Below are 69715 nucleotides of genomic sequence, written 5' to 3' on the forward strand. Positions count from 1 at the left end.
AGCATTGGCAAGTCCAGTGTTTCCATCCTGCAGGTCTGTAGAAAATATGAACAATCAATTATTACCAACTTCCTGTAAACACTGCAGTTTGATGATATTTTATTAAAATAAGACAGATGATTTTTCACTGTAATTCAGAACAACATTTTAAAGTAGTTCATTTAAATTCACTCTCTTTATATTTTTCATTTGAACAAAATCACCCTGCTTCTTCCTGACATCGACACAAGCCATCTGCTGAAGAACAGCTCAGCTCAGAGTTAAAAGTTTAAAAATTGACCTTTTAGTTGTTTGAGATAAGAAATTGATCTGCTTTCAGGCTTTTGAAATACATGCGTAATATTCAGTTTTCAGTCTGTTAACATTTAAGCTGTGCTGTTCCTCTTGAACTTAGTAAAAAGGCACAAATAACGTTGTTGTCTTTTGCCAGTTATTGCCCACAGTTAGATTGCTGCAGTTTAGCTTTCACAGAAACGTGACTTACTGGCCAAGACCAGGACCTTTTATTCTTTACTGAAAGCCACAAGTTACCTGGAAAACTCGAAGTGGTGGGTATGTCCTCATTCAAACAAAGTATACTGTAATTCTGTTACTGCTGCATCAAATTCAACAGTATTATCCCACTGACTTGTGTGTAGTAAGGTATTTGAAAATCCACAGATAAAGAAATTAGATGATATTTTGTAGAATTTGCTGATGAAAAATTGAACTTGTTTTGACATAAAAAAAAAATTCAAAAGCTTCCTTATAGTCATGATGTTAGCCTGAATTATATAAAACACTGCATCAAATAGAACAACAAAGTAATTACAGATGTTTATCCCAAGAAAGCAAAATTAAACTGAACCAGCCTTTTAAACATTCTGATGTGTTCGGGAGTATAGATTGCTGAATTAACGAGGTGCACCTAAAGCCACCATGAATATCGAACCCATATTGTAGCGTACAAAACGCTGAAGGCGCACAAACTTTTTTTTTTAAGTGTGGATGTTGTGACCGCGGTTCAGTATCGAAGCATCCAGCTGTGGACATTCACTCACAGACAGCCTCTGCTTCTGCTTTCAGCACTCTTTCTGATGTAGTGCAAAACCTGCAAACATTTTTATAAATCAGAAATAATAAGAATTTACTTACAGAGGAAGATGGAGCAGAAGAAAATGTGACAGAGTTTCATCTCGAGGTTCTGACGGCTTAATGTTTAATGCTGCTTCTCTTACTTCTCTGTTTGGAAACAAGGAACTTCTAACTTCTCTTATCCTCGCAGTCCCTCCTTCAAATTCACACTCCTGCGCTTTGATGGGTTTTTTTCTACTGCAGAGTCAAAGATTAAGTGTCCATTTATTTATGGGTTTCTTTTAAATCGTCCTTCAGAAGTTGCAGAAGTTGACTCTTTTGGTTTCTGGAAGTCTGTCCTGCGTCTCACAAAGCAGACTTTTCAGACTTGATCAAATTCACTTTAATTTAGCTGTCTGGCTGTACTCCAGTTTCGTGTGAAACCAAAAACACTGCATCATCTAAAAGCAACTCGACTACTAAAAAAGTTTTGACACTGACAGAGAGGAAGTTTTGAGCCATCAAAATAGAAAATTTCAAACAAAAATGTATTCACTCACCTTATTACTCAATTGTACTGAGATTGGGTGATCGTGAAGATCATGTAAGTACAGTTAACTCACTTTCATCTTCAGTAAACAAGTTTGAAGTCATTTGAGTTTCGTGACACAGCACTTTATTTACTTGAAGGAACCATCAGATGGTAGGTACATTATGATCATAAAGCTGGACATGGTCAGCAAAAATAATCAGGTAGGTTCTCAGTTGGCCATATTGAATGTGAGTATTATAAGAATGTGCGTCTGACAGAAAATAAGAAAAAGCAGAACAGGTAAAAAAAATGTGGTGTTTCATCTTCTTATATGTGAGGGAATGAATTACAGAATACTTTGCGGCCATGACCTGTTGTAAAGTTTGAGTTTCAGGGTAGAAGCAGAAGTTGTATTTAAGATATAGAAAGTGAACGTGCATTAAGGAGAAGTGGGCTATGTAGCCTTATTTATAAATGGCTCGTACAACCCAGTTGATTTTAAAGTGTGCTGAGGAAACACATTGTAACTGATGTTGCTGGATGTTCACTGTCTGGATTCCTCCATCAGAGGTCAGGGATACAGAGGTCATACATACAAATAAGATAAGATAAGATAAGATAACCTTTATTAGTCCCACACGTGGGAAATTTGTTTTGTCACAGCAGGAAGTGGACAGTGCAAAAGTTATGAGGCAAAAATTAGAATACAATAAGAATAAATACAGTACACAACTGTACAGAATAGAATAAAATACTATATACAGTAGAATAAAATAAAATAAATATACAATAAGATAAAAATAGAATACAAATACAAATACTATATACAACTGAGTAAAAATACAACGATGACAGAAAGGATTATTGCACTTAGTATTATTGCATATGTATGGATGTGTGTGCTTGATCAGTTAAAGTCTTTATTATGGAGTCTGACAGCAGTGGGGAGGAAAGACCTGCGAAATCTCTCCGTCCCACACCGTGAAATGATGGCAGCTCATTAAAGGCTCTGTTAGAATGTTTCAGTGAAATCAAAGCCTGGATGGCGTTAATTTTAAACTTCAGTGACAGCAAAACTAATTCCACTTATCTGGGTCATGGGGGCAGTAGCCTAAGCAAGGAAGCCCAGACCTCCCCAGTTACCTCCAATACGGGGGAACACCAAGGCGTTCAGGCTGACAGATATAATCTCTCCAGCATGTCCTGGGTCTGCCCTGGGACCTCCTCCTGGTGGGATATGCCCAGAACACCTCACCCAGGAGGTTGTATATGTCTGAAATAAAGTTATAATATTAATAATAATAATAATAATAATCCTTGTCAGATGTCTGAATCACCTTAACTGGCTCCTTTTGATGTGGAGCAGTAGCGGCTCTACTCTGAGCCCCTCCCGATAGCCAAGCTCCTCACCCTATCTCTAAGGGGGAGGCCAGCCACTTTTCTGAGAAAGCTAATTTCTGCTGCTTGTATCTGCCATCTCTTTTTTTCAAACACTACCCAGAGCTCGTGACCATAGGTGAGGGTAGGGATGTAGATCAAGAACTTTGTATTTACACTCAGGTTTCTCTTCACCATGATGGACCAGTATGGCTGGCATCACTGCAGCCACAACACCAATCTGTCAGTGGATGTCCTGCTATCCTCTGTCTTCACTTGTGAACCAGACCTCAAGAACTCCTCCACTTGGGCCAATAACTTGTTTCTGACCCGGGGTGGACACTCCACCTACTTCTGACTGAGGTGTCCTAAGACTTGGAGGTGCTGATTCTCATTCACGCTGCTTCACACTCAGCCCCTCTCTTCACTAGAGTCCAGAACATACAGCTGCAGATCTGCTGATACAATTGTAAAATCACTGACCTTCTGGCCGAGGGTGGACACCCTTATGATCAAACATGGTCTTTGTTATTGATAAACTGTGGTTTGCACAGAAATTCAGTAACAGAACACACTGTTCCTCTCAATTGTGCCCCTCCAGGTTACATTGTTATTGCCTACATGAGCACTGAAGTCTCCCAAAACGATGGGAGTCACCAGGTGGAGCACCCCACCCTGGGACTCCAAGAAGCCCAGCCATTACCTGACCAGAGGTTTCAGGGAACCCTCTTGTCTACAGGGAGAAACACCAACGTATTGGTAGCAAGCCAAGGGGATACTGGGATATAGTCCAACCTCTTTCCAGGAGACTGGACTTATCCAAGGTTTTGAAACTCATCTACCTTCACTATCTCTGCTGTGATTAGATGGAAATTGTGTTGTTTAAACTAATTTTAATTTCCATTTATTATAAGAGAATTTGAAGCAACATGTGTTGGCTTACCGTCTGCTGCTAAATTGTTTTGCTACATTGTGCAACATCAGCTACAAGCGATAATCAAACACTTTTATAGAGATTGACAGACCACGTGACTTTCGCGCACTGCATGCCGGTAACTCGTGGCAAAACGATCCAAGCGCCGCATCAAATGCACGCATTTGCAGCACCGCAAGAAGTTCATTGTCGGTTCCAATACACTTTTGTGACTTTGTTGTGTGGACAACAGAAGCTTGTGTTATTACACGTGTGATGCCAGATGTAGACTTGTGGGCTAAAATGCTGCCTGTCGCTCAGGATTTCTTCTACAAAGTTGTGATGCCTGAGCTCTTGGCCAATCACTACACTGGTCCAGAACCCAGTGTTTCACAAGGGCCACATTCCATGGATGTTACCGTGACAAAAAAAAAAAACGAAAGAAAAAAGCTTGCATAGAAAACTAACCAGACAGTATTTCAATTACACCCGTTCAGAGACAACTCTCTTATATTGAAGGACTTTATTGTGATTTCATGTTTAGTGTCACTTTAAGGTGGACCCATCTTCCTGTACTCTGCACTCTATGGTTTGTGTTACCTGGTGTTCTGTCACTCACAGTGAATTATAAGATGTTTACATTGCTATAAATGTCTGTCACAACAGTCATACTTTGTTGTAAATATTTGCCGATTTGCACCACTGCACTTTACAGCTGTGCTGTAAATTATCTCTTTATGTCCAGAATGGGCCGATGCAATCTCTTTCTTTTCAGTTTGTACTAATATACAGTGTCAGAACCAATACAAATAAAGTAAGTGTTGCACAAGTCTTTCATCAGGACTGTCTTTATTTATAACTGACAACAGTGTTACATGTTACTATTGAAGCTGTCACGGACCCAGTTCCAGGGATTCGGGGTCTGTGAGCAGTGTGGACTATTATTATTATCGTGGTTATTGTGATTATTGTTATTATGGTTGTGTCCGCTGTCCTGCTTTCCGTGTTGGTGTACTGTCAGGTGTTTATGTGTGTGTGTGTGTGTGTGTGTGTGTGTGAGGGTGCGGTCGTGGCAGGCACTTTTAGGCCTGGTGGGTGTGGCCCTGCCAGCTGACCGGTCCCACCCAGGAATCCACACACCTGGCGCCGATCAAGCCTCGTCAGAGGAGCTTCAAAACAGTGTGGCTGAGAGCTCCTCGACGCTGGATCGTTGAGTGACTTCCCGAGGAATTGTGGCGACCAGGAGGCAGCACACGGAGAGTACACAGGGAACGGAGACAGAGCACGGAGCACGGGCTAAAGGAGAAGACACGGAACGGGAGTTGGGATCGCACGGGGGATTTATTGTTGTTTGGATTGTCACCACTGTAAATAAACACTGTTGCACTGTAGAGTCCTGCATTTTGGATCCTCCTTTCCCCACATCCCCACGGTCTGCCAGCGAGACCGTGACAGAACGATCCAGCCATTATGGGCCCAGCGGACTCAAGGACCGTCTCACAGGAGGAATTGCTCGCCCAGCTCTGGAAATACTGTCGGAGCATTATCCAGGCGGCAGATCCACATCAGAGACACTTACAGGTCGTATTTTTTGATTCCTTCTTATCATCAATCACCTCATCTGTGAGCTTTTTGGACATTAAGAGACTAATTTCGATTATAACCACGCTGAGGGAAAGTTCCTGTTTTGAGCTGTTTGGTTTGGGCTGTCCGGGCGAGGAGGATGTGGCAAACTCCCTGGGAGCCCTTGCTACCTATTTCTTTTTTCATAGGCTGATAGCCTCCCCGCCGTCGCTTGCAGCTCGCTTGTTGGACCCTCCATTGCGGGGGAAACGTTTCACTCGCCCTCTGCACCTCACCCCATCTCCACTCACCTCTGCGGCACCTGCTGAGTCGGCGGACCAAGGACCGGCGGCTCAAAATCACACAGCTGCTCTCCTGTCCGGCCAGCTGGTGGACCCTCAGCCTGATACGCCGGCCCCGGCATCGTTAAAGAAGCGACGCTTGCGCCGCCGGCGTGCCTCACCGCAGCCAGACTCTAAAGCTTTCCTACAGCCAGCTGTGTTGGAGGCTGGTATGCCTGCTGGAACTACTCTGCCACCACATCCACCGCCTGCTGCTGCCATGTCACCATCGTCACCGCCAGGTGACCGGTTCAGTGTGCAGGGGGATCCCGCGCCGTGGCCGGAGGAGCACAGCGAGCCGGAGGAGCTCAGCATGCCCGAGCGGGAGCTCAGCGAGCGGGAGGAGCCCGCGTCGCCAGCTGTGGAGCTCAGCGTGCCCGAGCGGGAGCTCGGCGAGCCGGAGGAGCTCAGCGTGCCCGAGCGGGAGCTCGGCGAGCCGGAGGAGTTCAGCGTGCCCGAGCGGGAGCTCGGCGAGCCGGAGGAGCTCAGCGAGCTAACGCCGGAGGAGCACTGTGAGCCGGAGCAGCCCAGCGAGCCACCCACTGAGAAGCCCGCACTGCTGCTGACGGACCTCAACGAGCCGGAGGAACCGGCGTTGCCAGCAGAGGAGCTCAGCGAGCCTGGTGAGCCCGCGCTGCCACCGGAGGAGCTTGGAGGTCCGGAGGGATCCGCTGAGCCAGAGCTGGCGGTCTGCGTGCCGGAGGGGCCGCCACGTCCTGAAGCCCGGCCGCCACGTCCTGAAGCCCGGCCGCCACGTCCTGCAGCCCGGCCGGTACATCGGGTATCGTGCGTTGTGCGGAGGCGGAAGCAGCAACGCCGCCGCCACCGGACCCGTGGCAGGCCGCTGGAGCAGTCACACTGCCGCCACCGGACCCGTGGCAGGCCGCCGGAGCAGTCACACTGCCGCCACCGGACCCGTGGCCGCCCGCCGGAGCTGCAACGCCGTTGCCACCGGATCCGTGGCAGGCCGCCTGAAGCGTTCTGCTTCCATCACGGGGTTGGAGGTAGGCCGCCAGAACTGTTTTCCCACCATGGCAGTGATTGGACTGTTGAACTGGGGTTTTCCGGCCCTCCGTCCTGTTTTCCCCCCGCCGCCCGCCCTGGGTTGGTTTTCCTGTTTTTTGTTTGTTTTGTTTTGGGGTCGCCAGGAGTCGACCCTTAGAGGGGGGGTACTGTCACGGACCCAGTTCCAGGGATTCGGGGTCCGTGAGCAGTGTGGACTATTATTATTATCGTGGTTATTGTGATTATTGTTATTATGGTTGTGTCCGCTGTCCTGCTTTCCGTGTTGGTGTACTGTCAGGTGTTTATGTGCATGTGTGTGTGTGTGTGTGTGTGAGGGTGCGGTCGTGGCAGGCACTTTTAGGCCTGGTGGGTGTGGCCCTGCCAGCTGACCGGTCCCACCCAGGAATCCACACAACTGGCGCCGATCAAGCCTCGTCAGAGGAGCTTCAAAACAGTGTGGCTGAGAGCTCCTCGACGCTGGATCGTTGAGTGACTTCCCGAGTGGCGACCAGGAGGCAGCACACAGAGAGTACACAGGGAATGGAGACAGAGCACGGAGCACGGGCTAAAGGAGAAGACACGGAACGGGAGTTGGGATCGCACAGGGGATTTATTGTTGTTTGGATTGTCACCACTGTAAATAAACACTGTTGCACTGTAGAGTCCTGCATTTTGGGTCCTCCTTTCCCCACATCCCCACGGTCTGCCAGCGAGACCGTGACAGAAGCTTACAGGACAAAGGCAAAATAGTATACCGTTGTGCATTATTTGCTGATTTGTATAAAAAAACAGCTGCACAACAAAACAATAACAACCACAACAAACAATTGATACAACAAATTGGAAAACAGTTATTCATCACTTGCATGCTTCACAACAACACTTGGGCACATATTTGTGAGCGCACATGACACAGCGATTATCTTATCCAGCAAAGTCATGTTCTCACCTTCACATGGCACCACAAAACCTAAACGGATGGTGTCATTTAGGATAGTGTACTTGGACCGTAGACAGCCTATAACGCGTTCAACATGGATCCTGACATGTGCCAGTTTTCGTGTGTCCTCCACATCTTTTGCTTGTAGCTGACTACGACCCCGTGTAAATGCTGGGATTTTTAAAGTGGCACCCATTAAGGCAACACTTTCCTTGATATCAAAACCCCGGTCAGCGAGCACTGTGTCCCCAGGTGACAGCTTCTGTAGAAAGCCAGATGTTTCAGCTATTCGTTTATCGCTGGTACGCCCTCCCCATCCTTTAGAAATGAAAGAGATGGTCCCTTGTGGTGTGATGCCAATGAGATATTTCATTGTGTGTCTACTTTTGTATGTGGAATACGTCTCCGCCATGGCGCATAAATTTTGTGCTCTCTCTATGAACAGTTCAAAACAGTCAATAACTGTCACCCGGTCACCAAACATCTCAACATACTGGTGTGGCATACTGGCCTGTATGCAATGTCTTCCCGGCCAGTGCACCAGTGGACTGAGGTGAGCGTATAGCACATTTACAGTAATGTTAAATACAGTGGATGTGGTTGTCCGGCTAATATCAAAGAGGTGTGCAATATGTGCAATTGGAAGGTTGAGTCTTAAACGCATGAGAGTCAACAAGAGCATCTGAAACTGGGAAATTTTCCTGTCAGTGTCTGGCAAGCTCGGGCTGATTTGTTGTAGCACCCCCATTAGTAAAGCAAAAGAAGGCAGCCCTGTGTAGAATTTAACTTTAGAGTTGTTATCTTTCAAGAATTCCATGTCTAATTTCCTTTTGGACAGTTCTTTTTGTAATATTAGGTTTTCTTCCTGCAGGTGTGCTATTTCTTGTAACCTTAGAGAACACATTTTACAGTCCTGCAGATCTTCATCCTCGTGCTGTGGAGTTATCTGCTGTGGTTGGATCTCAGCTGTAGTTTCCGTAGTGACAGGTGCTGAAAAACACACATGCATACAGACAAAGACAAGATCATTTTATGATCAAAGGAGCATAGCGCGATGATTTCTGTTCAGCGCCAAATAAGACGTATTAACTACTACAAAACACTTACCTTTGTGGAAATGCTTGGAGCAGACTAACATGTGAGGTGGAGTGTTTTCGAACGTTATATTAGGTCTTCGGATAGCGGCAATCCAGGCCATCCGTCGCCTCTTCTTGACTTCGGAGACATGGCTTGGAATATTTCTGCTCCACGCCGGAATCCGATAAAAACCAATCGCTTTACCCGTCGGCTTCACGCGGCTGTTGCTCGCCCGGCTTGTGCAGTTAATAATACAACAGCTTCTTGCCATTTTTGGTTTCTTTTTATCGCTGTGTAACTGATTTCAATTGAAAGCCTGTGTGCGCTAGTAGCTCTTGCCACGAGTTACCACAATCCTTTGCGGTTTTCCCCTTGAATGACGTCACATTTTCAATCTCTATTCTATGCCACTTCTGCATGAGAACTTATCTGACTCAACAGCACAACCTTGTGGGGTAAATTGTGCAGTGCACACCTTAAACTTTGCAGGTCAGGCCAGCGCAGGCAGGGTTAAACCGACAGTTTTCATTGTCAGTTTTTACATTTATGTTAGGCTACTTTTAATTAACTGCTTTAGCCCACTTACAATGAAAATTTAAAAAAATCTTGTTCATGACCTGTGTAGTATGTAGAACTTAAAATTTTAAATAACCTGGCACCTAGTTATCTGATTGACCTTCTTAATTTATATATCCCCACAAGGGCACTCAGATCCTCTAATCAGGGGCTCCTAATGCAACCAATGTCTCGACTAAAGACGAAAGGGGATCGTGCCTTTGCTTTTGCTGCACCAAAACTTTGGAACAGCTTGCCAGTTGATGTCCGTGCGTCGGAAACTATTCAATCTTTCAAGTCACGGTTAAAAACCCATTTGTTTAAGCTCGCCTTTCAAACTACTTAGTATAATTTCCTCCCGGTTCGTGCTTGTAATAATATTACCATCCTATAACTGTATTTCTTTGTTGTTGACTGTTCTCTTTTGTTGTAAATCTGCAAATATGGCTCGTCTGTGAAGCACTTTGTTGTACCTGTGACTCTTAAATGTGCTATAGAAATAAAATTGAAATTGAAATTGAAATTGAAACTCCAATTTCGAAAACACAACTTTCTTTTCTTTCTTTTTTTTTTTTATAAAGCTCTGACTTGTATTATGAGTATGAGTCTGTGGTCTGGGAGAGAGTCCTGTAACTCTGTCTGCAAAATACAGTATATAATGACCAATGCTGGGCAGTTAATTATATAGTTATTTCTTCAAAAAAGTTACTGAGTTGGGCAAACAACAAAGTTTTTTTGCAGCTATTTTTTTTTAAATGCAGCCAAGGCATTTTTAAATAAACATTTCAAACTATTTACAGAACAATCAGCTGTTCTGCATCAAATCTGATGCCACACAAATTATTTGTGCCACTCCAAAAATAATTTCTGTCCACTATGAGATAAAGAAGAACAACAGCCTGATACCTGCAGGCCTGACAACAGGAGATGTGTCACTCCTGTCACTCCTGTAACATTCAGCAGTCGCCTCATTGTTCTGACACACACAATAAAACTATTGACTACACTACACACTAACTACACAAGATTTGCGCTAAACGTCTCAAATCTCTCACATCTCAAAGCACCGCCGTCACTCCTAAAACTTCCCCCCGTTTCTTAACAACTAGATGCCATGTTGCCATATCATTTTTCGATTGGTCGACATGGTACTTTTTTGGACGAATAGGAAAGGGACAGGGGGGTGGGGTTTGTTTTTGCTCACAGGTGGAGAGTGCTTTCAAGCCTTTTTTTTTTTTTTTTTTAAATGCCGTTTTTACCGTTTCTTCCTGCAGTAAATATAAACAACGACAGTATTCAGGAAGAAAACCAAACATTGCATTTTTTTTTATCATAACTCTGGTTTTACGTGGCCGATCAACAGAATTTAAAAACTGGTATAAAGTCCACACTTTTTCCGTCAATTTTTCCGTCTGTCCTGCTCACATCTCCAATGGTTGTACACGTTGTCATTAACGTGGCTTCACTCCACATCAGCCACACCGCTTTGCTCGCTAAAACACCGGTGTCGGCGCATAAGGACGCTGTCATAGCCTGTCAACGACCTTGATTGGCTGCATATATAGGCATCATTGGCTGGACTATGGGATAAGGTGGCATCGTTCTAATCCCATATGGGAGCAGCCAGTCACTCACTGACTAACACTGCAAAACAGAATTGTTAAAGTTTTAATTTTAATTTAAATTCAGGTTAGATTTTTTTTGTGCACAACGCAGAATTTATGTGCGCAGAGACCGTGCCAGCAGTGCGCAATTGCGCACGTGCGCAGCTTAGAGGGAACATTGCTTGCATGCCATACAAATGTGATAAACACACACACACGCACACACACGCACACACACACACGCACACACACACACACACACACACACACACACTTGCGTTGTATTGTAGTTCTACAGTATGATAACAGGTCCTGTAGTTCCAACAGCTACATTGGAGAATAAATTGCCTTTCAATGCAGACACTGAAGAAATGTGTATCCAGACTTGGAGTATTTTTATTGAAAAAACACATGTTATGTACTTCTTTTGATCGTTCATTTCCTTGAAACACATCAAAATATTCTTACATTTTATTTATTTAAATAGTATAATCCTTCCAGTGAAATATTATTTTACAGCAACACTGTAAAAAATACATTAACATTGTTCAATAAAACATAAATCCATCCATCCATCCATCCATCAATTCGCTTCCGCTTATCCTTGTCAGGGTCGCGGGGGGCGCTGGAGCCTATCCCTGCTGTCATAGGGCGAGAGGAGGGGTACACCCTGGACAGGTCGCCAGTCACACAGGGGCAGACAACCATTCGCACTCACTTTCCCTCGCACATTCACACCTAGTGGCAATTTGGATTATCCAATTAACCTATCCCCACATATTAAAACATAAATATAAAACCAATTTTAAATAAGAAAACGTATGTGCAAATGCAATATCTCAGAAAAATAATAATGTAATATTATTAAGATTATATAGTAATACGTATTTAGTTACTCTTAGTATGAGTGAATGATATGTGAGCCTTATTTAGACTGATTGGGACCTGATGAATGGAAAATCAAAGAATTACCTGATTATTTTTTTTGTACCTGATTTTTGTTTCTGAGAATAATGAGATCCACATAAGAGGACATTTGTTTTAAATTTCGATAGAACAGCGGCAGTATAATGTCCTCGTAAGTGGATCTCTGGCCCTTGTAGAGCAAAATTGGGTATTTTGGTGTCGACAACCCAAAATGTATTTTCCACATATGTGGATGTCAGGTCCTTGGAGGTTAGAGAATGTATATGAAAGATGGATGTAGCCACCATGACAGCTTGTCAACCACCTGCTTGTAGCAGGTCACAGTTTATTTCTGCTGTGATTTTATACACAGGTAAAAGTTGTTTAGGACCAGGATGGCTTTGGTGAGAGTAAACTGGAATAATAACATAATATAATAACAATTTCTTTGCTTTTGTTTTGTTTTGCAGCTTCCTTAATTTGTTTCTTTTTAGTATCAGTTTTTTCAGGTCTGGTAAAAAACAAACAAACTACTATTTGATTAAAATAAATGCTTTTAAAATGATTAACCATGCACACCGTTAGCCAAAGTTATGGAGCATGAGTTGAGACAGAATGGTCTTGAGGTAAACCTCTATCCAGACTGTTAGCCACAGTAAAAAATATAATTAGGGATCTCTAATAATGCTGCATGATTACAGACACAGGCTTGGTTATAGGATTACTATCTGGAAATCCAACAGCTAAATGCAATGTACTACTCACAGGTCAGTTTGCAGAGCTTTATGCAACTGTTTCATTAAATCTGTCCTACAGAGTTTCTATGGAAATATTAATGGGAATAACAGGATTAGTTTTCTGTTAAGTTAAACTAAACTATCAACTACCATAAAGAAACATTTTTAACCTGAGATTAACTGATTGAAAGCACATTAATATTTGCAATAAACAGAAAAGAACATTCAGTTTTGTCTGAATTATAATCACTTGTTGATCTTTGTGAGAGGTAAAGTGCCATCAACAGCATTAATACTGTTTCTTAACTGCAGAGTACAGAGGAGGTGAAGCATCTGTGGTGAGGTTGGAAGGGCTGGTATGTACCAGAGGTGTGGAATAGACGACTTCATCCGTTTTACTACAGGATGTGTTGTTGGTGGCAGGAATGTTGGAAAAATCCACTTCAGCATAATTAACTTTATTCATGTCGTCTTCAGCCTGAAAGAAAAGTGAGATCAACCTTCAGACCCTTAAAAACGTGTTTGTAATTAAATAAAGGTTTATGGAGCTACAGCCTGAGACATCATTCTTTCTTGTACACATAAGTTGTACCCACATTTTGAGTGTGAAATCTTTAAAAACATAACCCTCAGCCATGTTTTCTGAATTGCTCTTTAAGTTATATCTAAACAAAAAGTAAACAAATGTCTCGTGAATAAAACGAAAGTGTTTGTACCTAATAAACTGGACCCAAATCCTGTGCATTGAATTTGGCCATTTCTAGTCATTGCTATTAGCTGGCAGAAAGAAATGCAACAGTATATCCACAGGGCATAATAATAGTATAATATCCATCCATGACTACTGATGAATTACTTCATTACTCAGACTGGTTTGTCCTGGATTTGGACATCAGAGTTTAAAATAAGAAACGAGTTGTATCTACTTTGTTCTGAGAACAGGTGGTGAGGTTGTAGAGGTCGATGTTTTCAGCTCCATCTGGTTGGGGGCCTTTTGCAGTGGTGTAAATTGAAGACACTTCCACCTTCCTCTGTGGGGCCCCCTCTCTTATTTCTTGCTTGGCCTGGAGAAGGAGAATAAACCAGATGGTGGATACAAATAAAGCGATAATGAAACTCAGGTGTCTCACAGTTCCTAAAACTCACCCGTGTAATGTTGGCATACTCTGTTTCCACAGGAGGTCCTGAAAATGCAGTTCATAAAACAAACATCATTTAACATAATTGATAGTCTGACCTGTTTAAAGCCAGGCTGGAAAACTACTGACTTTGTAAGATATCTCAGCTTTTTCGTTAAGACACAATAGAATTTAAACAAAATGTACATGAGTCAGTTTTTTTATTCTGTCAGCAGCAGAGATCAGTGGGTGTTAAGTTCATACCTGATGACTAGGTCTGCAGCATAAGTTTAGATTAACTGTAATGTCGGGTTAATCTCCAGGAAATTAATGTGTGATGTGCGCTGTAAAGATGAAACACTGCTGTGTGTTTATTGTAGGCTCACCTTTGGGTTTAATGGCCTTCCTGTTCTTGTAGAAAATCAGCAAAGTTGCTGATAAGACGATGATCACAAGAACCAGAGTCAGAATCATGTAAAGCATCTTATCTGCACCTCAGCAGAACAGAGTTTTAGTGTTACTCTCTTAATCAATAAAGGTTAACTGATGCAACTAAAGACACACAAACTGTTACACTGATACTTGTATAAATTCATGGAAAGAAATCTGAGAAACTGCTGAGTGATGGACCAACAACATCTTTGTCTGCCACTAAGAACTCATGTAGTGAAACTCTAATGAAGTCAGGCATGTTCTCACTCAGCTTTTAATGCCCGGTGGTTTAAACTTCTTGAGTTCTTCATTCAGATGTTGTGCCATACTGCACTACTTTTATTTGATAACTTTGATAACTATTTTGATAACGTCACTCAGAATCAACAGGTTCTTGCCCTTTTCTACAACTGCATGTTCTCGGAAAGAGCTGCGGTTTATCTTCTCTACATCTATTCTCTAAAAACAGGAAGTGATTTAGTAGCTGAATAAGTTCATCACAAAGTTATTAGGTGAAAAGTCACATAGACATGTAGATTGCTCAGTAAACAGAAAAAAGCACATTTCATGAAGCTGATCAAATTATATAAAAAAAATCAAAACTCTTGACACAAAGACAAGTAACACCCAGAAAGCACAAAATTACAAGATTACAGCGATAAAGCAGAACAAAAAGTGACAGGCTCTCATGTTAAGGTTCTGATGGTTTAATGCTGTTGTCTTCCTTCTTCACTTGTAAACCAGGAACCTTTCACTTCTCTTAATGATGAGACCCATTCGTCAGCTCTGCATTTCTACTTATTTATTTATATTATATCTCATGTTTTCTATACCCTGAAAAGATCTCACGTTGTTATCCTCATCCAAAATCACACATGTACCTGAGTGCTGAAAACTAGAAATTGACTGTATATGTACAGTACAGAGTACTGTACTCTGTACTGTACAGGGGGTTGGGAAGCACATCTGTAACCGGAAGGTCGCCGGTTCGATCCCCGGGCTCTCTGTCCTGGTTGTTGTGTCCCTGGGCAAGACACTTTACCCTACCGCCTCCTGGTGATGGCCAGAGGGGCCGATGGCGCGATATGGCAGCCTCGCTTCTGTCAGTCTGCCCCAGGACAGCTGTGGCTACAACCGTAGCTTGTGATAATGTGAGAGAATGTGAGAGTGAATGAATAGTGGAATTGTAAAGCGCTTTGGGTGCCTTGAAAAGCGCTATATAAATCCAATCCATTATTATTATTATTATTACTGTTTTAACTATAATGATAATTATATCCATAGGAAACAAATGTCATCAGTGATATTTCAGAAAAATACAAACCCTTCATTTGTGTGCATTTTGTACTATTCAAAAATATCTCTGTTTCTGTATATTGAGGCCAATGCACAATGTTACGTCCCTTGGCTTTTTGCGTGAGCAGGCCATGATGTAATTATGCAACATGAAGCAACACTGATGTCGACACACCTGCTGCTTGGTCTGTGGCTTTTCGCCAGAGTCGGGGGACCACGGCATCATTTCTTGTAGCCATTTCCCTCAATGTCGGGTTTCAAAAATGGTGGTTTTGATTTTTGTGAACAAGGTGCTATCATAACTCATCGAGTGATGCCAAGTTCGGATCTCTTGGAAACCCGGCCGAGCAGGTACTGTTTTAATGCCTGGTACCCGAACCGTAACAAGTCTGTGCAGGTACTAATGGAAAAGGGTCTGAATAACCGAGATCATATCTACATCAGTATATTACATATTAAACATAAAATGTATAATGTACCTGAACTTGCAGGCGATCTCTGGGGCTGTTTTGAGGTTTCGGGGGACACTGATGAAACTCCAGCACTTTCTGAACTGAAGACTGAAGTCTCTGTTGTTGGTATTGCTTTTGTTGTTTTTGTTGTTTTTGTTGTTGATGTTGTTGTTGTTGCTGTTTCTGTTTTTGTTGTTGAGCCTGATGACAGAAATGTTAAAGTTGAAGTATACAAACAACATGAACAATGAAACAATGAGATTAAATCTTAAAAATTATGCTTAAAGCAGATTCAGTGTTTGCATGTAAGGTTTAGTTTGTGGTCATCAGTGGAACTTATAAAAACTAAATCTTAAGTTTATGTAAAGCAATGACATAAAAAAATATTTTTGCTGGAACTCACCTTCTGTGACAAGAATGTAAAACTCATGGCTCAGATCACCAAGCCAGGTTTTACTCAAACACATGTATGGTCCTGTGTCCGACTTTTTCAGCTGACCGATGCTCACATACAGAATATCAGATGACAGAACACCTTTTTCTACATACTGAATGCTGTATCTGTCATTTTTAGCTGCGTTCTCTGTTGTTTCAATTAGGATATTTCTTTTTTCACATTTTCCCTTACAGAAGAACTTCTTGGTTCCAGAGTAAGAAAATTTGCATTCAACTCTGATGTTTTCTCCTTCCATTCTTCTATAGGTGGGAATTCCTGTATTGACTTGACCAGCGTTTCCATCGTGCAGTGCTGTAGAAATGATGAACAGTCAATAGTTAATATGTACCCTGTAATATGTTATGAATAATACATTTTTGTACATTTAATTTAATTGAATTTATTCACTTTTATTCACTTCATGTGAACGGTCATAAATGTTTAGTTGAATTCACTAAATTCTTACTTTACTTGCAAAGTAAAGTAATTTTACAAACAGCAAATGTCATGTTTTTTCCTAATATCTCCACAAATCATCAGCTGAAGAAGACTCAGAGTTGAAGTTTTGTGTAAAAGCTAGAATATCATCTTGAGTTTTACTTGCTTCAGAATCCATCTTCGTCCGCTTTTCTGACCTCCGCACGTAAAATGAAGATGTGTTGCTGAACATTCAGAGACTTCGGGATATCAACACTCACGCAGTGTTGTTCCTTTTATGTTTCATATTTAACAAGTATGAAAAAAATAACATTGCTGTTGCATCATCTTCGAACAAAGAATGGTTAAACATAATTTACCACCAAACTGATCCACCTTCGTGTTCCCTTGCCAAATGCTCCTCAATCAAAGATTTCCTCACAAACAGACCTCAGTCAGTCAGACTGCCTCCAACTCTTCGCCCAACTGTCACTCAGCATCAAGTCTCCGCAGGGCTGTATTCTCAACCCCCTAATTTACTCCATGTACACACATATTTGTGCATCAATCCAACCAATGAACATCATCTTCAAGTATGCCGATGACACCACCGTGAATAGGCTCCTCTCTAATGGAGATTAGACAGCATACAGGGTGGAGGTAGAGAATGATTCCTGCTGAGGCTCAGAAAATAACCTGAAGCTGAACATCCTTAAATCAAAAGAACTCATAATGGACTTCAGGAGGCACAGACAGATCCCCAACCCTTTGATTATAAATGTTGAACAGGGGGAAATCTGTCTCCCCCTTTCTGGAAACCCACATTTCCACTGATCTCACCTGGACCCACAACACCAGCGTTCAAGTGAAGAAGGCCCAACAGTGGCTGCACTTTCTTTGTGTCCACACCCACACACACTAACACACGCACACGCACACGCACAGACTAGAATAACAAACAAACGTTAAGACCAGTTTCCCTTTTTCCTTCCTTTGTGTTGCAAAGCGGTGAGGTTGAAACAACAGTGTGTACTTGTCAACTATAAATACATCCTTAAAATAAAATAAATAAAAAACAAGTGTATGCAGATATTTGGCTGTATATTCAACAACAATACAAGAAAATCAGGATAATTTCTTTAAAAAACTGAAATTATTGAAAAGCTAAATAAACTGAAGTCGTGTTTAAATAAAAATGGGGAAGTTAAGTTGTACTTTCAGAGGCACTTACACCTCTGAACATGTTTAACCACAAACACTCTGACAAAGAAACACTGTTAAACTTTACAATTGTTCATCAAAGGTGCAAAACAGCTCCAACAGTCCAAATGTTAAGCCCAGCTTTTTTAGTTTTCCCAGTGTGTTGCAAAACAGTGATACTGTAAACTGTCGGTTCCCCATAAAAAATCTCAACTATAACACTACTCCTTAAAAAAAAGTATATACGTGGAAATTTTATTAAATATTGAAGTGCAATGCAAAAAAATCTGGAGAATTTTTGGAAAAAAAAAAAAAAGATAACCTTAGGTAATAAAAAATGGAGCCATGCTTAAAAAAGGTTCCTGCATTGTTTATATTTGGGGAAGTTACCTCATATTTTTAACAAACGTCATGTTCCAATAAACATATTTAACCACATAAAGCAATGATATGCAAGAAGGAGTAATAATACAAAAATTTACTCACTGAGAAAGATGAAACAGACCGCAGTGCCACATACTGTCTTCATATTGCTTGTCTTATAAACCAGGAACTTCTCACTTCTCTTAATGATGGACTCCCTCCCCCACACACATCATACAGCTCTACACTTCTCCCCTTTGCTTTAACTTATTGAACTGCAGAGTGAAGGATTCTGTGTTGGTTTAGCTTTTGTGTCTCATCACTTTTAAAGCTGCATTAGGCTGGATTTACATCCTTGGAGTCTAAACAAAGCCGCAAGCCAGATGGCTAGCAAGCTCAACACAAGAACGTGACACACTGCTGTAGAAATAATGATGGATGGATATGAATAAACAAAAATAATCAAAAGAGAAAGTCACAAAGATTATGAATTCAACCTTTTTGCTCACTAAAGATAGTCATTTACAACGAATATTTAATAAAGAATACGTAAGAAAGAATTTATAGACGCAAAGGACAAAAATAATGAATTGAAATAGAAAGAAAGCCAGCAAAAATAAAGATTAAGTAAAGACTAGAAAATTGGAATACAATTGAGTATTTAGATATATTCATATTTAAAATAGTTTTATTTTTTTTCAGTTGCGGTGTCGGTGGTCTTCAACTGTCTGAGAGCAAGGATTAAAATAAAACAGAATTCAAAATGAAATGCAGAAGAACATGAGATGACAGGTGACTCAACCTTTAGCTGAGTCATCAGCTTCCTGTTTTAAAGAAGGACACCTCTCAATACATTCCTGAAGTTCACAAAAACAAAAAGTAAATAAATGCATAAAATTGTTTGTAACCAGTGGGGGGATTAAAATAAGCATAGTCATTAGGGAAAGAGGATATTTTAAAATGTGTACTGGTAAACTTACACTCATCTTTCAGCAACGGTGAAACCAACATCTGTTGAACTGACTGGTCGTTAGGGAATTATTTCATATCTGATCAGCTCTAGAAGAATACCTGCTCCAGGGCAGGTTAGGTTTAATACCAGTTACCATGGTGATATACCCTGGTAAACTTTAAGAAGTGAAACTTTGTAGTACAGGAAATCCTCTTTTGCACTAGAGGCCTTTAGTAGGAGGCAAAAGTTCAGGAACATAGTGTAACATTCATTAAAGTACTGTGTACTGTGCAAGGTTAAAAGAAGTAGCCACCAGAGGGACACAAAGGTCAACATCGATACTCTGTTATTAAAAATATTTATAACTCACCGCAGGTTTATAACAAAAATATTTTGATGACAATGACTGCATATTTTAGATTTAGATAATTTTTTACATAGTGAACATAATCAATCAGATAAACTGGCTTTTGAATTCAGTCCACTGTACAATATGTTTCCTATGAAATAAGAACAGTGAAATAAGAATACAGAACCAAACTGAAAGAAGACAGTATAGGTCGTTTTTCAAATAAAACTACTGTTAGTACAAAACAACATAAACAAACAGCTTTTACTGAGAACAAGCTTCGTTCCAAAAAACTAAACATCCAGTCGGATAAAATTTACTGCATACAAAGTGTAAATAAAACATAAATATTCTGTTCCATCATCACATCATGTGAAGTCTTTTGTTTCACACTGCATTCACCGTGGCTTCCAAGTTAAACTTTGAATCATTTGTGAAAAAACCCTTCTCAAACACTTTGTTACGCCCCTCTGCAACCTCTATTCTCTTTGCAGTGACAGTGCAAGACTCTTCAGGTGTTGCGCTTTTTTCAGTTTGTATTTTATTTCAGTTTTGGTTTTATAGAGTACAGAGGAGGTGAAGCATCTTTAACATGGTTCCTGGGGCTAGCATGTATCTGAGGTGTGGAGTAGACAACATCACCTGATTTTCCACAGAGGGTGCTGTTAGTTACAGAAATGTGGGAAAAATCCACTTCAGTGTAATCAACTTCATCTGTGTCATTTTCAGCCTGAAAAATAAGTGAGGTTAAACTTTAAATGTACTTAAAAAATAAACCCATCCAGCAGATAAAACAGGAGTGAAAAAAAACTTTTTTGCTTTACTAAACTTGTTTTACTGAAACTAAACAAATCACTACAACCTTCAACCTCAGCTACTGCATTAAATTATCACCTCACAGAAGCTGAAAATTATAACGTTTAGGAACAAAGGATTTGTCCTGGACTTAAAAAAAAACTAGCCACGCCTAATAACCCTGAACCAGAGCGTGTTCACTGAATTTGGACATTTTTTATTTTTTACTATTAGCTAGCAGAAAGAAAATATCCTATCGATGATTACTAATGACACTACTCAAACAGGTCTGTTCTGGTTTCTGACCAGTCAGACCGCAGTTCTACTTACTTTACTTTGAGAATAGGTGATGAGGCTGTAAAGTTCGAGGTTTTCAACTCCAGCTCGCTGGCAGGTTTTGGGAAAGGCATCAGCTGAAGACACTTCCGCAGGAGGTGAACCACCGTCTCTTATCTCTTCACACAATCGGTTATTCTGGAAAAAAGAGAACATACTGGCCAACTGATAAAAATCAGAAGGTAATGAAGACTGCGTGTCTCATAATTTCTAAAACTAACCTGTGTGATATTGGCGTATTCTGTTTCTACAGGAGGTCCTGAAAAATGCAGGTGAGAACACAAACTTAAACACCTTCCAGGAACTACAACCAACTACAAAAAAGGAACTAAACTTGGGAACAATATAAAGAATGAAAACTGAATATCTTTCAACTTAATCTTAAAGATGTATTCAGTGCCACAGCCAAGTCACACTTGACTTAATTCATGCCTATTGTAATCTGTTACATCTTGCATCTTTTTTTCCAGCTGTGCAGATGTTGTGCTTCTGAAATGTTCAGCTTTACCGGGACATCTGTCAGCTTTCATATATCCTAACATCTTAATAAGTCAACCCAGTGAGTATCAGTCTAGTACTTCTAGCTTCTAGTGTAGAAGCATCTGAGAGTCACAGACATGGATAGGTCTACTGAAGTTAAAACCTCTGTCACTACATCATTTTTCATTTTTCTTTTAATGAATTTGAATTTTCCTAAGTCGATGGTTTAGCAATGTATGAAAACTGGTCAATGTGACTCTGTGCTGAACACCTTTCAGTCAAACAATCAAATGTTGTCACAGCAGTTTTTTCCAGATCAGAAATCAGTTTAACAACAATTTTATTTTTCTATAAGCATTTAACCATCCTAAAACTCGACACCAACATTGTACTTTGTGACCTGAATCCAATTTGTAAACTGACTACGCCTGAATTTTCACTTGTTCCATTGGCAGATTTTTTTCACTTAATACAATAAAAAATAAAATAAAATTGTAAGAAATAAGTGAAAAAAAATCTGCAATTGGAACAAGTGAAAATTCTCCAGATCCAAGATGCACTGTCTAAAAACGAGTTCATATATCTCACTGAAATGTTACTGTGTAGCTGATTGTGTCTTATTTTAACTGCGATGAGATATTTTTGACTTGAAATTAGACAAATATACTTGGTAAGTTTTTGAATTTTTGCAGTGCAGCATAAGAACTTAATTAAGGTTAACCCTGAGGTTAATCTGCAGAGTTGCTCTGAAGTGGTAAAAAACAGAGGTTTCTCACTGTGCTACAGACTCACCTTTAGGTTTAATGGCCTTCATCTTCTTGTAGAAAATCAGCAAAGCGGCTGATAAGAGGGTGATCATAATGACCAGAATCAGAATCACATAAAGCGGCTTATCTGCACCTCAAGAGAACACATTTCTTTTTACTGTCACACTCGTAATATTTGGCGATGAATTATGCAACCAAAACACAGATACTCTGAGTTACATTTCATTTGTATGAAATTACTTTTGGTCCTCCTAATTTATTTTCAGATGAAGTTTCAGTTTCGACTGTTGCACTTGAATCCTCCATCACATGCAGTGCCAACTACTCAAATGAGGCTGTCCTGTGTGTGACTATCAAGTCTAACTTTTTACGTTAAGCTTGCATGCACATCATGAGAAATGTAACGTAATGTCAGGTCGACGTAGCCCACAGCTAATGTGATTGGCCAGTTCTGTGCAGTCTTTTCCCCACTGCATTTTTGTCTACTTTTTTGATGGCATAATAGTCATAGGATCACATATAGAACACTGAGATATGACCACACAGTAACAGGTAACGACACAGAAGTGGAAGTCTATAACATCTGTCATCTAGATCTCATGTCATGGCGCTTTAAGGAAGTCAAACGTGGTCTCACTCAGCTGTTCATGTGCAGTTCCTGAGTTCTTCATTTAACTCTTGCACTGTTTATGCACTGCATTTGTTTGAAAACTTTACTCATTTTGTACATTGTGCTTAAAATTTCAAAATCAAATAGCTGACAATGCATCATTAGTTAATGAATTAAAGTTTACACGTTAAGTTTACACTTTAGTAATATGACCGAGCGATGTTTCTACTGCTCTTGAATGTGGTTGAGGTTTTTGATAAATACACAGACGAACCCATACCTGGACCTGCAGGTGTCTCAGAAGGGTTCAGGATTTCAGTGGAGGAGGATGTAGATGTAGCGCTTTCTAAACTGAAGTTAAAACTTTGTGTTGTTGTTGCTGCTGTTGTTGCTGTTGTTGAGGTTGATAGGAGAAAGGTTGATGATGAAAAAGCCTTTGGAGTAGAGCCTGGTGTTGAAATTTTTACAGCTGTGAACAAAGAAACAATCAGTACAAAAACAATCCTGCAGTTTGTATGTCTGCATGCGAGTAATGTAGGTTAACAGGTGTTTTATGGCAACGCTAAGCTTATATTCAAAAAATGACTGAATGGAGATCAATTGAAAGAAATGTTGTTGCCAATGAGATGTGAATATGTTCACATCTTCAGAAATATGAATATAATTTTTGTAGAGACTTACCTTCAGTGACAATTATCTCAAAATAATCTGGGTTCAAAGTGCTGTCCAAAGTACACTTGTACCTTCCTGAGTCAGACTGTTTCAGCTGTGTGATGCTCACATACATAATATCATAACTAATTTTTTTTTTTGAAATATTGAATGCTGTATCTGTCGCTCTGAAATGTGTCAGCAGTTGTATTAATCAGAATGTTTCCCTTTTCACATTCTTCCTTACAGAAGAGCCTCCTGCTTCCACTGATAAGGAACCTGCATTCAAGTGTGACGTCTTCTCCTTCCATTTTTCTGTGTCTGGGTGTTTCTGCATTGACAAGACCATCCTGCTGTGCTGCTGAAAAGATTAGCATTCAATAGTTACCATCATCCTATAAAGACAGATCATTATGTGCTTTAATTGTACAGTTAAATTCTTCATATTGTTATTTAAATATTTAAAAAATAATAAAAAAAAAACTTCCTGATTCTGACATCTACACAAACATCTGCTGACTGAGAGTTACTTGAGTGTCATTTGCTTCTAATGATGTATTCATCTCCATATTTTTTACAGTGTATTGAATAATAATTGTTTCTATCGTGGAAAATGTTTTGGGATTGTTGCTTAACATTAAAATTTTCATTTTTTGAACATGCATGCTGTGGTTTTTCTTGTGAGCCTAAAAAAACCTGACTGATGCCTCATTAGTTCAAAACAGAGGAACCAGGTGCATGTGGGGTTTCAAAAATGCTCATAGAATTTAGTTGTGTCTAAATATACATTTCCTGCTAGATTGCTTGGATACATTTGTATTTGGCAAAACAGTGAGACTGTCTATACATGAAAAGACACCTGCAAGTTTTAGTATGGGCAACGTTCACAAAAAATACAACAAATAGCCATTTCTGCATATGAGATTAGGATGAACCTAACAAGAACTAAGGAGCAAAATGCAGCTTAAAGAATATTGTTTACGTGATTTTTTTTTTATTCTAAGGAGTTTGGAAAGAAAACCGTCTGGACTTCTTTAAGTTGCTTGAAGACGTTTCACCTCTCATCCGAGAATCTTCTTCAGTTCTAAGGTCAAATGGTGGGGAGTCCCAGATTTAAACCCAGTGGGAGTTTCCCCCCAAAGAGGGACAAAGGACCCCCTGATGATCCTCTACCTAATCACATGAGCCAAGGTGTGAAAACGAGTGTGGGTCACAATCAGCCAGGGTTTCAGGTGAGCTCATTGTGAAACCTGGCCCCACCCTATCATGTGATTTCCTGAGGTCAGATGGCCCAGGATGTGAGTGGGCGTTAAGGCGTCTGGGAAGCGATATCAAAACCAGATTAACTCCCACTGGGTTCAAATCTGGGACTGTCCACCATTTGACCTTAGAACTGAAGAAGCTTCTCGGATGAGAGGTGAAACGTCTTCAAGCAACTTAAAGAAGTCCAGACGCTTTTCTTTCCAAGCTCCTTAGACTACGATGACCTGGATGACTGAGAACCTTCACAGACATTTTTTTTATTGTTTTAAAACTTCTATTTTCAGTGACCTGCATGTTCAAGTTACATGTTTCCAGCTATAAACACCACAAAACAAACATGTAAGAGAAGAAAATTAAGAAAGACTGAAACAGTTTGTGGTTCAACAGAAATCAATGATTCAACATGAAAAACCAATAAACAAACAAACCTGGTGATTGATTTTTAATAAACAGAAAATAAAGATGCAAACAACAAAGAAAGAAAGAGAACACGGAAATTAAAATTTAGAATTCACTCACTAAGTATGATGAAGCAGACCAGAGTGTGACAGCCTTTCATCTTGAGGCTCTGATGGTTTAATGCTGTTTCTCTTCCTTCTTAACTCACAAAACAGGAACTTCACTCAATAATGAGGACACACACACACAAACATACACACACACACTCCCCTTCTTCTAAATGTGTCATAGGCTAATTTTCATTTCCATCAACGTGTCTTTTAGACCCCATTCCTACAAAACTGCTCAAAGAAGTCCTGCCATTAATTAATTCTTCGATCTTAAATATGATCAACCTATCTCTAATGATCGGCTATGTACCACAGGCCTTCAAGCTGGCTGTAGTTAAACCTTTACTCAAAAAGCCATCTCTAGACCCAGCAGTCTTAGCTAATTATAGGCCAATCTCCAACCTTCCTTTCATATCAAAAATCCTTGAAAGAGTAGTTGTCAAACAGCTAACAGATCATCTGCAGAGGAATGGTTTATTTGAAGAGTTTCAGTCAGGTTTCAGAGCTCATCACAGCACAGAAACAGCTTTAGTGAAGGTTACAAATGATCTTCTTATGGCCTCTGACAGTGGACTCATCTGTGCTTGTCCTGCTAGACCTTAGCGCAGCATTCGATACTGTCGACCATAATATCCTATTAGAGCGATTAGAACATGCTGTAGGTATTACAGGTACTGCACTCCAGTGGTTTGTATCATATCTATCTAATAGACTCCAGTTTGTGCATGTAAATGGAGAGTCCTCTTCACACACTGAGGTTAATTATGGAGTTCCACAGGGTTCAGTGCTAGGACCAATTCTGTTTACATTATACATGCTTCCCTTAGGCAGCATCATTAGAATACATAGCATACATTTTCACTGCTATGCCGATGACACCCAGCTCTATCTGTCCATGAAGCCAGATAACACACACCAATTAGTTAAACTGCAGGAATGTCTTAAAGACATAAAGACCTGGATGGCCGCTAACTTTCTGCTTCTTAATTCAGATACAACTGAGGTTATTGTACTCGGCTCTGAAAAGCCTAGAAATATGGTATCTAACCAGATTCTTACTCTGGATGGCATTACCTTGGCCTCCAGTAATGCTGTGAGGAACCTTGGAGTCATTTTTGACCAGGACATGTCCTTCAATACACATATTAAACAAATATGTAAGACTGCATTCTTCCATTTGCACAACATCTCTAAAATTAGAAATATCCTGTCTCAGAGTGACGCTGAAAAACTAGTTCATGCATTTATTACTTCCAGGCTGGACGACTGTAATTCATTATTATCAGGATGTCCAAAAAACTCACTGAAAAGCCTTCAGCTAATCCAAAATGCTGCAGCAAGAGTGCTGACAGGGACTAGAAAGAGAGAGCATATTTCTCCTGTTTTGGCTTCCCTTCATTGGCTTCCTGTTAAATCCAGAATTGAATTCAAAATCCTGCTCCTCACATACAAGGTCTTAAATAATCAGGCCCCATCTTATCTGACCTTGTGGTACCATATCACCCTATTAGAGCACTTCGCTCTCGCTCTGCAGGCCTACTTGTTGTTCCTAGAGTATTTAAAAGTAGAATGGGAGGGAGAGCCTTCAGTTTTCAGGCCCCTCTTCTGTGGAACCAGCTTCCAGTTTGGATTCAGGAGACAGACACCATCTCTACTTTCAAGATTAGGTGTCACAATACGGCTGTGTGCAGGCAAGAGTAGGACCCAAACGCAAACTCACAGAGTCAAAAGGTAAACTCAAAAAACACAGCTTTATTGCTGGCGTGAAGTGGGACACAAAAAACAATACAAAATAAACTAAACTGGGAAAACTAAAGCACACGGCGCCACAGGGAAAAATCACACAGCTATGAGGGAGGACGCAACACTGACAAAGAGAAACATGGGGCTTAAATACACTGAGGGATAACGAGGGGGAATGAGCCACAGGAGGAGAGCACAGCTGAGAGTAATTAAGCAGGACGAGGCAAGGGAAGCAAAACTAGAAACATTAACATAGAACAGACTGTGAAAGTAAAACAGGAAACACACTGACGGAACTCAAGACATGTGAACTTAACAGACTGGGGGAGACAGAACATAGGTGTTAGGGAGTTAATAGGGACAATAGGGATCTGAAACATGGAACAGAAAGGCACAGTAGATCAACATGAACATAACTACGCCACAGGGGAAGAGTAAAACTGAACACGATGAACACAGAAACACCAGACCTCTTCACAATAAAACAGGAAACATAATGAGACGTAGACATGACAACCCGAACTTCACAATGTAAGACACAGACATGAAACGCATGAAGAGCAGGGGAGATTTACCATAGTTGGAAACACGAGGGGGAAATAATAAGAACTAGAAACACCTAGGCATGATAACAAATGAACTTAGGAACCTGAAGGGCTTACATAAACTAAAACATCAAAATGAACTAAAACTCAAAACACTGGGTCATAAGACCCAGGATCGTGACATTAGGCTTAAATCTTTCCTTTTTGCTAAAGCATATAGTAGGGCTAGACCAGGTGACCCTGAATCCTCCCTTAGTTATGCTGCAATAGACGTAGGCTGCTGGGGGATTCCCATGATGCATTGAGTTTTTCCTTTCCAGTCACCTTTCTCGCTCACTATGTATTAACAGACCTCTCTGCATTGAATCATATCTGTTATTAACCTCTGTCTCTCTTCCACAGCATGTCTTTTATCCTGTCTTCCTTCTCTCACCCCAACCGGTCGCAGCAGATGGCCCCGCCCCTCCCTGAGCCTGGTTCTGCCGGAGGTTTCTTCCTGTTAAAAGGGAGTTTTTCCTTCCCACTGTTGCCAAAGTGCTTGCTCATAGGGGGTCATATGATTGTTGGGTTTTTCTCTGTATCTATGAAGCGCCTTGAGGCGACTTATGTTGTGATTTGGCGCTATATAAATAAAATTGAATTGAATTGAATTTCATTTTCTGCCTAAAAAGCATCTCATCTGTGTTGCTGTGTTTATGAAATTATGTTTATGCCAAAGTTTAAAGCAGACACTCTTGTGTACGCACTGGCTTCTCGCTGCATGTGGCTAATGAGTTTGATGCAGACAGGCTGTTGAATTGGCGTACAAGATATATAATTGTTTTTTTCTCATACAAAACTTTTGCCATAAAGCAGTAAAACAGATGTGATTGCAAACTGACACACAGTGGTTGGAGCACTTGCACGGCATGATGTATATAAGATTCACAAATGCATGAAAAATTCAATCCTTTCTTTTTTCTGAGTAATAAAGATGTTTCTCACAGAGAAAATAATGAATCCTGCAATCGAGGTTCTTCAGATTTTGTCAGCTGGAAATTTCTGTTTCACTGTATCTTTAAAGTGTTCTGGTGATTGAAGCTTAACAAAGTGTTAATGACACCAGTTTGAGATGACTTTTGCTTTGTTGAATGGTGCTTTATTCTCCTGGAAGTCACATTACAAGTTGGTAAACTGACGCACATCATCAGGAAAAAGTACTCAGAAAGGATGTGGCAATAAAACCTTGACTGCTTTGTTATCAAGGTACTTAAACAGTGACCACAGAAGACTCCTACCATGAGAGCATCAGCAGCAGAAGCATGGTGGCTTCAAACTTTGAGTTTGTTGTAGGCAGTGATTACAAAACAAGTAAAAGGGCATTCACACAGGAAGTGACTCACATTGTGCATCACTTTGCCGCTAACATTCAGCCCCTAGTGGAAATTACAGCTTCTGGTTGCCTAATCTATACTGTCATAGGTCAATCATCAATATTTTAATTTCTACTCTCATTGGTGGTTGCTTTAGTTGAAGTTTAACTCATGACCCACTCATTTTGCATCACCAGGAGGTATTTTGCTTGAAGTTACTGAATGTTATTGACGTTCTTTAAAAAGTCAAACGCTTTTTTCTCTAAAAATGATACCTTTACTATCATATTTGCGGTTGCAAAAATAATTGATTTTAACCTTAAACAACATATTTTGTTTTTTTCACTAAATATATAAACTTTGATTTACTGCTGCTGTGTAAATTGCTCAGTGAATCTCATTGTCTGAGGCTCAGTTATCAAGAATTGCCAAAGCTACAGGTGAACATGAAAAACTCCCTACATCGAGCATATTAAAAGGTCCAAAGGGGAACACTGACTTTAAAAAACTTAGCCAACATCTTTTAAACTGATAATGAGAAAAATCCTTCAAATATACCAGTAGGTTAAGTGTTTGTTTAGCTTTGTCTGACCAGAGGGGTACACTATGAACACAGACAGGCTTTCTTTGAATTACCTGGCTCGATGAAAACTAAAACCTCATTTGGAGATAACGGGTATCACATTATCAACTTCCTCTGTAAAAGCCAAGATTTCTGCTTCAGACTTTTTTTTTTTTGAAAATATTTTTATTGAAAAAAAGAAAACAACAGTACTTGCAGTTACCGAAATACAATCAACCTTTCTTCATTTTCCTAAGTAAACAAACATACATATATATATATGAAAAAAAAAACCACAACCCCCCCCCCCCATCCCCAGTCCCACACAGATCAACACAACCATCAAACATAGAGGAATATAACAGTAACAAAAGTAGATGTAAACAGGCAATACCTCTAGACTAGCAAAATAAGAGATAAAGGGTTAACACTTGTGAAAAAATTTGGCTGTGCAACCTTTCAACGTATATTTAATTTTTTCAAGTTTTAAAAAAAACATGACATCTTTAAGCCACCGGGAAACAGTAGGATACTTAACAGACTTCCAATGCAACAATATTAGACGTCTCGCTAATAGGGATGTGAAGGCTATAATATCCTTTTGTGTGGAATCAAGTGTAAGTGAGCGAACAGGAATCCCAAATACAGCAATCAGAGGACAAGGATGAAGAGTTACCCCAAGAACAGTTGACATAATAGCAAAATACCCTGTCCAAAACCTTGTAGCTCAGGACACAAAAAAAACATGTGGCTAAGGTGACAAGGAGAACCGTGGCATTTATCACATTTATTTTCCACTTCTGGATACAATTCAGAAAGTCTAGACTTAGAGAAATGCACCCTGTGTATGACCTTAAATTGAATAAGTCCAAGACGAGCACAGGAGGTGGAAGATCGTACCCTCGCTATAGCCTGTTCCCAAGACTCCTCATGTATTCGAATTCCCAGTTCTCCTTCCCATGTACACTTAAGCTTAACATTAGTGGTTCAGACTTTTTGTGCACGCACATAAAAATAAGCATTTTCTGTGTCATATGAAATGATCTGAATGCTTTTCTGAAACTGTCTACTTTGAGTGCGTGAGACTGCAGTAGGTTTGGTCTTGGTCTCTGCTGGTGGGATCGAGGCTCTGGTAGATTGAATCGTCACATCTGGAGACTGGACAAAAATTTTCATAGAGGGCAATCTGGGGAAAAAAGAAAGCAAAAAAAATATTTAATTAATATTCAAATGAAAAAAAAGAAAAGAAAAATAGAAAATAACACAGGTGGCTGTAGTTCAGGAGACAGAGCAGGTCTAACAATTGGAGGATTGGTGGTTCAATCCCTGGCTGCTCCAGTCTGCATGACACATATCCCTTGCCAAAGCTGATGGTTTGAGTGCTCCGGTAGAGTAGAAAAGCACTAAAAACTATAAAAAAATTATAACAGCTGTAAGGCCCCTTTTAAGAGATACTAAGGAATCGTGTGTCTGCGGTTGCACAAAAAAGATTAACGTTAATGGGCCAATGCTACCACCTACTGTCTCAAATGTCACCCTACATTGGCTAGGAATTGCAAAGGACTGTGGGTAATCTTCAGAGTAACAGGGGATTCACGCAGAGGTATGTGCTTGTGTGTCATGGACATAAATATGAATGCAATTAGAAGTTCATCTGGCTGTGTTAAATAATAGCTTTTGTGGATTTTTAATGCTTTTGTTCATTCCAGTCTCTCCACCACCATGGGTGAGACCAAAGAGCTGTCAAAGGATGTCAGGAATAACACGGCAGACCTGAACACAGCTGGAATGGCTACAAGACCATCAGCAAGAAGCTTGGTGAGAAGTTCACCACTGTTGGTGCAATTGGTGCACCGTTGGAAATGGAAGCAATATAAAATGACCATCAATCATTCTCAGTGCAACCATCCTCATGGGGTAAGGATAATAACTAGAAAGATAGTGTATCAGCCCAAAACTTCACAGGAGTTTGTTAATAAACTGAAGGCTATTGGGATCAACTGGGAGTGGGGCAAAATTCATCCTGATAAGTGTTTTTAATTTATGTGATTTTATGTAATTTTTTTTTCTAGATTTTTGGTTGATCTTCAATAAACTGAAACTGCCATAAAATGACTTTAGAGACTGTTCATTTCTTTGGAAGTGAACAAACCTACAAATTTAACAGGGGATCAAATAATTTGCACTGTGGCTAGATAATTCTGATGTGATGCCATCTTTTCCCACAGAGATCACTCCATGCATTTAGAGACATAACCATCCATTCTTGACATAATGTAATTACAGGGGATTGTGAGTAATGGATGATTCATGTAGTGAGCTTACCCTCTGTCCTCGAGAGATAAAATTCTTTTTTGTTATCCTTTGTCATGTAGATGCTGAGGGGTGTTCCTCCAAACTTGACCTGCCTCTTATCATTCATTCATATGCCTCTGACAGATTGTTAATGTTCAAACTACACAAAGACATCTGATACATTCTTGGTATAAATCACCAATTAGGAAAGTGAATTTGAATGTTAATTGTGGAAAACCATTTGTTCCATTAGGTGAGAGAACATCTGTATTTACTAAATAAAAAGCAAAAGCCTGACTTTTTCTGACCTACAAATTCACACTGTGCTTTGTTTTGTTACAGAGTAATAGTAAAGCAAATACAGACGAGTCACCTCAGTCTGGTTGTGGTCTGAGTTTCTCCTTCTGTCCAAATCTAGAAAAAAGATATTGATATTTTACATCATTAGATTAAATTAAGTGTGAGTGAAGTTGATGTCTATCCTGTTGGATAAAAGGTCTGAAGATAAATAATTTGAATAACTGTTAAAGGTGCAGATAGTGGTAGAAGTTTACTCACCAACAGAGGTCTTGGTCCTCCTTTTGTAGATCAACATCAGAACAGAGAACAGCATTAGTACTACCATGACCACAATTATAACAACCAAAAGCAGGGGGAAATCTGGGTGAGAGCCTGGATGAGAGAGGAAAAAAAGAAAGAAAGAAATAATCTAAACTGTGAACCAGTCTTTGTTTATATGACATGCATAATAATAAAAGCATTAATACTTTAAATGTGAAATGTCTTCTTCCCAATGAACAATTACATACATTTCAGTAGTCGTGGTAAAAACTATTACTCAAATCCATAAATTGCCTACTGCCAAATCCACGAAGTGACAGCTAAGTCGATCCCCAGCTACATATTCAGGCTGCATCATTCATCTTCTGTTATATTGGTTTGCCGGCTTATAATAAGATAGTAATTCATTGAAATTTCAGTTAAGCAACAAAAAAGGACTTTAATGTGGTATATTTCTTATTTTCATTGTAATATCAGGAAACTGACCCTCTTAAATTTAAATACTCTTTGTGTATTTATAGTAAACACTATTTGCATATTGCTATAAGGTGTTAGGAGTTTATGCAATGGTCCTGTTAGCAGTATTCTCAGTTTATATTGATTTTCTGGGTGTACTTTAAGTTGCATAGTCTTGATTTTTCAATACATACTGTATTATGAGAAAAGAAAGCAAGGTCTCATCTACATCAGTATGAATACTTGGCCAATAGGCTACACTCATAACAGGCAGGGCTCCAACGATTCGTTGACATAATCAATGATGTTGACTATAAAAATTCATTGATGTTAAATTTTATTGTTGATGCGTCATATTTTAAAACCACCTAAATGTGTTTTTGTAACTGTAATACATTACAGGAAGCTACGGGGCAGTATCACCTCTCGTCTGCCAACACTGTACTCAATACTAATGAAGAAGAACGTAGCACGACCAGGAGGGCAGAAGAAATTGGAAAAAGACATTTAAAAAAAAAAAATGTTAAAGTGTTTCATAGAAAACAAAGTTAAATGCAGACTGTACAAAGTGGAGCTTTCCTTCCACGACGGCACTACTACAGTGCACGGCAGCACCTGTGACATCTACTCTGAATAGATCAGTTTTAGAGTGCGTTGCATTGATACCTTGTTTATGTTAATGTCTGTGCAGTAATGGTTTTCTTAATGTTTCTACAGTAAATTGTATGTTAATATTTGAGATGAGATGAGATGAGATGAGATAGCCTTTATTTGTCAGTTGCAGGTCTTTTGCCCACAACAGTAATGTTTATGTTAATGTTTGTACAGTAATGTTTATCTTAGCTTACCTGTTGGAAACATCTAATAGATGATACTTGCTGAGCAAACACAATTTCAGTTTTGTTAGCTAATGAGAGAAACGTGATAGTAAACCATTAAACAGGAGTAGCCACACTACCAGTCAACAGTTTGGACACACCTTATTTAGTGTTTTTTCACGTAACCATTTACATTGTAGATTCTCACTGAAGGCATTAAAACTATGAATGAACACATAGGGAATTATGTAGTAAATAAAAAGTGTCAAATAACTCAAGACATGTTTAATATTTTAGATTCTTCAAAATAGCCACCCTGTGCATTGATTACTGCTTTGCACACTTTTGACATTCTCTCCATGAGCTTCATTGAGTCTTGAAGGAGTTCCCAGAGATGCTGAGCACTTGTTGGTCCTTTTGCCTTCACTCTGCGGTCCATCTCATCCCAAACCATCTTGATTGGGTTTAGGTCAGGTGACTGGAGACCGGGCCATCTGGCGCAGCACTCCATCACTCTCCTCCTTTAAATAGTCCTTACACAGTCTGGAAGTGTGTTTGGGGTCATTGTCCTGCTGGAACTCTGTGTGGCATTTATCTGGGCTCTAAACTGAGATGCTGTTAACTTGTGATTTCTGAGGCTGGTGACTCAGATGACTATCATCCTTTCCTGGGGCGGTCCTCACGTGAGTCAGTTTTGTCATAGTGCTTGATGGTTTTTGAGACTGCACTTGTGGACACTTTTAAAGTTTTAGCAATTTTCCAGGCTGACTAACCTTCAGTACTGATGGACTGTCGTTTCTCTTTACTTGGCTGATTGGTTCTTGCCATAATATGAATTCTAACAGTTGTCAAATAGGGCTTCAGCTCTGTACCAACTTGACTTCTGCGCAACACAACTGATGGGTTCAAACACATTAAGAAGGGAAGTAATTCCACCAAGGAACACCTGTGAAGTGAAACCCATTTCAGGTGACGACATCATGAAGCTCATTGAGAGAAGACCAAGAGAGAAACTATAATAGATACTTTATTGATCCCCATGGGGAAATTACTTGTTTTTCTCTGCATTTGACCCATTCACTCAGTGAAGCAGTGGGCAGCCCACTAAGCAGGCCCGGGGAGCAGTGTGTAGGGACGGTACCTTGCTCAGGGGTACCTCAGGGTAGCCGTTAAGTGGATTCGAACCGCCGACCTTCCGATCATGGGGCGACCACTTTACCTACTGAGCTATCCCTGCCCCTTAATATACAACCAAATTTGTGATTAGTAATGGTCTTTTTCAAATTCTGTTTTGTTCCGTCTTACTAGGATTAAGCACATGCATATGAATGAATTTGTCCTGAAAAGAGACTCATGCACCTCTCAAATGGCTGAAGTCATTATAGAGAGCGTCTTTAGAGTGATTATTAGCTGCTGGGGACGTCATCTCAAAAGAGTCAAAAGATTAAAAATATAGACTTTATTTCTAATAATTCAGGATGAAAAGACAAAATATTTTATGTTAAAATCATGTGGTTATAATACCGTAAAATTCAAAAATATAATATTTCTATAATTGTTAGTGATTGCAAACCTCTCGACTAAACAGACCTCCAGCTGCACAAATTTACCTTCACAGATGACACCAGCATCCTCATGGTGGCTGCAGTTGTGGGATCCAAACCCTGAGTGATGGCACTCAGAGAGCTGTGTTTCGCTGCCTGAACATGTGACATTGTCCAACCAGATGTGTCTTTTGCCCTGTTCAAATTCTGCATTTGTTGGTATGGAGAGGAGCCTGCCACAGCCCAATTGTCTACACACCACCTGCGCTTCCCCTAGGCTCCAGGCATCATCACACACTGCCCCCCACTGTCCACCATGGAAGATCTCCACTCTGCCAGAGCAGGAGTCATTACCTCCATTAACCAGGCGGACCTCCCCCTCAACTGCTGTGCTGTTATCCACTGCTGTTGTAACATTGATATGGACCTGATAGGGTGACGAGACCTTTGGTGTTGGAGCAGGTGTGGTGAAAGGAACTGCAGGATCTGTTATGTTCACCTCTGTTTACAATAAATAAAAAGATATTACTGTGTTAGTGTTGAAATCATTTTTGTTATAAACAGCAGAATTTAAGGACAAGGTAGAAAATTTTTTTTACAGTGCAATCTTATTTAAAGCAGAACAATACCTGCACAGTATGCAAGCTGGCATGTGGCTGGCTTCACAAGTTTGTAAACATAGTAGTTTCCATAGCAGTGTTTGACATGGATGATGTGTGACTCAAATTTGCAGCAGTTGCCTTCCCAAGAACTGCACACAGTGCGAGTTAGAATTTCACCCGACTGTGTGGGATGAGGTTGTGTTATCCACAGTGGAGCATGAGTTCCACACCTGTTGGGGTCTAGACACCTCTCTGGAATATGAGCACCAGATTCCCCCAGAAACAGGCGATACCAACCTTGCCAGTCAATGTTTTTATCACAGTGTAGGACCCGAATATCTGTGTTATTCGTTGAACGCCAGTCATCATTCAGTACAGTGTAGTTATGACAGGGGTCAACACACTGGGAATTACTGCAGTCCATCCCTGAAAGACAAAAAAGACAAAGGCTTTTTACTGCAAGCCAAATTCACCCATATTCATACAGCACTTTATTCTGTGCTTCAAGCACTTTTCTAGCATACGCACGGGGGGCTGCACGGCATAAACATGTTAACGAGCTAATCGCGCCAACGCATTGATGGCGTGCAGCCCTCTCACAGGGCGATTCCCGTTAACTCCCTAACGAAGATTTGCTGCCTTAATGCAGTTATAGCGTTAACGTCATTTTAACGAGATTAACGCTGACAGCACTCATTTATATTAAATATCCTCCTATGCTTCTTAGTTTGTTTTTTTCATTAGTTATCTTTAGATTTAATTCCTTTTAAGTTTTATTATTTATCGTATCTTCTATGTAAAATATCTTCTGGGTTCTGTTCTTGTATTTGTTTGACACTAGTCTCCTTAGTGTTTTCTTTTTATTGGATCCCTGTCTCTGTGTTATGGGTTTTTTTCAATGTATTTGTTTAGTTTGGTAGTCTTCTATCTCTTGTGCTCCATATTTACTTTTTCTTCCTTAGTCCCCTGTTCCCTGATAATTCCACTTGTGTTCCCACCTGCTTATTCTTTTCCCTCATTAGGCATTAATATACACTATATTCCCAAAAGTATTCACTCACCCATCCAAATCATTGAATTCAGGTGTTCCATTGCCACAGACATATAAAATTAAGCACCCAGGCAAACAGACTGCTGCTATAAACATTTGTGAAAGTAAGGGTCACTCTCAGGAGCTCAGTGAATTCCAGCATGGTATCGTGAAAGGATGCCACCTGTGCCACAAATCCAATCATGAAATTTCTTTACTACTAAATTTTCCACAGTCAGCTGTTAGTGTTAGTATAACAAACGGGAAGCTATCAGGAGCGACAGCAACTCAGGCACAAAGTGAAAGGCCAGGTAAAATCACAGAGTGGGATCAGCAGATGCTGAGGTGCATAGTGCCCGGAGCTTGCCAACTTTCTGTTCAGTCATTGGCTACAGACCGCCAAACTTCATGTGGCCTTCAGATTAGCTCAAGAACAGTGTGTACAGAGCTTCATGGAATGGGTTTTCCATGATCACCAAGCACAATGCACAGCGTCAGAGGACTCTAGAGCATTAACGTGATCTCCGGAGTGACAAATCACACTTTGTCATTTGGTAATCCAATGAGTCTTAAGAGACACACACGAGCATTCTCCTTCAAGGGATAACAAATCTGCATTCGCTTGTGATGTTTTCACTTACCTGTATGGATGGAACTTTCTGCGTTGGCGAGGCCAATGGTTCCATGCAGGCCTGTGAAAATGATAAATATTATACACTCACTATATTCCTGTAAAATACAGCACTATGTTTTATGTTCGTTAAATTCAAAAGAGATGAACTTGCTGATTCTTCCTGACATGTACACAAACCATCTGCTGAGGAAGATTTAATTAAGATCCGGCAAGAGAGAAAATGGATTTCATTTATTGGTCTGGGATGACATCTTAATTTCCTTTTAGTGCGTTTCTTTGTCAAATGACATTTTTTAAACTGTTGGCTAGCACTTCAAGTTCTAAGTTTAACACTTGAGCGATGTTATTCCCCTTGGTGTTGATAAATATGCATGCAAAAAAAGATTGTTGCTTTGTAAACATTTTCTAAACGGAAGAAAAAGGAGGAGGAACCAACTTTCTGGGTAGTTTTGAAAATTATGGTATCATTTAATTGCTTATAAATATCTGAGCCGAGGTCTCTTTTAAGACTCTTTTCTCTGGTTTGTTATGAAGAAACGGTGCAGTTTAAGTGGTTGTACAAGTTAAACTGCACTTTTTGAAATAGTATGGAAGAAAAACATCTTCATATATTATAAAGATTATTTCTAGGGAGCAAAGTGGGAGGAAACTAACAAAAATAAGCTGCAAACCGTGGTTGTGCTAAATGATGCTTGTGTAAATTCCACACAGGTTTATATTAAGGAGTTAACGTGTTTTCAGTAAACTGCAGTGTAAGTGTATTTTTGAATCTGAACAACATGCTTAACCACAGGAGATAGATGGAAACTGTTCAACAATGAGCAAAATTTACCAATGAACTCCAAATAAAAAAAGAAAACAACTAACACAGAGAAAATCTGAGAAATAGGAAGATTTACTCACTGACGAAGATGAAGCAGCTCAAAGTGTGACCGACTTTCATATTTAATGCTCCCTCTTTACCGTCTTCACTTGCAAACCAGAAACTATCTTCTCTCAGCAATGTAGTTCTGCCTTCAAATGCGTCACTCTCTGTTCTGCACCCCCCCAATGCAAGAGCTGACCACAGGCTTGGAGGTCCTAGTAGTCAGGGACTGTTTAGGGTTTGGAACAGATTTTGTGTAATTTTAACAATATGTAATTTATGACCTTGCAAGAATTGCACAAAATCCCAGTCTCATTACATACTCCGATGCAGGAGACAGAACCAACAGTATGGGTCCATTTTCAGAAGTGTCAAGGAGTTAAATTCCATAAAGAAATACACATTAAATAATCACAAACTATCACAGAGTTGAAAGACGATTTGCTTGATATTTTTTAACCCTTGTGTGGTGTTCGTATTTTTGTTACTCAGCCAGTGTTCATGGGTCTGGTGGACCCGCTAGAGTTTTGGCTTTCCAAATTAACACTATCAAACAATTTTATGTTAAATTACTCAACAGATGTTTACTTCATCCCAATTACAAGACATATGAACAGCAAACATGGTTAATTTTTTCCCTTTACCTTTGTTAGATCACATTTATGAATTAATGTGCTTCTCGTTTTTCTTTTATATAAAATGTTATAAATAAATCAGTTATAATCAAGTGGAGTGAGTGGAAAGACACAACACATTTACACGTGAAAAAATAATTAATTGTTTAATTTTTCTTTTGAAAAAAACTGAACACGGGTCTCACAGACCCGAACACCATACAAGGGTTAAGTCACAAATAGATGAAAAGTCAATCATTATTTCTTTTTCTTTAGCATCAAACAGGGTACAGACTGTGAGAGGAAATCATCAATACAGTGAATTCCTCCAGTACACACTGTAATCTGGTACACACATTGAAAAAGTGAAGCGTTAATAGACACAGACAAGAGACAGAATAAAATATAACGGAGAGAAAGAAAAATCTGCAACAGATAATCAGTAATGATGGGATTTCAGCAGCCAAACCCAACTTGCATAAAATGATTTGTTTGAAGGAAATAGACCGCATACTACTAAGGCTGGCCCCCAAATGGCCACCTCTTAACCACTCACCTCTTAGCCAAGTGGATTCACCTGCTGTGTGGATTGGTGAATGCAGCCAGCTGTGCAAAGCAACAGAAAATTTATTGGTTTTGCAAAAATTAATAGCATGCATAAAAGAAAAAAGCAGAAGCTTTAACATGTATTTACTGTATGATGACATACAGTAAATACACCCAGTAACAGTAAGTGAGCCTGGACGGAAACAGAAGTTGTGTGTTTAAAGTGTTTAAGATATGCTAATTATGTATAAAAAGGAAGTGAACCATGCATTTGTGGTGTGAGAAGTTTCGATCGAAATCTTGTTTCCCTTTTCTCTGTCAAAATAAGTTATAGAAACACTGGGAAATGTCTTTTAGCCAGTTTGCTGGTGTTTAAACAGCTATTCATTATCTTTGTATTGTACAATGTTTAGTTTTTACTCTACTAAATTAACTTTTACTGTTCAGGTTTTATTCAGATTGCGTTGAGTTGACAAATGCACAATAGACTGAACTTAAACAGTAACAACAAAGAGATAAAAACACTAAATGCTCTATCATCAGTTGTACAGAGGAACCAAAGGTGAAGATAACTGAAAACTGCCTTTACAACAATCCTAACACCCCCCCCCCCCCCCGACAAGTTACAGACACAAAAAAAGGAAAAAAACATGCTGACTTATAAAAAGGAAAAAGGAAAATTTTGTCCATGTACATGAACAAAAGGGATACTTTTTCTGCTTATTTCATGTTACGAGACAGGCAAAAGAAAAAAAGAAAAAAGAAAGAAAAGAAATTCTTTGATTATTGTTATTCCTGGGTTTGTTTATCTTGTCTTTAGCTTTTCCTGATCCCACGTTTCACATCTAGTCACCCTTGTTCCCTCTGTTACCGAGTCTGTTATGTTGTTGTGTGAAGCTCTGAGTGTCTGTGCGTATGTGTCGTATTTCCTGTTTTACTTTGACAGTGTTGTGTGCTATGTCAGTGTGTCTACTTTTGCTTCCCTTTGTCTCTCCAAAAGTTGAATCTGTTCATCTGGACGTAGCGTTTTGTGGGAGAAATGTTTCGTCACTCATCCAAGTGACTTCTTCAGTCTCAGCTGACTGCAGGTTTCAATCTTATTTAGTTACGACGTCGGGAGCAGTTAGGAGAACAAAATGATACAGAGACTGTTCAGGTTGCATTCCCAAAATCAACTCAAAGATTTATTCTTTTGTGCAGGGTTTTTGTAGGCGGAAGGGTTCGTGTGTCAACAAGTTTCAAGTTACAACCATATAAGGAAGTTCCCCCTAGCTCTGAAAGGGGCCTTCTATAATCTCAACATACCTTTGACAGGTCCGTTAAACACTAGACAGTTAGAATCCTTTAGTGATATAAGTTTGCACATGGTAGAATACTGCATGTAGTTATTTGCATTAGGAAATGTTTAACCATGTATACCTAGAGGCATATAATCAATTGTGTGTGATCTTTAGCAGGATGCAAGCTTGGTGTGCACTCCAGGAATGCACCTTGTCCTATTGTTCCACGGCAGGATCAACGCAGCTATGCCTGTTCCAGTTTAAGTGCCTTCTTTACATATAGATGAACTGTTGGATTTTCCAGACCAGCAGGCCAAGGGAAGTCGCCCATGGGGTCACACTCTGAACACACCCACACATACACACGCTCAATGGAGCACAAAATAAAGACCAGGGGCCCGTTCTTCGTACCTCGCTAAGTAGGTTAGCCGGATTAGATTGTTGACGATTTCGCGTGATCCTGGATCAGTCGGTTCCCCGAAGCTCATCCGGGACTTGCTGTCATAGCAACAGAGCCGTAAGCGTAAACCTGCTCGGGAGCAGGTTTACTTTATGTAAACAGGATTAGATCGCGGCCACGCAGGTATGTCCGCTTCATTTATACGAAAGCAACAGCGATATTTTTCCACTGTTTCACCATAAATAAATATTATCAATGTAACTAAAGATAATGCAGCACTTGATCCTTTTATTGATGTCACACAGATACATACAGGTCATTTCCTAAAAAAGGGAAATGTACTATTAACATTCTATTACATGTATGTGATCATTACAGATGTAATTCATATTTCAGAGTAGTAATTGTAAATTACTTCGTGTAATCAAGATGAGAGACCACGGCTATAAAAGCGAAGGTGGATTTGGGAAGCCTGTCGCAGCCATGTCCTGTCCGTATACGCGACCAACCCATTGCGGAAGGTGCAAGATTGATGAGGAGAGTCCTCAGAATTCAGCGTATATTGCGGGACAGACAGGATCCTTTAGCTCAGCGCGACAGTGTGCTCATAGAGAGATATCGATATTCCCGTGAGGGTATTATTTACTTAACCAACTTGTTGACGAGGGGGTGCAGGACCACCACCTGTCTTTTTTTCCTCTGCCCTTTTCTTGGTTGCTGTTATGAACAAACTAACAGAGTATTACAGGCCAGTATTACCTTGCCAAGAGACGCAAAGCAATCTAAGAGATAAATATTACCATTCTGTAGAATACTCCTGTATTCCACTTTTACTTGTTCCCATGTTCTTGTGGGTCCTGTTGTGGCTCTAATGTGAAAGGGGATATAATATAACATATTATAATATAATATAATGCCATATGATATTGGACAATATAGTGTCATATGATAGATCTACCCTACCGCCTACTGGTGTTGGCCAGAGGGGCCGATGGCGCGATATGGCAGCCTGGCTACAACCGTAGCTGCCTCCACCAGTGTGTGAATGTGGGAGTGAATGAATAGTGGTATCGTAAAGCGCTTTGGGTGCCTTGGAAAGCGCTATATAAACCCAATCCATTATCATTATTATTATTATTAAATTACTTACGAGTTTGATTTGTCAGCAACTTTCTGCCAGCCCTCTCTCCTTGCTTTTGCAGCCTTTGCAGTGTTCTCTTGCGTTTTAATTAAACTCTGAAACTCCTGAAATCCCTCACTCATGAGTTCTTGCTCTGCTGCCGGAAAATACCGAGCACGCCCCTTGGACATTTTCGCCGACCAATCAGCGGGTTGCCGATCAATGTTTCTACTATCGATGCGTAGCCCCTTTTACGACACCCAGTGATGTCACATTCCTGCGTCCAGCTGTAGTAATCGTCAACAGCAGGTGTGTTCGGGGAACCGGATTAGCGAGCTCACGGTTAGCGCGATGATTTGATCTTGGATGTGTCATTTGATCTTGGATGTAGTAAGCGACGTACGAAGAACGGGCCCCAGGGGCAGTGCTCAGCGCGAGTCTGAGAGACTGCCCTTGCTAGCAAGTTCTGTGTTTCTCTTCTCTGAGTCTTTACTGAAGAAGTGTTTTATAATATTTTCCCTAACATTGTCTAATATCATCAAAAAAGGTACCCAGTACATGCTCCCATAATACTAAAATATCTAACAGACATAGCTTACATATTACTGTAATATTCTTGTCTGCTTGTTTCAGAAAAGTGAAGAGACGGGTATATGTCCATTTCAAAAAACAGCCACTCGCTTCAGCCGAGTCCGACATCTTCCGCTTTAGAATACGACTATGCAGCAAACTGGCGCAAAATGACGTGCACCTGCACTGCAACGATGTTAAAGCGGCAGAGTTTACTTCTACGTTTAGAAGATAAATTGTTGAAATTAAATAATGATATTCAGCAAGTTTAATTATTTTACAATGTAACGCAAGTACATTGTAAGTAACTGTAATTAAAATACCTAAAAATGAACAGTAATTAGTTACTCTAATTTTTCAGTGGAAAAGTAATTTAATTACAGTAACGCGTTACTTAGTAACACATTGCACCCAACACTGGTCGGGGGACTCTATCCTTGGGGTGGACCAATTTTTGGCGCAGTGTGTTTTGGGGTTTAAAAGCCACAGAGACCCGGTGTTTAGAAAAAATGTCTCAACTGTTCCGATACTCCTGACACATATGGGATCACTGCAGGTTTTCGCTTGGGCAGCGGTTGTCCTTCTCTCCTGGATCGGCTGGAGCTTTCTTTAGGTGTCTTTCCAGCTTTGACAAAAGTCCAGGTGGGATAACCACATTTACTTAGGGCCTTCTTGATGTGCTGTTCTTCTGCATCCCTGGCCGCTGTGTCATTGGGGATGGTGTTTGCTCTGTGTTGTAGCTTTGAGCATGCAGCGTACTCAACCTCTGGGCGACCACTATGGTTGCAATGCAAGTCCACAAATCACCTGGGATGAGGCAACCGATCCTGGTGGTGCAGGTTTGCAGTTAATCACAATCTAATTTATAAACACAGACAGATTGCCATCATATCGTAATCACCTGGGATCAGTTTGCATGAAGAGCACAGCCCTATTGCTGCATCAAAAAGTGACACAAAACTGTGTTACCGTGAGGTTTGTGACAGGTAGTTTACTAAAAATATATAGTTGATATATAGTTACAATGACCATATCTCCGCTGTAGACTGCTCCACTATCTTCCTCTCCCTCAGGAACAGAAATCAGCTGAGGAGGAGTTCACAGGATAACAAAAAGCCTGTTTGATTTGTTTTCTTTCGACTCAACCTTTATGGATACAACTGGGGGAAAAAAACAATAATTTAACAGAAAGTATAAGACAAATAATGCCATGATTGTAACTCTAATGTAATGACTGAATTGGGTTGGTAACATGTTACATTAAATGTTACAAAACAGATGTTTTCAGCAGCACTGAATTATTATTATTAATAGTAATTAATAATAATAATTCAGTGTCCAACCTGTATGGCTAATTGGACCATGTACATTGATTTTGGCTTTTTTACATTTTCGAATATTAATGCAATTAATACAATATTTCTTATTTTACTTAGACAGATGTCTGCCCGGGATCCTAAAGTGGGAGCTCACAAAGAGCTAGTGTGTCCTCCTAATTGGCTGGATATGCCTGACATACGCGAACACGAACAGTGCACAGGGCAGCCTGGCACTAATCCCTGCTTCAAGCCCTCAGTGGGAGTTATTCGTAGCCTTTGGCATGAACGCATGGTTGGGCTGGAGGATCACCCCTTTCCTGTCCGGCAACCACCTGCAGCAACGCCTGTGGACCTACGGAGCATGGAGTTCACTAATCTTTTTGGTAGATATTATACCCAGCAAGAAGGCAATTTCAGGGACAGACATTTCAGGTCAGTGTCCTCAAGCTGTTTGAAAGATGGCACTGAGGACAAGGTCCAGGTACCAAGGGGTAGCCAGGGCACAGGTATGTGAATTGTAAGTTGCTGGGCACCCCATCTATGTCAACCATCTTTCATGCCCGTCTCCTAGAGGCATAGAGAGGGATGTCATACATTTATGAGACATTCGGGCTGCCGTACTCACACAGGGCAAAGACAGCCATAACATAGAAACCAGAAGACAACACACAAACACACTCACTGGGTTTCCCATGTCTCAACGGGTAAGACACGAAGCATCGCCACACCACTGCTCTTATTGTTTATCTTATGGTGTGAATGAAATGCTTGATGTTACATGTTATGAACTGGGAAGCCTGAGACTGAAACTTGCGAGAACAAGCTGGGTTCCTCTAGCAGGCCTCTAGCAGGCCAGAGAAGCTTTTGCTTGCTGAGCTAACGCGCTAGCCACAGCCAGGTCCTGCTGGCTATGTAAACCCGCAAAACCGTGGGCAATACGCCAGGGGATACGACCGGCTGTAGGACCCTAGGCGTGCAACAGTGCTACTGTGCAACCCTCAAGACCGTGAGACAAGGTGCCAGCAACTAGTCTCACTGTAGCTTATAAGCTTTTAACAATCTAATAATTTTTTTTTATAACAGAGACAGGCTCCCAACCACAAAGGTAAACAGACACACCCTGCCTCCTAAACCACACAGTGTGCCACACAAAGTACATGCATGCAACCAAGTGGAGATCAAACAATCACCGATTTGATCTCTCTCTAGAGAGCTAGTCTCGATATGATAACGAACACATTTTCTTTCACTCTACACTGAGCTCACCATCTTGGTAACAGCTCAGCCTCTTTGCTCTTCCTGGTGTGTAAACAGAATCCAGCTTCACAATAAAATGTGCCAGCGTCATCATTTCTGCTGCCAATGGTTTTTATGTTTAAAACTGAGGCTGCGTCTGCTTAATGTTGTCAGACTGTTTATTCATACGCTGCTCCTAAATACATTTGTATTGCAGGTCTGTGTTTCATAGCAAATGTGGGTGAAACACTTGCATTTACATAGTTTAACACATCGGTGCACCACAGAGCCGCGCATCACACAATGCATTGAAGAAAATACATTTTGTCAAGAATTTTTTTAAATGAAGTTATTTAATTGATGAGTCGTTGCAGCCATAGTTGAAAGTTATGTCCAATTTTTTGGGTGGTCTTTGGCATTCTTCAGTACATTCTGTGCAGTTTACCCAGAGCAAATCATATAAGATGCATGTTAGAGAATGTAACACCACAAATGTGTGAAGAAAAAGTAAAAGATTAAGTATCAATTTATTTCTAATGTTCTGTTTTCAGCACTCCATTCAGCATCTGCTGAAACTGTCACTAGAGATCAACTAATCCCGCCTATTATTTATTTATTGCCTGTAAGGACTGCAGTTCCATCATAAACATACAGCTTAAATTGTGCCCCAATCTGCATATTTACATTTTGCGAACTGAAATCGGCTGTTTTGCTTTGTAAAAACAGCTTACATAAAATGTGCAGGAGATGACATTGCTGCTTGTATGCAAATTCAATTCAATTCATCTCAATTTTAAGTAATAGCCCAAGAAAAAAAAATGGTGAACAAAATACAGAAATTCTCAAAGATTATGTAAAAAACGGGCTTTAATATAAACTTCACTGGAAATGTTATTTATAATTTTACTGTTTTTCTTATTATTTGATAATCATTAGTCATTGAATCATCAGTCAATCATCATTGTGTGAACTACTTTATTACCTTTGATCATTGATTATTGTTCGTGTATTTTTTTTCCTTTGCACTAAAACAGAACTTTTCTTCATGTGCAAAGTTGTGTGAAGTTAGTACCAACTACTTTTAAGTAGTTATCAACTACAGGCTAACTTTCTATAAACTCCTCAGCTAAATACAAAGGTGGACTATCCAATGGACTATGATCAGGTTGCTACAAATCAGTTATGCCTGTTGATCCACTATGAAATCCATTATTTCAGCAGTTGCTTGTTTCCCTGACTAATAAAAATCACAATGGCATGATTAATGGAAGAAAGTTTGTGTTACCAGTTGGTCTGAACAAACTACAACTATCATAGCAATAAGCCTGTAATAACATTACTACTGATGGTTTCCAACAGTAGAATACAGAGGAGGTGAGGCGTCTTTGGTGTGGTTGGCTGTGCTGAAATGTACATGAGGCGTGGAGTACAAAACATCTGCATGGCCACAGGGGGCGCTGTTGGTGGCAGCAAGCTTACTCAAGTTCTCTTCACTCTGGAAGATACAAATCAGTCTTTAGAAACTATTTTCTAAACAAATTAAATTGTACAGATGCACAAAGATTCAAATTTATATAGTACAAATTCACATTTCTTTTTTTCACAGTTTACATCATTTAAAAAAAGGGGGTTACACCCAGCTGTGCCTTGTTAGTAAAAAAAAAAAAAAGGGAAAAAAAAAGAAAAAGGAAAAGAAGAAAAGAAAAAGAAAATAGGTAGAAATCACAGAAATAGATACTATAATGATGCAAAAACAAATTGCAGCAACACAAAGTGCTTCTTATGAAATCATCCTGAATCCTTGACTGTAAGAGGACCATGATCTTTATATGGATGATTCCACAGTTCCCACTACCTGATAAAATCCAAAAATACTCTGGCATGAAACCTGAAAAATCAAGTACTTACTTTGTTCTGAGGACAGATGACAAGGCTGTAGTCATCTGTGCTTTCAACTCTGTTTCCTTGGGGGCATTTGGCAGTGGTGTAAATTGAAAATACTCCTTCAGGAGGTAAATTGCTCAATCTGTCCTCCTCTCTGATCTCTTCATACAACTGACTGGCCTGGAGGACAAAAAAAAAGTTAATTGAAATCAAATGAAGCTAAAATCAAGTTCAGGTGTCTTGTAATTCCTAAAACTCACCGTTGTAATGTCAGGGGGCTCTGTTTCCACAGGAGGCCCTGAAGAACATGCAAACAGTAAACATCTGTCTTTAATATGCTGCTCCAACGCTGTTTAAAAAAACCTAAGGGAACACTTTAAAAACACATCAGATGTCAATTAATCTCATTTGGCAAATGTCAGTCAGGCTCCACGGTGCCAGGTAATGAACAGAGGGCCCACTAAAGTACATTGGCAACTCAGGCCACCCTCATGAAGTCTTTTTCTGATTATTTAGTCAGAGACCTTCACACTAGTACACCTTTTGGAGGTCATTTTGCACAAAGTAGCAAATACCAGCCCTGCTGATGTTGCTGAGTTGGACTATCTATGCAACCTGTGTAAGGTCCAGGTATCACCTCATTCTACCAGTAGTGACATTAGTCAAAAATACAGAAGACAAAAGATGGGGAAGGTAAAATTGTCAGTGGTCTCCAGTTGTAAAACGATTCCTGTTTGGGGGGGTTGCCTCATTGTTGTCATCAATTCATTAACACCAAAGGAGTTCAAAGATTATTATCCTGATTAAAATTTTTCACTCATTATTCTAATAAGAAACTGCAAAGATTACTGACTTCACAACTGTCAGGAGTTCAATAACTTGCTGTGACTAGTCACGGTTCTGAATCCTAAATGAACATCTGGTCGTGTGGTTAAAAATAGAGAGGCATAGATGGGTGTTAGAGTTGCATTCACTGCCACAGCAAAATCACAAGCCATGAAGCTGCCACATCTGGCTGCACCTCAGATGTTGTGTTTATGACTTTAACTTTAAACACTCATCAAATATCCAGTTTTTCGATCCCCTTTTACTGTAATAATGAAGTGATGATAAAACTTTGTGGTTTCTTTGGTCATTCAAAGCTATATATATATTTTTACTTTGACTCAATCTTAGATCTCTAAATGTTTGTTCAACAACATAGTGTATAACAGTATCATCATTAGGAGTCTAAGAATATAAGGTGTTAAACAGAAACTTTATGGTAAATATGGCAGAGCGATGATACTGTTATGCAACTTGCGACCCTTTTTTTAAAGTGAGAAAGTTGCCATAAGTCGCCCTCATAAGCCTCAAGCTTCGATTAGGGAGCTGGGGGAGGAATCAGGGTTCATGATGCAGAAGCACTTTTAAGAATTACCAGCTACATATATTAATACATTTTTGCAAGGCAGCTTGTTTAAGGTTGGCGATAGACATCAATACCGTGTTTTCTGAAGTGATGAAGACACTGTCTTATGTTCATGTTTACTTTAGGCTCACCTTTAGGTTTACTGGCCCTCCTCTTCTTGCAGAAAATCAGCAAAGCCACTGGTAAGACAGTGATCAGAATAAGAGCCACCACAGGCAGCGTACCTGCAGTAACTTACCACAAGATATTTGTTTTAGTCAAACAGTGTAAATATATGGCCTAAAGGCTTTACTCACTTTTCAGAAAAAACTGCATACACCCAGTGTCATATGGACTGGCATACTTACCACAAATATTGAAACATTCACCAGACAAACTGCTTATCAAGCATGACTGAAACTTTTACAGCTGCTCAGAGCAGTTTAGTGTAATATTTGCCTGATTTTACATGTTTTATTTACACTTATTGAACTTTTTACTTAAAAGAACAGATGCGTGTATACTATTCCAACCATTTACTCGTTTAAAGGACGTGCAGGTGGCTCAGTTATAAACACACTTGAAATTTAACAGGCCCGGAGGACATCCTAGTCCACACACACATATATATCTATATATATATATATCTATATATCTATATATATATCTATCTATCTATATATATATATATATATATATATATATATATATATATATATATATATATAATGTACCTAAATTTGGAAGAGGTGTCTGTGTCTGTTTGGAGGTTGAAGAGGAGGCTGGTGAAGGTGTGGTGCCTCCTGAAATGGAATTTAAACTCTGTGATGTTGGGGTCTTTGGTGATGTTGTCACCGTTGCTGTTGTCATGGGGGCTGATGAGAGAAATGTTGAAACTGGCGAAGGTTGCACAGTAGACTTTGGTTTTGAGGTCACTGAAGCTGTGAAGATGAAACATCCACAATCACAACAATACTACTCAAAGAAGTTTGTATGTGTTCATGCGAGAAACAGTTTGGGGTTGTTCTGTGTTTTACAGAAGAATTTATAAAACCAATTTTGTCTAAATATTATGAGTCACTTGAAAGAAAATAATTCTTCATGTCTTCACAAACATGACATTTAGTCAACTCACCGTCTGTGACAACAATCTCAAATTCTTCATTTGAATCAAATGGCAAAATTCTGTCCAAAGAGCATCTGTACATTCCAGAGTCAGATCTTCTCAGCTGTGTGATGCTCACATTCAGAACTGTCTTATGTAATGGATAAAATCCTTCTTTATATTTAATGCTGTATCTGCCATTCTGCGCTGAGTCATCAGTTGTGTCAATGAGAATGTTTCCTTCTTCACATTTTCCCGTACAGAAGAGTCTCCTTCTTCCAGTTAAAGAAAATGTGCATTTAACTGTGATGCTTCCACCCTCCATTTCTGTATAGATGGGAGTTTCTGCATTAACAAAACCAGAGTATCCTGCATCCTGCAGTCCTGCTGAAAATACAATAAATCACTAGTTACTTTCTTCTCGTAAAATTTTGCAGCCTAAGAAGATATATTAAAATGAAAGAAGACAAATCTTCACTTTAACACAACTTTTCAAGTTAAGTCAGCGTTTTCAGTATGTTTAACTTATGTTTTAGTTATTTGAATTTGCAAACCATGGACTTCCTGGTTTTTGTTGGCATCTACACAAACCTTTTGCTGAGGAAGACTCAGAGTCACAAATTTAATGATAAACAATTCTAATTAATCGAAACAGTGGGAACCGGTTCTTGTTGAGAGCCTCATTTACCTGGCAGGAAACATGGCGCCTAAGCGGCTCAAACGCTCAAAAGTTTGGTTACACTTTACGAGAACAGATGACAACAGGGCAACTTGCAAAGTAGATATTTCATTTAAGGGAGGAAGCACTACGAATATGCAAATTTACAAACTTGCAACAAATATAGACAAATGACTGTGAATTTCATTTATTTATGACGACATCTTAATCTGCTTTTTGGATGTTTACAGGTTAAAATTGTCTTTTTTGTTGCTTAACATCCAAAGCTTTCAGGTTGTCAACACTTGTTCTCTAATGTTTTGCTTCACAAAAGATGAGAATGGTACAGCAAACAAGGAACCAACTCTGAGTACCTTTCGAAAATGATGGTAACATTTAACTGCTTTACCTATCATTTCAAGGGTTTCTTGTCTTTGCTAAAGCAGTTTTTAGTTCTTCACAGGTTTAGTTGTACTTCCAGTGAACTGCATGTTTGACTGACTCTTTCCAACTCTGCGTTTAACCACAGAAACCAATAACATGTAAGAGGCAGAAGAAAATGAAAAAATGCTGAAACAGCTTATCGCTACAACTGCTCAACAAGAAGCTTAAACTTACTGATCAACTAGAAATAAAAAGGAAACAAAGACAAATAATACGGAGACTAACAAAATTAAAGAAATATTAATAAATTGACCCACCAAGAAAGATGAAACAGACCAAAGCACGGAAGACTTTCATACTGAGGTTCTGAGGCATACTGATATTCAGGTGGCTTCTCTTCTGTTTTCACTTTCAAACGAGGATGTTTTCACTTCTCTTTTATGATGTGGTCCCTTCTTCAAACAAACCTCACACACACACATGCATACACACACACGCACACACACATACACTTTTGGTAAAGTTGTTAGTGAACAGCTGCTTATTTACAGAGTCATAGACCCAATGGAATTACAACTGTGTGAACTCCAAGTAACTGGCTCTGGTAGGTTGAGTGTTGATGTTTAAAGAACAATTCATATGACAGTCGACTTCAAACCAAGTAGTTCTATGTGCATTTTTACTTGCCTTTCCTATTTGAAAATTGTCAGTTAAACTCTCAACATCACAAAAGTACCAGATGAATAATGAAGGCGTCATGGCCTTGAACACAGTTTAAGGTACAACTACATAACAATAAGGCAGAGGTCGGGAGAGTTGAAACAGAAATTTTCCATCATCGTATATTTATTTTGAATCATTCCATCAAGACCCTACCATAACACAGAGAAAACCCCTACAACCAGACGACGCACCTATGAGGAACCACTTGGCAATAGTGGGAAGGGAAAATTTCCGTTTTACCAGGTAGAAACCTCCACAAACAGAACCAGGCTCAAGCAAGGGCAGCCATCAGCCATGGCCCATTGGGAGTGAGGGGAGGAAGACAGGACAAGAGACACAATGTGGAAAAGAGCCAAAAATTAATAATAACAAATGAATAAATACAGAGTGGTGCATAAAAACAAAGAGTGAAAAAAAGATCAATGAAGAAGAAGAAAGATGCAGTTGTCATAGTTTAAAATGGAGCTGGTTTCTGTCTACACATAAATGACGAGGAGCAAAGAGGAGAGAGAAGCCATTACCAAAGAGTTGAGGTCAGCTGTCTGTGCGTGTGCATGTGTGTGTGTACACAAGGTAGCCCAGGAGATAGAGCTCCGGGCTCCAATCTGCATGCCTAAGTATCCTCGAGCAACATACTTAAACCCAAGGTGCATTCATTAGAGTGTGCAAATTTTAGATAGAAAGCATTTATTTGTAGGAAAAGGTGCATGTATGAATGGCTGAATGAGGCTTCTTACACAGAGCGCTTGAATGCTCAAGTAAAGAAGGAAAGTCCATCCATCCGCTTCCGCTTATCCTTTTCAGGGTCGCAGGAGCCTATCCCAGCTGTCATAGGGCGAGAGGCGGGGTACACCCTGGACAGGTCGCCAGTCTGTCGCAGGGTTAACACACAGGGACAGACAACCATTCGCACTCACTTTCATTCGCACATTCAGACCTAGTGGCAATTTGGATTATCCAATTAACCTATCCCCACAAGTTGCATGTCTTTGGACGGTGGGAGGAAGCCGGAGTACCTGGAGTGAACCCACGCAAACACGGGGAGAACATGCAAACTCCACACAGAAAGACCCCGGCCTAATGTTGGAATTGAACTCAGGACCTTCTTGCTGTGCGGCAACAGTGCTAACCACCGTGCCACCGTGCTGCCCAAAAACCAGTCCATTTACACACATAGACAGTCAAATCTGAACATGAATATGAAAAATACCATCTGCTTTGTGGAAGCAGCCATGTTCAAACCTGTAGAAAAGAAGAAAGTTGACAAATGTTTGTACACCACAATTTTTACTTAGTAATTCTGAAAACGTCATACTAACAAACATAGCTTACAAAAAAAAAATTCCAATAGCCCAAATACAATACAGATTACTATCTAAGACCAGATAGATCTAAACAAAGGAGTGAGTACGGATGGGAATCGAAAACCGGTTCTTGTTGAGAACCGGTTCCCACTGTTTCAATTAATTGGAATTGTTTATCATATTTGCAAACGACTCCCTTATCGATTCCAGTCACCTCGACGTCACCACGTTGCAGAGCCTCATTTACCTGGCTGGAAACACGGCGCATAAGCGGCTCAAACGCTCAAAAGTTTGGTTACACTTTACGAGAACAGATGACAACCGGGCAACTTGCAAAGTAGATATTTCATTTAAGGGAGGAAACACTACGAATATGCAAAAGCATTTGCTCACAAAACACACGATGACCTTAAATGAATGTCGTGTTTTTAATTCCGCTCCTGACTCGTGAATCTCAACCCAGCAGCAGCAGTAATGTTTGCACGTCTTCTCCCGTTAATGCGGCAGGTAAATAATCAACTAACATTTCATATTACGTTAGCGCGATCTGCCTTATTAGAAAACCTGTCATTACTGTGCATTTAGGTGACCATGATGAGACAGACAGAGTCTGGCTGGCTCAGATGCTGGCAGTTCTCGCTGCAGTCTACCGTTATTCTCTCCTTTTAGTCCAGGATAGAAGAATGTCACCGAGCAGTGACTAAGTTTGTGTTCAAAGGCTTGCACCCATTTGCCACAGCCGATGCCCCGATTTTCAATAAGTGTTTAATTGTAGGCAGGGACATTACTGGATATTCTTGTGTAATTGCTACAGAATAATTTATGTTAAACTTTGTTATTGCTACAGAAGAATATTTATTTTATTAATATTTTACATTTCCAATTTTTTTTTCTGGGGACCCTGTGACACCCCATTGAAGAGCCGCAGGCTGTGGATCTCTTAAGATCTCACTGTTGGGTTTGTAAGGCCATGTTACTTCTAAATTTCTATCTTGTTCAAAGAGAAGATATAAAACAAAGTTCTAAGCTAATCGACCTTAGTGATCTCCTTTTTTAAAAAGAATCGATAAGAGAATTGATAAAGAATCGAATTGTTAAACAGAATCGAAAATGGAATCGGAATTGTGAAAATCTTATCAATTCCCATCTCTAGGAGTGAGGCAGGATCAAGAGTCTTGATTCAAGACAGTAGTGTATCCCAAATGTGTTCAGAGCAATTATGCTTTGGTTTTAGCTAATTGCTGTTTAACACTAGGGTGGCTCAGCTAAGTTTTACATGGATCAAAGCTACAGTTTATATTTTGTGTGCTGTTAACACCTTTGTTGTGCTTACCTAACATTTACACAACATGATGATGATTTTTTCTTTTGCACACAGGACAATATTGTTTTCTAGAAAATCTTTGTCATTCAGTGTACAAGGAATTATTTTTTGTTGCAGTTAAACAACAACATGAAAATATAAATACTATTGTGGCAGCACAGGGGTTTTAAAAAAAGAGTGATTCAGTACTTTGCCCTTTAAACTCACTGTTGTCACGATAGCTAGGGCAGCCAAAGGTTGCCAACAACGCCACCTTTGGGATTCCATCCAAGGAAAGCAGTAGAAACACCATTTAGGTACACAGGTTTGTTCCACTAAAATGAGGCAGAAGACATGAGTTCACAATTCAAAATGTAAATTTATTTCACAAGGAAAAACATTATTTTAACACTCTACACATTCGATCATACCTCATGTCAATGCCACTGTTTACATGCAGCCGACCAAACAGGGAGCGACAACAGATGCCAGGAAATTCGACCATGAATAAGCATAGACAGGGAGGTGATAGAGCATCCTTATATATACAATACCCCTGCTGGCAATGACATATTAATTAAGACTAAGTTTAAACCATCCTGCTACACAATGTTAAAATATATTAGCAATGAAAAACTCTAAGTGTAATGGTATCCTCCTGAAAACCATCCTATTCATTTATGTCCTCCATAATGGACATTCTTTTTTTTGGTCTATATCTTTTGACTTATTTGAGCTACCCTGCGTAGTCCTGGTGTACTAAATAGAGCAAATCCTGGGCTTTCCATTTATATCTCATGTGTTTGGGTTGGCTCTTTTACCTCTAGAGAGGAAGGAAATAACAAAAAATGTTCTATGGGAAGGTTCCTTTTTCCTCTAAGAATATGGAAATATAAGATAAGATAAGATAAGATAAGATAAAACTTTATTAATCCCTCGGGTGGGTTCCTCTGGGAAATTCGGTTTCCAAAAGCACAGCACTGACAGAAGTTACAGTTACAGAATATTATATATATACACACACACACACACACACACACACACACACACACACACACACACACACACACACACACACACACACACACACACATATATAAATACAGAGACATATATAAATAAAATATACGAAGGGGATAATTTGAATAAATAAGAATAAAAATAAAAATACAAGTGAATTGCACATTTCAAGTATTGAGTCTATTGCACTGTTGACTATTAACAAAAGTATTGCACAAAAGTATTGCACAGTGAGGTGAAGAGGCACTACAGCTTAGTTGTTCCCCCCTCCTTTGTCCTCCTGTTTCCCCTCCCTCTCCCCTCCAGAGAGGAGTTAAACAGTTTGATGGCGTGTGGGACAAAGGAGTTTTTAAGTCTGTTAGTTCTTGTCTTGGGGAGAAGCAACCTGTCACTGAACAGACTCTTCTGGTTGTTAATGGCCGTGTGCAGAGGATGCCCAGCATTGTTCATAATGTCCAGCAGTTTCTTTAATGTCCTTTTCTCTGCCACTGACACCAGAGTGTCCAGCTTCATGCCGACCACAGAGCTAGCCCTCCTGATCAGTTTCTCCAGCCTGGATGAGTCCCTCTTTGCTGTGCTGCTCCCCCAGCACACCACAGCATAGAAAAGTACTCCAGCAACCATCGACTGGTAAAACATCCTCAGGAGCTTCCTGCAGATGTTAAAAGACCTCAGCCTCCTGAGGAAGTACAGTCGGCTTTGGGCTTTTTTATACAGGTGCTCTGTGTTGCATGACCAGTCCAGTTTATTGTCCACCCACAGCTCGAGGTACTTGTACTTGTTGACCACCTCCACCTCCTCCCCCTCTATCTGAACCGGCAGTGGACCTTCTCTGGACCTCCCGAAGTCCACAACCAGTTCCTTAGTCTTTGAGGTGTTGAGTTGCAGGTGGTTTGTGTGACTCCATGCGACAAAGTTCCTCACCAGACTTCTGTACTCCTCTTCCTGATCATCCCAGATACACCCCACTTCTGAATGTGGCATAATTCAGAGTTGTAGCAGAAGTCAGAGGTGTACAGGGTGAAGAGAAGAGGGGACAGCACAGTTCCCTGGTATCCAGTATGAGCAGTAGAGCAGTCTGATGACCTGGAGTGAAAGGCTAGTGCACCTAATGCTACAGAACCTCTTTCCAGAGGCCAGCAGCCAGAAGAATACATGGTGGGGCTATGAGGAGTAACTGATGATGTTTCTTGCTCAAGACAAGGGTCGTGTCCAGATCCATGGGCTGCATCCTCCTGAGACCGATTACGTCACAGCGACGTGCCGAAGGCTGTCCAAATTCGTAGACTCCTCCGAATGCTGCCTATGCGTCCTCCTTTTCCCTGAATTTGAAGGATGAGTCGGGTGTGTCCTCCGTGGCCTACCATATCCCAGAATTCATAGCGTGGCCCAGCCAAACACCAGTTTCCAACAATGGCGGCTGCTACTAAGTTTTAAAATTACTCTTACTAAGCTTTCTGGGTCACAAAATAAACTTTTAACATATTTTCAGGCGAGAATTTGTTTTTTCTCAGTGTTTTATTTGCTCCTAAGTAAATCGGTTTGGCAGAGATTAATAGATTTGAATGTTCCCTTATTATTGTGGCATAATTACTTCTATCCACAATAAATAAATTAAACAAATAAGTCAAGCTGTCCTACCTTTATAGTTTTCACGCAGCTGAATAAACCTCAAACAGAAAACTGATTAAACAGAAGTGTGAGATGGTAGAGAATTTATTCAGTGTCCTGTTATATTTTAGGGAGAAATGAGCAGACGGCTGAGTTTATTAAACTCCACTGGTAATGCACATCTGAAGCCTAGACCATCCAAATTCACAGCCACTCACTTTCGGCCTACCCGGCCTTCGAAGGACTGCCCTATGTGGACTGAACAGGGTTTAGTCTCGACAACCTGTGAGAGATGCTTACGGAAGAAGACAATAAAAAAAAAATCACATCACACATACCTTGTGTCAATCAATCAGATAGTAAGAAAGAAGAAAATAAAACATTTAAAGTACACAAACCTGAGCGGCCATCCAGGAGGGGCAAAACGGGCCTTTATGGCCTTACTATCATCTTCTCTATCTGCTTTCTTACTTATTTGTTCAATTTATTTAATTTTGAACATTACTTTCTCCATGTGTGGAGCTAAGCCAGAGCTGCAGCATGCAGATACCATGTGGACTAGCAAAAGAGGAGTCGGGTGGAGACCTAAACTGCAAACAACTGTACCGTCCATGGTTCACCACCAGATGGTGCAAAAAAGCAAGATCTGGACATACAGTTCACCAATGCATTAAATGCAAAAGATCGTTACATTGTCCTTCTGTTTGTACCCACTGTCTGTTTTTAACGACAGATTTAGATTTTTTACTTTAATACAGCCTCTGAGTGACCCCTATTTCCTTTTCCTCCGCCAATTTGTTACATTTGTCACAGTTGTTTTAATTTTAACAACACAGCTTTCCCACAGCATACCTGCACCGTCTCATTGAAAGACAAAAGGCAAGCAAGAAATATCCTTAGCCCACTTATTTTGAAATAGAAAAAATGTATTTACTGTATCTTCTACTACATTTTTGTATGCTTATACAGAATGCTGTGTGTTGGGTCTGTGTTTCCACAAGCCCCGCTAGTTTAGAGACTTATTCATCATGAAGAACACAAGACATAACAGCACATATTCAACCGGTTTTTCACTCGCTAACGAGGGAAGTTTTGGTCAAGAACCAGCTCTTGAAGCTCAAATCCTTCAAAGAGCAGCTTCCCCTTCAGCTATTTATTGACAAACTGTTACAGTACACATCACAGCACAAGCACCTCCCCTCATAAGACCCCTCTTGGTTACAAAGACAAGGCACTATGTGTGTGTGTGTGTGTGTGTGTGTGTGTGTGTGTAAAAGCAGGAAGCTTACAACACAAACGAATGTATCTGGCTGGAGAGGTGGTCAGGATCAAAGGAATGGCTTTGATCCTACTGCTTGAACCAAGACTGTACAAATTTAAGAAACACAATGACACATTCAACAATTAGACTTAACTGTTTTATCCTAGTGATTTATTCAATACATGAGGGTTTTTTTTTTGGGGGGGGGGGGGGGGGGGGGGAAGTGGGGGGGTTGTTATTTTATATTTTCCAGTTTTTTCTTTAACAGGTCCATGTACTGACTAGCCATTAATAACTGAGATATAAAATTATACATTTGACACCCCTGCTCTAGGTTAGATTAGTTTGTAGACACATAATATCTCTTCAGAAACAAGGTTGTCAGTGGAGGATGAAAACTTTAAGGTCTTTAGCCCATTTTTTTTTCTATCACTCAGGTGCTATAAAGTATCTTTGACATTTTAATGTGAACATTTAATGAACTCATCCTTCTTTCCTTGGCAGCTCTACAACAGATTATGAACTGTCAGTCTTGTTTTGTAATTGAAAAGCTTATCAGCCAGCTCATGAGGTGCTGTGTGCCTATAGGTTGGCTGTTTTGTATGTCATACAACTGTAGTCCATAGTTCAATGTCACTTGTTCAAGAGAACATGTCTGCTCTTTATGGTAAACACCACTGCTGTGTGATGGAATACTGAGTATTGTAAAGCTGGGTTTTTCTAAGCCAGTTTCGTCTTTGTCAGATGGTGTGTACTCTACAGTTTGGACATTGAATGAGGTGTCCTTCCCTTTTAGGAGCTAAACCACCTAACAATGTACGTGTAATGATCTCATCGTCTTTCCACTTGTACAACCCTCAGTCAAATAAACAGTAAAACGGAACTAATCTGGATTAACGCTTGTGTTTACAGATGACTTTGAGAGTTAGACAGAGGTGGAAATGCCAGAGAGAACTGGATTAACTCCTTGGCTGCAATTCTGACAGTGATGGTGAACAAGAGGGCATTGAAAATGATGATGACTGTGCACCTGTTTAACGGGCAAAGTAAGCAAAGTCCTCTTGGGGAGTATTTAAAAGACCAAATACAAACATCTCAAAGAATCGCAAAGACAATGGCATGGTTTATAAAGGCCAGACTTACACTGTCAATATTAATACTCTGATTTGTGACGCGCCATCTGAAATGTTTTAAAGGTCATACTGTCACAGTCCTGGGTCATTTTGACCCAGCATTTTCAGTTATTTTATTCCTTTGTATTATAGTTTGTATTCTGATCCTTTTGTCATGCCTTGTTTATTAGTATTCTATGTTTCAGTTATTCTTTGTGAGGGATTAGTTCTTAAGTTGTGTCTCTCGTTTAGTGTAAGTTCAGTTCAGTGTCAAGTCTGTGTCTGTTTCTTGTTTCCCGTTTTATCGTGAAAGGTTGTGCCTCATCTCAGTGTGTCTCGTTAGCCCAAACCCTCCCAGCTGTGTCTCCCTCCTGTTTTCCATTCCCTGATTACTCCCCTGTGTATATAAGCCCTGTGTTTTCCTGTGTTCCCTGTTGCGTCGTACCAGAACACACACTAGCTGTGCTAGTTGCGTCTCCTGCGTCTCCTGCTCCAGTTTAGTATTTCTTTTCCAGTGTTTCAGTCCTCGGTTCCTCTGTTCAGTTTGTTTGGCTTTTGGTGAGTTTAGTTAGTGGAGTACAGTAACCAAGACACTGGTGTCAGCCCCTGGAATTCTTTGTGTTAGCTCATTTGTCTTAGATTATATGCACATAATAACCACAGGCTCTGTGGTCGGCATTAAGCTGGACACTCTGGTAACAGTGGCAGAGAAAAGGACATTAAAGAAACTGCTGGACATTATGGACAATGCTGGGCATCCTCTGCACACAATCATAAACAATCAGACGAGCCTATTAAGCGACAGGTCGCTTCTCCCAAAGTCAAAAACCAACAGACTTAAAAATTCCTTTGTCCCACACGCCATCAGACTGTTTAACTCCTCACTGGAGGGGACAGGGAGGGGAAAACGGGTCAAGGGAGGGCGGGAACAACTGAGCTGTAGTGCTTATTTACACTCAATATTTGTTTCTTATATTCAATTGTGCAATAATCACTGTGCAATATACTCACTCAAATGTTCAATCCTATTTATCCATATTATATGTTCTGTATTTATATATGTGTATATATGGTATATTTATGCTTACTCTCATTCCCCTTATTGTATCTGTAACATGCAACTTCTGTCGGTGCTGTGCTACTGGAAACTGAATTTCCCAGAGGAACCCACCCGAGGGATTAATAAAGTTTCATCTTGGGAATAGTTAGGCACCTGTTTATTTACTTAACTCGTGACCCAAAAGTCGTTGTTGTTTATCTATGAGGCAAAAAAAAATTAATTTCTCATTAAGTAATTGCAGGAAGAGGGAAGATGCCAAATGAATTTGCTCAACAAATGAGGGTTTTACACGATATAGGTGGAAAGCCACTGAACTATGTCGTTTTTTGCTATACACAGGTCCTGTGGTATTGAAAACTGTTGTCCCCTAAAAGATGCAAACATTTCTTGTCCTTGACTGTATCCATGTCGATAATGCTAGAGTCAGATGAGTGGATTTGAAATGCTTATCGTCAAACTTTTTGTTATGTGCTGTGGTGACCTGGCAAGACCTTTCCTATAAACAGTGTACATGGAGTAATTCATCTCCATGAGGATGCCAGCCACTTGAACTGTTCCTTAAATGGCATTTCCTGTTTCCTATTTGAAAACTACCTGCAACAAATCAATAAACATGTGAGGAGTGTGAGAAACCCCTGGAACAAGTAACCAGGTGTTTGATACCCAAATACACCTGAAAGTGCTTGATTCTGTTAAAGAAAGGGACAGTTGTTTTCTTTTGAGCAAAACAGCTTCTGTTTTGCTCAACAGAAAAATGCAGACGGGCCTTTTGCTTGTAAAATTCTGTGCAAGCGTCACACTTCACCATTATTTCACCAACCATGTGGTTCTGGACATTTGAATAGAGTGTGCATAGGAAATGGTCATGTCAGGATGAAAAACTACTGTCAGGATGCACTACTGCTAGACAGGGATCTGTTCCATAGGGTGGCCTGCCTCCCACAAGAAGCTGGTGGTTTTGTCCTCCAGGGATCATCAACTGATCGTCTTTTCCATCTGTCTGTTTTCTGTATCTTTCATTGTGACTCCTGCATGTCCTTTCTCACTACATCCATAAACCTCCCAGGGCCTCTGTGTCTTTCCTCTTGCCACAATATCCTACCCCCAGTCTAACCCTCATCGCTCTTCTCTGCATGTCCAGACTCTCTCAACCTCTCCCCTTTTACTCGATCCATTAGCTAAACCTGTACTGCCTCTCTAATGTAGTTATTAGCCACTCAAGTCGCTTATTTATGTCTGTCACCTCCACCTCCGCATTGTCTCTTTTAACATGACAAACTGTGATTGTTGATTAGGGTTTGTGTCATTTTCTCTGCAATTGAACTATTTGCTTTGTATACGTCTGCTACATTGGTACTCAAAATGGGCTCCCTGTGCTATTGTAATGTATTCGGTTCTAAATTGGATGCTAACAGGTTTGTAACTGACAATGTAAAAATGGAAGGCATCGAAGGCGTTTGGAAAGGGAGGGGGGATGAGTGTGTATCAGTGTATGTGTATGTGGGTGTGTAGAGTGATCTTCGCCCTGCCAGGCTAAGTAAACAGTCTTCCAGCCTACCCAGGTGACATGCGTGCGTGCGTGTGTGTGTTTATCCCGTGTTCAGCTGAGAGAAAGCGTCACCACGCCCAGTTAAGCAAAGGTTCACAGTCTTCAGTGGACCCAGGAGGCCTTGAAGGAGGGACAAAGAGATCTGACAACAGTCCTGTTTTCATAGGAGAATTTTTGTTGTTCCAGTCAGCTTCGACCTTGGCAGGCCTTTAGCTGACGCCAGTGGGATAGCTGCATTAGTGATCATGGTAGTTGTTTTGGTTAGTGCGAACAAACTGCATCCAGTTTTACAGTTTTGTCTAATGTCCGTCACTGGTCACCAGGTGTCAATTCCCGTTCTTCTTCTCCAAGATCTTATCCATAATGCCATAATGGCACCGGTTCTGATATAAACAGTAGTAACCAGACCGAAAAGCAGCGCACATTTCGGTGCTTTATTTCGGTTCTTTTTTTTTTCCTGAGATGTCATACACTTCAGATTCTAGCTAATCATTTTACGTTTCCAAGGATAGTAGGCGGGCCCAGGTGCGTATGTTCTTTTAGAGCAGAGCTACAGATTAAAAATGCCCAAGTCCAAGCGGTCAAAAGTCTGGCTGTACTTCACAGCTGCATGTACTGCATGTTCTTCACAGATGCAAACTCAGCAGCCTGCAACAAGTGCTTTAATGTGATACTGTGCAAAGGAGGTAACACCTCGAATCTGATAAAACACCTGTATGTCATACAACTGTAGTCCATAGTTCAATGTCACTTGTTCAAGAGAACATGTCTGCTCTTTATGGTAAACACCACTGCTGTGTGATGGAATACTGAGTATTGTAAAGCTGGGTTTTTCTAAGCCAGTTTCGTCTTTGTCAGATGGTGTGTACTCTACAGTTTGGACATTGAATGAGGTGTCCTTCCCTTTTAGGAGCTAAACCACCTAACAATGTACGTGTAATGATCTCATCGTCTTTCCACTTGTACAACCCTCAGTCAAATAAACAGTAAAACGGAACTAATCTGGATTAACGCTTGTGTTTACAGATGACTTTGAGAGTTAGACAGAGGTGGAAATGCCAGAGAGAACTGGATTAACTCCTTGGCTGCAATTCTGACAGTGATGGTGAACAAGAGGGCATTGAAAATGATGATGACTGTGCACCTGTTTAACGGGCAAAGTAAGCAAAGTCCTCTTGGGGAGTATTTAAAAGACGAAATACAAACATCTCAAAGAATCGCAAAGACAATGGTATGGTTTATAAAGGCCAGACTTACACTGTCAATATTAATACTCTGATTTGTGACGCGCCATCTGAAATGTTTTAAAGGTCATACTGTCACAGTCCTGGGTCATTTTGACCCAGCATTTTCAGTTATTTTATTCCTTTGTATTATAGTTTGTATTCTGATCCTTTTGTCATGCCTTGTTTATTAGTATTCTATGTTTCAGTTATTCTTTGTGAGGGATTAGTTCTTAAGTTGTGTCTCTCGTTTAGTGTAAGTTCAGTTCAGTGTCAAGTCTGTGTCTGTTTCTTGTTTCCCGTTTTATCGTGAAAGGTTGTGCCTCATCTCAGTGTGTCTCGTTAGCCCAAACCCTCCCAGCTGTGTCTCCCTCCTGTTTTCCATTCCCTGATTACTCCCCTGTGTATATAAGCCCTGTGTTTTCCTGTGTTCCCTGTTGCGTCGTACCAGAACACACACTAGCTGTGCTAGTTGCGAGTGTTGCGTCTCCTGCGTCTCCTGCGTCTCCTGCTCCAGTTTAGTATTTCTTTTCCAGTGTTTCAGTCCTCGGTTCCTCTGTTCAGTTTGTTTGGCTTTTGGTGAGTTTAGTTAGTACGAGGTTTTTCCCAGCAATAAAGCTGTGCTTTAAGTTTCACTTCCGTGTCTGAGTTCTGCATTTTGGGTCCACCACTCCTGCTTGCTCGCCTGCCACACAGCCAACCATGACACATACTCCATATAAGAGTTGTGAAAGATAATCAATCAGAGGTGATTGTGTTGATGGAAGAATAGTTTTAAGGGAACAGGGATGCACTTCTCAAACAGATGAAGGTTTTTCATAGTGGAGTACAGTAACCAAGACACTGGTGTCAGCCCCTGGAATTCTTTGTGTTAGCTCATTTGTCTTAGATTATATGCACATAATAACCACAGGCTCTGTGGTCGGCATTAAGCTGGACACTCTGGTAACAGTGGCAGAGAAAAGGACATTAAAGAAACTGCTGGACATTATGGACAATGCTGGGCATCCTCTGCACACAATCATAAACAATCAGACGAGCCTATTAAGCGACAGGTCGCTTCTTCCAAAGTCAAAAACCAACAGACTTAAAAATTCCTTTGTCCCACACGCCATCAGACTGTTTAACTCCTCACTGGAGGGGACAGGGAGGGGAAAACGGGTCAAGGGAGGGCGTGAACAACTGAGCTGTAGTGCTTATTTACACTCAATATTTGTTTCTTATATTCAATTGTGCAATAATCACTGTGCAATATACTCACTCAAATGTTCAATCCTATTTATCCATATTATATGTTCTGTATTTATATATGTGTATATATGGTATATTTATGCTTACTCTCATTCCCCTTATTGTATCTGTAACATGCAACTTCTGTCGGTGCTGTGCTACTGGAAACTGAATTTCCCAGAGGAACCCACCCGAGGGATTAATAAAGTTTCATCTTGGGAATAGTTAGGCACCTGTTTATTTACTTAACTCGTGACCCAAAAGTCGTTGTTGTTTATCTATGAGGCAAAAAAAAATTAATTTCTCATTAAGTAATTGCAGGAAGAGGGAAGATGCCAAATGAATTTGCTCAACAAATGAGGGTTTTACACGATATAGGTGGAAAGCCACTGAACTATGTCGTTTTTTGCTATACACAGGTCCTGTGGTATTGAAAACTGTTGTCCCCTAAAAGATGCAAACATTTCTTGTCCTTGACTGTATCCATGTCGATAATGCTAGAGTCAGATGAGTGGATTTGAAATGCTTATCGTCAAACTTTTTGTTATGTGCTGTGGTGACCTGGCAAGACCTTTCCTATAAACAGTGTACATGGAGTAATTCATCTCCATGAGGATGCCAGCCACTTGAACTGTTCCTTAAATGGCATTTCCTGTTTCCTATTTGAAAACTACCTGCAACAAATCAATAAACATGTGAGGAGTGTGAGAAACCCCTGGAACAAGTAACCAGGTGTTTGATACCCAAATACACCTGAAAGTGCTTGATTCTGTTAAAGAAAGGGACAGTTGTTTTCTTTTGAGCAAAACAGCTTTTGTTTTGCTCAACAGAAAAATGCAGACGGGCCTTTTGCTTGTAAAATTCTGTGCAAGCGTCACACTTCACCATTATTTCACCAACCATGTGGTTCTGGACATTTGAATAGAGTGTGCATAGGAAATGGTCATGTCAGGATGAAAAACTACTGTCAGGATGCACTACTGCTAGACAGGGATCTGTTCCATAGGGTGGCCTGCCTCCCACAAGAAGCTGGTGGTTTTGTCCTCCAGGGATCATCAACTGATCGTCTTTTCCATCTGTCTGTTTTCTGTATCTTTCATTGTGACTCCTGCATGTCCTTTCTCACTACATCCATAAACCTCCCAGGGCCTCTGTGTCTTTCCTCTTGCCACAATATCCTACCCCCAGTCTAACCCTCATCGCTCTTCTCTGCATGTCCAGACTCTCTCAACCTCTCCCCTTTTACTCGATCCATTAGCTAAACCTGTACTGCCTCTCTAATGTAGTTATTAGCCACTCAAGTCGCTTATTTATGTCTGTCACCTCCACCTCCGCATTGTCTCTTTTAACATGACAAACTGTGATTGTTGATTAGGGTTTGTGTCATTTTCTCTGCAATTGAACTATTTGCTTTGTATACGTCTGCTACATTGGTACTCAAAATGGGCTCCCTGTGCTATTGTAATGTATTCGGTTCTAAATTGGATGCTAACAGGTTTGTAACTGACAATGTAAAAATGGAAGGCATCGAAGGCGTTTGGAAAGGGAGGGGGGATGAGTGTGTATCAGTGTATGTGTATGTGGGTGTGTAGAGTGTCCTTCGCCCTGCCAGGCTAAGTAAACAGTCTTCCAGCCTACCCAGGTGACATGCGTGCGTGCGTGTGTGTGTTTATCCCGTGTTCAGCTGAGAGAAAGCGTCACCACGCCCAGTTAAGCAAAGGTTCACAGTCTTCAGTGGACCCAGGAGGCCTTGAAGGAGGGACAAAGAGATCTGACAACAGTCCTGTTTTCATAGGAGAATTTTTGTTGTTCCAGTCAGCTTCGACCTTGGCAGGCCTTTAGCTGACGCCAGTGGGATAGCTGCATTAGTGATCATGGTAGTTGTTTTGGTTAGTGCGAACAAACTGCATCCAGTTTTACAGTTTTGTCTAATGTCCGTCACTGGTCACCAGGTGTCAATTCCCGTTCTTCTTCTCCAAGATCTTATCCATAATGCCATAATGGCACCGGTTCTGATATAAACAGTAGTAACCAGACCGAAAAGCAGCGCACATTTCGGTGCTTTATTTCGGTTCTTTTTTTTTTCCTGAGATGTCATACACTTCAGATTCTAGCTAATCATTTTACGTTTCCAAGGATAGTAGGCGGGCCCAGGTGCGTATGTTCTTTTAGAGCAGAGCTACAGATTAAAAATGCCCAAGTCCAAGCGGTCAAAAGTCTGGCTGTACTTCACAGCTGCATGTACTGCATGTACTTCACAGATGCAAACTCAGCAGCCTGCAACAAGTGCTTTAATGTGATACTGTGCAAAGGAGGTAACACCTCGAATCTGATAAAACACCTGTATGTCATACAACTGTAGTCCATAGTTCAATGTCACTTGTTCAAGAGAACATGTCTGCTCTTTATGGTAAACACCACTGCTGTGTGATGGAATACTGAGTATTGTAAAGCTGGGTTTTTCTAAGCCAGTTTCGTCTTTGTCAGATGGTGTGTACTCTACAGTTTGGACATTGAATGAGGTGTCCTTCCCTTTTAGGAGCTAAACCACCTAACAATGTACGTGTAATGATCTCATCGTCTTTCCACTTGTACAACCCTCAGTCAAATAAACAGTAAAACGGAACTAATCTGGATTAACGCTTGTGTTTACAGATGACTTTGAGAGTTAGACAGAGGTGGAAATGCCAGAGAGAACTGGATTAACTCCTTGGCTGCAATTCTGACAGTGATGGTGAACAAGAGGGCATTGAAAATGATGATGACTGTGCACCTGTTTAACGGGCAAAGTAAGCAAAGTCCTCTTGGGGAGTATTTAAAAGACGAAATACAAACATCTCAAAGAATCGCAAAGAAAATGGTATGGTTTATAAAGGCCAGACTTACACTGTCAATATTAATACTCTGATTTGTGACGCGCCATCTGAAATGTTTTAAAGGTCATACTGTCACAGTCCTGGGTCATTTTGACCCAGCATTTTCAGTTCTTTTATTCCTTTGTATTATAGTTTGTATTCTGATCCTTTTGTCATGCCTTGTTTATTAGTATTCTATGTTTCAGTTATTCTTTGTGAGGGATTAGTTCTTAAGTTGTGTCTCTCGTTTAGTGTAAGTTCAGTTCAGTGTCAAGTCTGTGTCTGTTTCTTGTTTCCCGTTTTATCGTGAAAGGTTGTGCCTCATCTCAGTGTGTCTCGTTAGCCCAAACCCTCCCAGCTGTGTCTCCCTCCTGTTTTCCATTCCCTGATTACTCCCCTGTGTATATAAGCCCTGTGTTTTCCTGTGTTCCCTGTTGCGTCGTACCAGAACACACACTAGCTGTGCTAGTTGCGAGTGTTGCGTCTCCTGCGTCTCCTGCGTCTCCTGCTCCAGTTTAGTATTTCTTTTCCAGTGTTTCAGTCCTCGGTTCCTCTGTTCAGTTTGTTTGGCTTTTGGTGAGTTTAGTTAGTACGAGGTTTTTCCCAGCAATAAAGCTGTGCTTTAAGTTTCACTTCCGTGTCTGAGTTCTGCATTTTGGGTCCACCACTCCTGCTTGCTCGCCTGCCACACAGCCAACCATGACACATACTCCATATAAGAGTTGTGAAAGATAATCAATCAGAGGTGATCGTGTTGATGGAAGAATAGTTTTAAGGGAACAGGGATGCACTTCTCAAACAGATGAAGGTTTTTCATAGTGGAGTACAGTAACCAAGACACTGGTGTCAGCCCCTGGAATTCTTTGTGTTAGCTCATTTGTCTTAGATTATATGCACATAATAACCACAGGCTCTGTGGTCGGCATTAAGCTGGACACTCTGGTAACAGTGGCAGAGAAAAGGACATTAAAGAAACTGCTGGACATTATGGACAATGCTGGGCATCCTCTGCACACAATCATAAACAATCAGACGAGCCTATTAAGCGACAGGTCGCTTCTCCCAAAGTCAAAAACCAACAGACTTAAAAATTCCTTTGTCCCACACGCCATCAGACTGTTTAACTCCTCACTGGAGGGGACAGGGAGGGGAAAACGGGTCAAGGGAGGGCGTGAACAACTGAGCTGTAGTGCTTATTTACACTCAATATTTGTTTCTTATATTCAATTGTGCAATAATCACTGTGCAATATACTCACTCAAATGTTCAATCCTATTTATCCATATTATATGTTCTGTATTTATATATGTGTATATATGGTATATTTATGCTTACTCTCATTCCCCTTATTGTATCTGTAACATGCAACTTCTGTCGGTGCTGTGCTACTGGAAACTGAATTTCCCAGAGGAACCCACCCGAGGGATTAATAAAGTTTCATCTTGGGAATAGTTAGGCACCTGTTTATTTACTTAACTCGTGACCCAAAAGTCGTTGTTGTTTATCTATGAGGCAAAAAAAAATTAATTTCTCATTAAGTAATTGCAGGAAGAGGGAAGATGCCAAATGAATTTGCTCAACAAATGAGGGTTTTACACGATATAGGTGGAAAGCCACTGAACTATGTCGTTTTTTGCTATACACAGGTCCTGTGGTATTGAAAACTGTTGTCCCCTAAAAGATGCAAACATTTCTTGTCCTTGACTGTATCCATGTCGATAATGCTAGAGTCAGATGAGTGGATTTGAAATGCTTATCGTCAAACTTTTTGTTATGTGCTGTGGTGACCTGGCAAGACCTTTCCTATAAACAGTGTACATGGAGTAATTCATCTCCATGAGGATGCCAGCCACTTGAACTGTTCCTTAAATGGCATTTCCTGTTTCCTATTTGAAAACTACCTGCAACAAATCAATAAACATGTGAGGAGTGTGAGAAACCCCTGGAACAAGTAACCAGGTGTTTGATACCCAAATACACCTGAAAGTGCTTGATTCTGTTAAAGAAAGGGACAGTTGTTTTCTTTTGAGCAAAACAGCTTTTGTTTTGCTCAACAGAAAAATGCAGACGGGCCTTTTGCTTGTAAAATTCTGTGCAAGCGTCACACTTCACCATTATTTCACCAACCATGTGGTTCTGGACATTTGAATAGAGTGTGCATAGGAAATGGTCATGTCAGGATGAAAAACTACTGTCAGGATGCACTACTGCTAGACAGGGATCTGTTCCATAGGGTGGCCTGCCTCCCACAAGAAGCTGGTGGTTTTGTCCTCCAGGGATCATCAACTGATCGTCTTTTCCATCTGTCTGTTTTCTGTATCTTTCATTGTGACTCCTGCATGTCCTTTCTCACTACATCCACAAACCTCCCAGGGCCTCTGTGTCTTTCCTCTTGCCACAATATCCTACCCCCAGTCTAACCCTCATCGCTCTTCTCTGCATGTCCAGACTCTCTCAACCTCTCCCCTTTTACTCGATCCATTAGCTAAACCTGTACTGCCTCTCTAATGTAGTTATTAGCCACTCAAGTCGCTTATTTATGTCTGTCACCTCCACCTCCGCATTGTCTCTTTTAACATGACAAACTGTGATTGTTGATTAGGGTTTGTGTCATTTTCTCTGCAATTGAACTATTTGCTTTGTATACGTCTGCTACATTGGTACTCAAAATGGGCTCCCTGTGCTATTGTAATGTATTCGGTTCTAAATTGGATGCTAACAGGTTTGTAACTGACAATGTAAAAATGGAAGGCATCGAAGGCGTTTGGAAAGGGAGGGGGGATGAGTGTGTATCAGTGTATGTGTATGTGGGTGTGTAGAGTGTCCTTCGCCCTGCCAGGCTAAGTAAACAGTCTTCCAGCCTACCCAGGTGACATGCGTGCGTGCGTGTGTGTGTTTATCCCGTGTTCAGCTGAGAGAAAG

General features: G+C 40.4%; 4 protein-coding genes and 2 long non-coding RNA genes across 6 annotated transcripts; 1 reads left to right on the plus strand and 5 right to left on the minus strand.

The window, feature by feature from the left end:
- Positions 1-7410: 7410 nt before the first annotated feature.
- On the minus strand, positions 7411-9131 carry LOC146684957 (uncharacterized). Its single transcript, XM_085444196.1, has 2 exons — positions 8832-9131; positions 7411-8714 (listed from the first exon to the last, which is right to left on the minus strand). The coding sequence occupies exons 1-2, from the start codon at positions 9070-9072 to the stop codon at positions 7636-7638; spliced, it is 1320 nt and encodes a 439-aa protein (XP_085300322.1). The 5' UTR covers positions 9073-9131; the 3' UTR covers positions 7411-7635.
- A 2207-nt stretch (positions 9132-11338) lies between these two features.
- Positions 11339-16656, minus strand: LOC146684958 (uncharacterized; the record flags this gene model as incomplete). Its single annotated transcript, XM_085442982.1, has 6 exons — positions 11339-13081; positions 13530-13667; positions 13750-13787; positions 14108-14215; positions 15929-16102; positions 16305-16656. Coding segments are annotated over 6 exons (999 nt in total), but the record flags the coding sequence as incomplete, so codon positions are not given.
- A 3148-nt stretch (positions 16657-19804) lies between these two features.
- On the minus strand, positions 19805-21051 carry LOC146684959 (uncharacterized). Its single transcript, XR_014917130.1, has 3 exons — positions 20971-21051; positions 20744-20887; positions 19805-20348 (listed from the first exon to the last, which is right to left on the minus strand). It is a non-coding gene; the product is annotated as an uncharacterized LOC146684959 (long non-coding RNA).
- An 8508-nt stretch (positions 21052-29559) lies between these two features.
- On the minus strand, positions 29560-38180 carry LOC146684960 (scavenger receptor cysteine-rich domain-containing protein DMBT1-like). Its single transcript, XM_085443675.1, has 7 exons — positions 38075-38180; positions 37179-37229; positions 35535-35933; positions 34972-35406; positions 32085-32198; positions 31900-31940; positions 29560-30417 (listed from the first exon to the last, which is right to left on the minus strand). The coding sequence occupies exons 1-7, from the start codon at positions 38112-38114 to the stop codon at positions 30298-30300; spliced, it is 1200 nt and encodes a 399-aa protein (XP_085299801.1). The 5' UTR covers positions 38115-38180; the 3' UTR covers positions 29560-30297.
- On the plus strand, positions 30765-34376 carry LOC146684961 (uncharacterized). Its single transcript, XR_014917131.1, has 3 exons — positions 30765-30834; positions 30941-31148; positions 32946-34376. It is a non-coding gene; the product is annotated as an uncharacterized LOC146684961 (long non-coding RNA).
- A 7534-nt stretch (positions 38181-45714) lies between the features above and the next one.
- LOC146684962 (uncharacterized) lies at positions 45715-50905 on the minus strand. Its single transcript, XM_085443676.1, has 7 exons — positions 50860-50905; positions 49531-49887; positions 49130-49336; positions 48548-48649; positions 47266-47303; positions 47030-47185; positions 45715-46616 (listed from the first exon to the last, which is right to left on the minus strand). Exons 1-7 carry the CDS (start codon positions 50897-50899, stop codon positions 46461-46463), a joined length of 1056 nt encoding a protein of 351 aa, XP_085299802.1. The 5' UTR covers positions 50900-50905; the 3' UTR covers positions 45715-46460.
- Positions 50906-69715: the final 18810 nt, after the last annotated feature.

Source organism: Copadichromis virginalis, linkage group LG20 (genome assembly GCF_057382275.1).
Source record: "Copadichromis virginalis isolate Kocher_CV1m ecotype Utaka linkage group LG20, C_Virginalis_male_GT1.1, whole genome shotgun sequence".
NCBI classification, from domain to species: Eukaryota; Metazoa; Chordata; class Actinopteri; order Cichliformes; family Cichlidae; genus Copadichromis; species Copadichromis virginalis.

Excerpts from the sequence above, each read along its gene's own strand:
- LOC146684957 (XM_085444196.1), bottom strand. The coding sequence starts at position 9,072 with ATGGCAAGAAGCTGTTGTATTATTAACTGCACAAGCCGGGCGAGCAAC. Across the intron at positions 8,715-8,831 it reads CTCCAAGCATTTCCACAAAG|CACCTGTCACTACGGAAACT; the intron begins GTAAGTGTTTTG and ends TGTGTTTTTCAG.
- LOC146684960 (XM_085443675.1), bottom strand. The coding sequence starts at position 38,114 with ATGAAAGTCGGTCACACTTTGAGCTGCTTCATCTTCGTCA. Across the intron at positions 37,230-38,074 it reads GAGCTGCTTCATCTTCGTCA|GCCTGCATGGAACCATTGGC; the intron begins GTGAGTAAATCT and ends TCATTTTCACAG. Across the intron at positions 35,407-35,534 it reads CCAGCTTGCATACTGTGCAG|AGGTGAACATAACAGATCCT; the intron begins GTATTGTTCTGC and ends TATTGTAAACAG.
- LOC146684962 (XM_085443676.1), bottom strand. The coding sequence starts at position 50,899 with ATGAAAGTCTTCCGTGCTTTGGTCTGTTTCATCTTTCTTG. Across the intron at positions 48,650-49,129 it reads GACACCTCTTCCAAATTTAG|TTACTGCAGGTACGCTGCCT; the intron begins GTACATTATATA and ends TCTTGTGGTAAG. Across the intron at positions 47,304-48,547 it reads GAGGGCCAGTAAACCTAAAG|GGCCTCCTGTGGAAACAGAG; the intron begins GTGAGCCTAAAG and ends CATGTTCTTCAG.